This window comes from Oncorhynchus mykiss, chromosome 18, assembly GCF_057628025.1.
Source record: "Oncorhynchus mykiss isolate SJ-2025 chromosome 18, ASM5762802v1, whole genome shotgun sequence".
Classification (NCBI taxonomy): Eukaryota; Metazoa; Chordata; class Actinopteri; order Salmoniformes; family Salmonidae; genus Oncorhynchus; species Oncorhynchus mykiss.
In genome coordinates this window covers 51,183,386-51,244,333 of record NC_143039.1, presented here as the reverse complement: position 1 = coordinate 51,244,333, position 60,948 = coordinate 51,183,386, and the positions used below count along the sequence as shown (strand labels likewise).

General features: G+C 41.4%; 1 protein-coding gene and 1 long non-coding RNA gene across 4 annotated transcripts; both read left to right on the top strand.

Moving 5' to 3' along the window:
• The first annotated feature begins 1,628 nt into the window (after nucleotides 1-1,628).
• On the top strand, nucleotides 1,629-22,897 carry LOC110496332 (cytosolic non-specific dipeptidase). 3 transcript variants are annotated; one of them, XM_036952902.2, is made up of 12 exons: nucleotides 1,629-2,290; nucleotides 2,935-3,026; nucleotides 3,793-3,936; nucleotides 9,585-9,747; nucleotides 16,042-16,130; nucleotides 18,034-18,234; nucleotides 18,570-18,654; nucleotides 18,997-19,157; nucleotides 19,513-19,677; nucleotides 20,375-20,516; nucleotides 20,650-20,797; nucleotides 21,908-22,897. In XM_036952902.2, the coding sequence occupies exons 2-12, from the start codon at nucleotides 2,967-2,969 to the stop codon at nucleotides 21,972-21,974; spliced, it is 1,425 nt and encodes a 474-aa protein (XP_036808797.1). In that variant the 5' UTR covers nucleotides 1,629-2,290; nucleotides 2,935-2,966; the 3' UTR covers nucleotides 21,975-22,897. The 3 variants fall into 3 exon arrangements, with proteins under 3 accessions (XP_036808797.1, XP_090064859.1, XP_036808796.1); XM_090208733.1 differs by having other exon boundaries at nucleotides 2,288-2,417; XM_036952901.2 differs by lacking the exon at nucleotides 1,629-2,290 and having other exon boundaries at nucleotides 2,420-3,026.
• A 1,031-nt stretch (nucleotides 22,898-23,928) lies between these two features.
• On the top strand, nucleotides 23,929-56,105 carry LOC110496334 (uncharacterized). The gene is made up of 3 exons (XR_005037490.2): nucleotides 23,929-24,106; nucleotides 54,555-54,605; nucleotides 54,929-56,105. It is a non-coding gene; the product is annotated as an uncharacterized LOC110496334 (long non-coding RNA).
• Nucleotides 56,106-60,948: the final 4,843 nt, after the last annotated feature.

Genomic DNA, 60,948 nt, shown 5'->3' with positions numbered 1-60,948 from the left:
CCATTTCTTAAACATATCCATAAAAAGTGTCGTTTAAAGTTTGCCACAAGCCACCTTCCCAGCCACCTGGGAGACACACCAAACATGTGGAAGAAGGTGCTCTGGTCAGATGAAACCAAAATTGAACTTTTTGGCAACAATGCAAAACGTTATGTTTGGCGTAAAAGCAACACAGCTTATCACCCTGAACACACCATGCCCACTGTCAAACATGGTGGTGGCAGCATCATGGTTTGGGCCTGCTTTTCTTCAGCAGGGACATTGAAGATGGTTAAAATTGATGGGAAGATGGATGGAGCCAAATACAGGACCATTCTGGAAGAAAACCTGATGGAGTCTGCAAAAGACCTGAGACTGGGACGGAGATTTGTCTTCCAACAAGACAATGATCCAAAACATAAAGAAAAATCTACAATGGAATGGTTCAAAAATAAACATATCCAGGTGTTAGAATGGCCAAGTCAAAGTCCAGACCTGAATCCAATCGAGAATCTGTGGAAAGAACTGAAAACTGCTGTTCACAAATGCTCTCCATCCAACCTCACTGAGCTCGAGCTGTTTTGCAAGGAGGAATGGGAAAAAAATTCAGTCTCTCGATGTGCAAAACTGATAGAGACATACCCCAAGCGACTTACAGCTGTAATCGCAGTAAAAGGTGGCGCTACAAAGTATTAACTTAAGGGGGCTGAATAATTTTGCACGCCCAATTTTTCAGTTTTTGATTTGTTAAAAAAGTTTGAAATATCCAATAAATGTCGTTCCACTTCATGATTGTGTCCCACTTGTTGTTGATTCTTCACAAAAAAATACAGTTTAATATCTTTATGTTTGAAGCCTGAAATGTGGCAAAAGGTCGCAAAGTTCAAGGGGGCCGAATACTTTCGCAAGGCACTGTATTTGTTTTATTTCTGGGGAAAAAATTCCCAGATGGCTGGGTCTTGTTCCGACCGAAAGAGAATGGGCTTGTTCGACGTTGCAGCCGCCTTTTTATTAAACATTTTTATTTAACCTTTATTTAACTAGGCTAGTCAGTTAAGAACAAATTCTTATTTACAATGACGGCCTATCCCGGCCAAACGCTAACCCGGGCGACATTGGGCCAATTGTGCACTACCCATGGAACTCCCAATCATGGCCAGTTGTAATACAGCCCAGAATTGAACCAGGGTCTGTAGTGACACTAGCACTGAGATGCAGTGCCTTAGATCACTGCACCACACGGGAACAAACCGCCAACAAACTCTTCTACAAAGCACCTTGTATCATAAATAATGACTAATTCTTATTTGTAAATCAGTCAATCAGTCACAATTTAACCAAGATAAATCATGGGTTTGATGCTATCGAACACGGCCAATCTCACGTTGTGGAAATTTAGAAAACATAGGCCAGGGACATATTCATTATGCCGATTCTGTTGCAAAACGTTTCTTAAAAGAAAGCAAACGGAACGAAACGGGGAGGGACCTCCCTGAATTTGTCCAACAGAAATATTAGTTTTAGTTTGCAACTGTTTCAACTACTAAGTGTAATATTCATGTGTAAACATACTGAATTGTAATTGGATGCATTCTACCACCATATCATACTGTGCGATGATTGGTTAAGACCACCCAAATGGTTAGGTTATGGGCAGTTTGATCCTGGTCGGTGATACGTGAACATGCCAGTTATAGCTAGCTAAAAAAAGACCTACGTTAAGAAATATCCTGTAGTACTGCATTTTATTATTTTGTACAAAGTGTGCCAAACAAGACACTAAGCAAATTGGATTTTGCGGAGCCGCTAGGTACCGGTTTATGGCCCATGACGTGAACGGGCAAAAGCGGTGAGGGAGGAGTGCTCTTCTCAAATTGAACAGTAATTTGCGCAGGTCATGTTGTCTACAAGCTAGTTTGGTGCTTCGCCCAGGTCATGTTGTCTACCAGGCAGTTTGGTGCTTCGCCCAGGTCATGTTGTCTACAAGGCAGTTTGGTGCTTCGCCCAGAAATATATATTTTCCCAAAAAAATATTTCTTAATTTTCATTGTGAATGCAGATAAAGCGTTTTTATAACATAATCATACTCATTACTCATCGTGGTTAATTACGTCATTTTTGTTTGGAGCCGTGGGCTTTGAACAGAGCACCCCGAGCTCACGCCCGCGAGGCAGCCCGGTTCCAAAGCGAATCCCAATCAACCTTCACCCGGTGCAAAGCACGCCTACATGGGCGCCCGGGACAGATTAATCGAATCCCCTCATTTAATACACCCCTGAGAGGAAGAAGCGCAGCACAATCTTTTTCTACAGTGAGTAAGCAAAAGTGCCCGATGGTGATGACTGTCATTTTCTGAAATGTCTTTGCAACACAGTTGTAGTCATATTTCACAATATATTTCGGAGCTCATTTAGCTTGCTCTACTGACATGTTAAATAGTAAGCTAAACTTGCCAGTGTTTGCTAGCTAGCTGGCTAACCAATGTAGCTAGCTAAATTGGCTTGTTATTGTGTTTTGTAGCTAGCTTTATTGGTGCATTACTTTTTCTTACCCTGAAAGCATCGTGCTAACGTTAGATACAGTAACGTTACTAATTTAGCTACTGTAGATAACTAACGTTAGCTAAGTACAGTAGCTAGCTGAGGGTGACTTGCCTCTGTTTGCTGACCATCACATTCCCAGCAACAGGTTTAGAATCTGTTCCAAAAAGGTTTAAACTATGTTGCCATAAAAAAAAAAATATTGGCTACAAGTTGACTGTTACTTTGTTATTTGTAATGTTCAGGGTTTCGGCGATAATATCATGCGGTCACAACTAACGTACTTCTGGTGTCACAGTCAGCAGTTTGGGAGGAGCTAATGGTCGATAACATGTTACAGTAGATAGTTGAGGCATGTGCATTGCTCCCTGTCAGTTCGTAGTCCAAAGTAACGTTAGTCTGTCTGTCCCAACAGCTCTTAGACTCCAGCAAACTCTTCAGCTCATCATGGCTCATCTTCCAGCACTTTTTAAATATGTGGACGAACACCAGGAGCTGTACATTGAGGTAGCCTTTTCTCATTACTTGAATTATGATAATGCATTTAGTCATGTTTTACTATCTGCGACTTGACTGAGTTGATTCATGCATTTGGGACTAGCCATATTAATGTTTTGACGAACATTACTTTGCATGTGAATCTCAAATGATATTAAATTATTTAATTTCTTAAACTTCAGATTTAGAAGGACTTGATAAGAACAGAGTCAAATCTTAGCCTGGTCATGGCAGGCTATTGCTTTCACTTCTCCAACCCCTTTAGATCACGAGTAGCAAGAACTGACATGGTAGCAAAAACAACACCAGAACATAAGATAGGACACCACACCACTGTAGGGTATTAGGTTTAGTGCCTCAGACTTCACTTCCTTGCCACAAGAACCAAGTAATGTGTTTGTGGGTTTTCCTATTCATAAACTTGAAGAACAAGTATAGGGCTGGGAATTGCTAGGAACCTCACAATACAATATTATCACTATACTTAGGAATCGATATGATGTGTATTGCAACAAGATTATTTGCTAAGTCATATAAATAAAAGTGCTGAAAACAAATTGACTCCTTATTTAAAAAGACGACCTAGAACTATGAAACTTGATTATTGAACATGAACTGAGTGAGTATGAAATTTGCTTCAAAGCCTCTCAATTGAAAAGGCATTTTTTTTTATTGGCATGACAAATACTTGTTGCCAAAGAAACAATGTTGAACAATTCAAAATAAATATCCTACATTTAAAAAACACTATTTTCTCGCTCTACTCTGCCTCTAGCGTCTTGCCCAATGGGTGGCTGTGCAGAGTGTGTCTGCCTGGCCAGAGAAGCGCGGGGAGATCAAGAAGATGATGGAGATGGCAGCCAAGGACATTGAGAAGCTGGGGGGCACAGTGGAGATGGTGGACATTGGAAAACAGAAGGTAGGACTTTGCACTGTGTGCCACAATAAACTATTCATACCCATGACTTATTCCACATGTTGTGTTAAAGTCTGAATTCAAAATGACTTAAATATATATCATTTCACCCATCGACATTCACTTACACCATAATGACAAAGTGAAAGTGTATTTAGAAATGTTAAAGAATGTATTGAAAATGAAATACAGAAATATCTCACACCCATGAGTCAATACATACTTTGGCACCGATTACAGCTTTGAGTCTTTCTGGGTAAGTCTCTTAAGCGCTTTGCACACCTGGATTGTACAGTATTTGCACATTTATTATTTTTTTAATTCTTCAAGCTCTGTCAAGTTGGTTGTTGATCATTGCTAGACAGTCTTGCCATATATTTTCAAGCCGATTTACTTCATAACTGTAACTAGGCCACTCAGAAACATTCAATGTCGTCTTGGTAAGCAACTCCAGTGTAAATATATATATTTTTAAATGAAACCTTTATTTAAATAGGCAAGTCAGTTAAGAACAAATTCTTATCTATAATGATGGCCTACACCGGCCAAACACGGACAACGCTGGGCCAATTGTGCGCCTCCATATGGGACTCCCAATCACGGACAGTTGTAGATTCAAACCAGGGTGTTTGTAGTGATGCCTCAAGCACTGAGATGCAGTGCCTTAGACCACTGCACCACTCGGGAACCCATATATTCGGCCTTGTGTTTTAGGTTATTGTCCGGCTGAAAGGTTCATTTTGTCTTCCAGTGTCTGTCAGAAAACAGACAAACAGGTTTTCTTAGCTCTCTTCTGTTAGTTTTTATCACACAAATTCCCTAGTCCATGCCGATGACAAGCATACCCATAACATGATGTAGCCACCACCGTGCTTGAAAATATGAAGAGGGGTGTTGTGTTGGATTTGCCCCAAACCTAAGGCTTTGTTTTCAGGACAAAAAGTAACTGTCTTTGCAACATTTGTAGCATTTTCTCTTAAGTGCCTTATTGCAAACAGGATGCATGTTTCAGAATATTTTTATTCTGTACTTTCTTCCTTTTTTTCACTCTGTCATTTAGGTTAGTTTTCTGGAGTAACTACAATGTTGTTGATCCATCCTCAGTTCTCTCATATCACAGCCATTAAACTCTGTTTTAAAATCACCATCGCCTCAAACATTGGCAGTATAATGGTCTTACTGAAGAGCTCAGTGACTTTTAACGTGGCACTGTCGTAGGATGCCACCTTTCTAACAAGTCAGTTTGTCAAATTTCTGCCCTGCTAGAGCTGCCCCGGTCAACTGTAAGTGCCGTTATTGTGAAGTAAAAACATCTAGGAGCAACAGCGGTTCAGCCGTGAAGTCACAGAATGGGACCGCCGAATGCTAAAGCAAGTAGCGTGTAAAAAAACGTCTGTTCTTGATTGCAACACTCACTACCGAGTTCCAAACTGCCTCTGGAAGCAACATCAGCACAATAACTATTTGTTGGGAGCTTCATGAAATGGATTTCCATGGCAGAGCAGCCGCACACAAGCCTGAGATCACCATGCGCAATGCCAAGCGTCGGCTGGAAAGGTGTAAACCTTGCCTCCATTGGACTCCGTAGCAGTGGAAACGTGTTCTCTGCAGCGATGAATCATGGTTCACCATCTGGCAGTCCGACAGACAAATCTGGGTTTGGCGGATGCCAGGAGAACGCTATCTGCCCAACTGCATAGTGCCAACCAATATTCCCTACATTTTTGCCACTGATCAAATTTCAGATCTGCTGTCTGCAAACATTCTGTACAACTTCCAGTGCATTTACTGTGAACACTGAGGCTGTACCTGCTTAAAGTTACAGCTATAACAGTGGCCAAGTAGCTATTTGATCATAATGTATGCCTACAATAGTGGCCTACAATGAAAAGCGATGGCGAAAAATGCATTCCATAACATTTTAACATAGAATAACTATTTCCATCATTCAGCCTACAGTAGCAGCCAATGTGTGGTGTTCAATGTAGGACATTAACCTGTTTATGACTGAAAATGTTGTTTGATGCAAGAAACCACTACAAATAAAATGCTTTATTATTCCCATACCATTATTACAGGGAATCAGACACATTATGCTACTCTCTCCCTATTGGCTACTTAGCTTATTCAAGCCTGTCTCAAAATACAACACTGCCGCTTTAAGACAGTTATTTACCTGACTCACTTTTCAAAGATAAATGTGCATGTTTTGTGCTCTTGTGGTAAGTAATCACTCCCCTATTGCTGACTACAAATTATCTATAACTGGGCTACTAACTCACTAAATAGCAAAGGATATGAACAATGTGCACACGTGGCTACATGCATCTCTTGCTTTGATCTCAAAACAAGTGCATCTAATCACGGCCACAGCTGTAAACACAGTCCAGTTCAAAGTAAATTACACAGATCCATATAGTGCCTTCGGAAAGTATTCAGACCACTTGACTTTTTCCTAATTTTGTTAGATTACAGCCTTATTAGAAAATGTATTAGTTTTTTACCCCCTCATCAATCTTCACACAGTACCCCATAATGACAAAGCAAAACAAGTTTAGACATTTTAGCAAATGTTTACAAATGTAAAATGTATCACATTTACATAAGTATTCAGACCCTTTACTCAGTACTTTGTTGAAGCACCTTTGGCAGCAATTACAGCCTTGGGTCTTGGGTTTGACGCTACAAGCTTGGCACACTTTTATTTAGGGAGTTTCTGCCATTCTTCTCTGCAAATCCTCTCAAGCTATGTCAGGTTGGATGGGGAGCGTTGCTTTACAGCTACTTTCAAGTCTCCAGAGATGTCAGATCGGGCTCTGGCTGGGCCACTCAGACATTCAGAGACTTGTCCCGATGCGACTCCTGCGTTGTCTTGGCTATGTGCTTTGTTGTCCTGTTGAAAGGTGAACCTTCGCCCCAGTCGGAGGTCCTGAGTGCTCTGGAGCTGGTTTTCATCAAGGATCTCTGTACTTTACTCCATTCACCTTTGCCTCGATCCTGACTAGTCTTCCAGTCTCTGCCGCTGAAAAACACCTCCACAGGATGATGCTGCCACCACCATGCTTCACCGTAGGGATGGTGGCAGGTTTCCTCCAGACGTGACGCTTAGCATTCAGGCCAAAGAGTTGAATCTTGGTTTTATCAGACCAGAGAATCTTGTTTCTCATGGTCTGAGAGTCCTTTAGGTGCCTTTTGGTAAACTCCAGCTGGTCTGTCATGTACCTTTTTTACTGAGGAATGGCTTCCGTCTGGCCACTACCATAAAGGCCTAATTGGTGGAGTGCTGCATAGATGGTTGTCCTTCTTGAAGGTTCTCCCATCTCCACATAGGAACTCTAGAGCTCTGTCAGAGTGACCATCAGGTTCTTGGTCACCTCCCTGACCAAGGCCCTTCTCCCCCTGATTGCTCAGTTTGACCGGGCAGCCAGCTCTAGTTCCAAACTTCTTCCATTTAAGAGTGGTGGAAGCCACTGTGTTCTTGGAGACCTTCAATGCTATAGAAATGTTTTGGTATCTGTGCCTTGACTCAACCCTGTCTCTGAGCTCTATGGCCAATTCCCTCGACGTCATGGCTTGGCTTTTGCTCTGACATGCACTGTCAACTGTGGGACCTTATATAGACAGGTGTGTGCCTTTTCAAATCATGTCCAGTCAATTGAGTTTGCCACAGGTGCACTTCAAATAGATTGTAGAAACATGTCAAGAATGATGAATGGAAACTGGTTTCTCCAGAGCTCAATTCTGAGTCTTATGGCAAAGGGTCTGAATACTTATGTAAATGTATTTGTTTTTTTATTTTATAAATTTGCAAAAATGTCTAAACCTTTTCGCTTTGTCATTATGAGTTATCGTGTGTAGATTGCTGAGGCTTTTTTATTTAATCCATTTTAGAATAAGGCTGTAACCTATCAAAATGTGGAAAACTCAAGGGGTCTGAATATTTTCCGAAGGCACTGTATATGGCAATAGTCTATTTGCATAGGCCAACTGCATCTCTGATTGGCTATGTCACACCGGTCTGTGTAGACTACGGGCTCAGTCACGTGCAATAGAATCCTACTCCTATGTGCTCTGCCAACAACATAATCTCTTGAATAGTTTGCTTTGTTTCATTATGTTGCATTGAAAGTGGCTAATATTGGATTGACTCGGAAACATTGATAATGTTAACTAACAGGGAAAACTCTAGAAAGTTGAGTGAAGTTCAAGCTTGTGCTTCTCTCTGTGGGCAGATATTTCTCATGCGCTCTGCTTGGCAGCTTAGAGGGAACATTGGTGCCAACTCTAAAGTTTGGTGGAGGAGAAATACTTTTCCTGGGGCAATTTTTTATGGTTCGGGCTAGGCCCCTTGGTTCCAATCACTCAATTAATCAAATGTATTTATAAAGTGCTTTTTACATCAGCCGATGTCACAGTGCTATACAGAAACTAAGCCTAAAACACCAAACAGCAAGAAATGCAGCTGTAGAAGCACGGTGGCTAGGAAAACTCCCTATGAAGAAACCTGAGAGGAACCAGGCTCTGAGGGGTGGCCAGTCCTCTTCTGGCTGTGCCGGGTGGAGATTATAACAGTACATGGCCAATATGTTCAAATGTTCATAGATGACCAGCAGGGTCAAATAATAATAATCACAGTGGTTGTAGAGGGTGCAACAGGTCAGCACCTCAGCAGTAAATGTCAGTTGGCTTTTCATAGTCGAGCTTTCAGAATTGGAGACAGCAGGTGCGGTTGAGAGTGAAGGAACATCTTAACGCTACAGCATACAATGACATTCTAGATGATTCTGTGCTTCCAACTTTGTGACAACAGTTTTGGGAAGATCCTTTCCTGTTTCAGCATGACAATGCCCCCTTGCACAAAGTGAGGTCCATACCGAAATGGTTTGTTGAGATTGGTGTGGAAGAACTTGACTGGCCTGCACAGACTACTGACCTCAACCCCATCAAACATCTTTGGGATGAATTGGAATTCCGACAGCGACCCAGGCCTAGTCGCCCAACATCAATGCCCGACCTCACTAATGCCCTTGTGGCAATGTTCCAACATCTAGGGAAAAGCCTTCCCAGAAAAGTGAAGGCTGTTATAGCAGCAAAGGGGGGACTAACTCCATATTAATGGCCATCATTTTGGAATGAGATGTTTGACGAGCAGGTATCCACATACTTTTGGCCATGTAGCATATTTATCATGCATTAGTCCTGCACTTCAGGGCTACCTGGTCTTCCTTGTATTTTAAATGTGTTGATAACGTTTTATCAATCGGTACTTGTTGCCCAGCTACATTGTCTGCATAGATTGTGTCAACACCAGCCTATTCAGCAGTCAAACTGTACATAACATTTTGAGTTGAAATGCATCTGCTCCCTTTACTTTCATTGTATTTAATATACCCTAGTCTTTCCAAACTTAGTCCTCTTCTTCCTTGTGGAGCATGAAAGGCTTCCAGGAAAGAACACTGCTGCCGATCCTCTGGCCGGCTCAGACCCCCTTGATCTCCTTCAACTGGTTTGCTGTATCTGTTGCTTGAAAGTCTGTCTCCTCCTCTTCATCTTTCACCTGGTAATTTATTTAATGTCAGTGCAATGGCGAGAAGAGGAAAAGATGGATTTTTAGACCATTGAATGAGACCTTTTCATTTTTGCCCCCTCAGCTTCCCTCCGGAGAGGAGATCCCCTTGCCACCCATCATCCTGGGTTCTTTGGGCTCCGACCCGGGTAAGAAGACTGTGTGCATCTACGGCCACCTGGATGTCCAGCCAGCTGCCATTGATGACGGCTGGGACACGGAGCCCTTCACTCTGGTGGAGAAAGATGGTGAGAGTAGCTATTCCAAAGCACAAAAAACAGAACAATGCTGAAACATCAAAATCCATGCCAGTGTTGAGATTTGGACTTTGATGTTTCAGCGTTGTTCTCCTTTTGGGGAAGTATGATTTGCATTGGCTTGTGCAATTTAGGTTACTTCTTACTCTTTGTATCAACAGTGTAACTTACTAACTTCTAGGCAGTGTTCACGCGTGCAGCTCCCCTGGGACTGCTGTGCAGTAGAAATGTCAGCCCTTGCAGGGAAGCATGAGATTGAACATCTAAAGTTTTCGCCTTTAGTTAACACTATCAACAATTCCCTCTACTGTGCGAATTGTGATCTAATCAACGCAACATTAGCCACTTTCAATGAAACATACCCAAACAATGAATTAGGTAAGATATTTTCTTGTAGGCAGAGAGCATTGGAGTAGGATTCTATTGCTTTGACAGGCACGACTCAGGCCCATACTCTACACAGACCAGTGTGCCATAACCAATCAGAGCTGCAGTATCCTATATGCAAATAGACCTTTGCCATATATGGATTTGTGCCATTCACTTTGAACTGGACTGTTTTTATAGCATGAGTGGTCATGAGTAGATGCGCTTGTTTTGAGGTCAAAGCAAGAACTGCATGTAGCGTTATTAGCCCAGTTATAGCTAATTTCTAGTCAGCAATAGTGGAGTGGTTACTTCCTACAGGCTTGATTAAGCTAAGTAGCCAATAGGCAGAGGGTAGCATAATTTTTCTGATTCTATGTAATAATGATATAGGAATAATTCAGGAATTTTATTTTGTAAAGTGGTTTCTTGCTTCAAACAACACAACATTTTCAGTTACCTTGCCTGAGTGGATAAACAGGTTGTCAATCCCTACATGTTTTTTAAGTCTCATGGAATGTAGGCCTACCCCGGGGCGGCAGGGTAGCCTAGTGGTTAGTGTTGGGCTAGTAACCGAAAGGTTGCAAGTTTGAAATCCCGAGCTGACAAGGAACAAATTCGTCATTCTGCCCCTGAACAAGGCAGTTAACCCATTGTTCCTAGGCTGTCATTGAAAATAAGAATTTGTTCTTAACTGACCTGCTAAGTTAAATAAAGGTAAAATAAAAATAATAAACATTGAACACCACACATTTCCATGTTAAAATGTTATGGGATGCATGTTCTCCAAATTTTTTTTTATGGTAGGCCAACATGATCAAATAACCACAGTAGCCTACTTGGCCACTGTTATAACTGTAACTTTAAGCAGTTACAGCCTCAGTGTTCACAGTAAATGCGCTGGAAGTTGCACAGAATTTTCACGCCATTCAAGTTGCAAACTCTGCAGACTTGAAACTTACTCAGTCCCGAAAAAAATATAGGGAACATTGCTTATAGGTTTCACAATTTCTGTTGGTTCTTGTTTTAATTTCTGTTGGTTCTTATCCATTGTTTTTGTCTTTTATTCCTTTTTATCTAAAACCATTTCTACATGGCATCATGCTCCATGACTACTGAATAAAAAATCTAATCTGCTAGCAGACTGCAGTTGTATGTGGCACTCCTTTAACCATTTCGCTGCTAGTCTACGAAAGCTACAGAACACTGTATTCAAGGTGTAAAGAGCTATAAAGGTGTGGCATGCCCATACATGATTGTGGTATCATGGTCATAAGCCCTTTAGACATAGCCAATAGTCCAGGGCATACAGTGCATTTGGAAAGTATTCAGACCCATTGACTTTTTACACATTTTGTTACGTTACCAAGAACATTACGTTATTCTAAAATGGAATTTAAAAAAATCCTCATCAATCAACACACAATACCCAATAATGACAAAGCAAAAATTGTTTAAAAAATATATGAACCTTCGCCCCAGTCCGGGGTCCTGAGCACTCTGAAGCAGGTTTTCATCAAGGATCTCTCTGTACTCCATTCCTCTTTCCCTCGATCCTGACTAGTCTCCCAGTCCCTGCCGCTGAAAAACATCCCACCATAGGGATGGTGCTAGGTTTCCTCCAGACGTGAAGCTTGGCATTCAAGACAACGAGTTCAATCTTGGTTTTATCAGACCAGAGAATCTTGCTTCTCATGGTCAGAGTCCTTTAGGTGCCTTTTTACTGAGGAGTGGCTTCTGTATGGCCACTCTACATAAAGGCCTGATTGGTGGAGTGCTGCATAGATGGTTGTCCTTCTGGAAGGTTCTCCTATCTCCACAGAGGAACTCTAGAGCTCTCTGAGTGACCATTGGGTTCTTGGTTCACATACCTGACCAAGCCCCCCCGATTTCTCAGTTTGGCCGGGCGGACAGCTATAGGAAGAGTCTTGGTGGTTCCAAACTTCTTCCATTTTTAAGAATGATGGAGACCACTGTGTTCTCGTGGATCTTCAATTCTGAAGAAATTATTTGGTACCCTTACCTAGCTCTGTGCCTCAACACAATCCTATCTCGGAGCTCTACGGACAATTCCTTCGACCTCATGGCTTGGTTTTTGCTCTGATATGCAGTTTCAGCTGTCGGACCTATGGAAAGGGACACACCTTTCTAATCAATAGAATTTACCACAGGTGGACATGAATGAGGTTGTACAAACATCTCAAGGGTGATCAATAGAAACAGGCAGCACATGAGCTCAATTCCAAGTCTCATAGCAAAGGTTCTGAGTACTTTTTATTTTTAATAAATTAGCAAAAATGTCTAAACTTCTTTTTGCTTTGTCATTGTGGGATATTCTGTGTAGATTGAAGGAAAAATAATAATTTTATAAATTTTAGAATAAGGCTGTAATGTAACAAAATGTGGACAAAGTCAATGGGTCTGAATACTTTCCGAATGCTCTGTTTCTTGGTTAGTTGCAAGTTTTTCAATGTCTGCACTAATGAACCTAAACTCCAAACTACAGATTACATGTGTGGTAGTCTAGACTGTTTTCAGGGTCACTTGCATTAAAATGGGTTTATAATGATTGGATCAAATGAGTGTTTGATAAGGAACTTTTCTCAATGGTCCAGCAATCACCTGTCTCTAAAATATATCCCTTACTAGAAACAGTCTCGTTACCATCAAGTCTTGCCCATCAATGTCCCCACCTGTTTTTTGGGGTTTGTTTTTTCTTGATGTCGCTACGATTGATTGGAGTCCACCTGTGGCCAATAAAATTGTTTGGAGATGATTTAGAAAGAAACACACCTGTTTGTAAAAGGTCCCACAGTTGACACTGCATGTCAGAGCAGAAACTATACCATGAAGTCCAACGAACTCTGTCAATCTCAGAGAGAGCGTTTTGATGAGGTATTTATGAGGTGTAAAACCATTTCTAGAGTGGTGGAAGTTTCCAAGAGTACAGTGGTCCCCTTCATTGGAAATTAAAACAAAAACAAAAAAATGGAACTACCCAGACGCTGCCTGGAACTGGCCGTCCGACCAAACTGAGCAACTGGTCAAGAAGGACCTTGGTCAGGGAGGTGACAAAGAACCCGATGACCACTGACAGAACTACAGAGTGTCTTGGCTGAGATGCGAGGACTTGCCAGAAGGACAACAGTCTATCCAGCACTTCACTAATCTGAGCTTTATGAGAGAGTGGCCAGACAGAAGCCACTCCTGAGAAAAGGGCACATGACAGCATGCCTGTAGTTTTCAAAAAGGCACGTGAAGGACTGAGATCATAAAGCAGAAGTTTGTGGTCTGCCAAGACAAAAATGAAACTTTGGCCTGAATGTAAACCGTTATGTCTGGAAAAAAAACAGACACGGCTCATCACCCGTCTAACAACATCCCTACCGTGAAGCATGGTGGTGGCAGGATCATTCTGAGGATGCTTGTCACCGGCAAGGACTAGGGAGGGACTGGGGGAATGGTATAAATGGAGGGAAAAATGAATGGAGCAAAATACATGCAAAGCCTTGATGAGAACCTGCTTCAGAGTGCAAACGACGGTGTAAATACCTATGTAAATGAGATTACATTTTCAATAAATGTGCAAACATTTCTATAAATGTGTTTTCATTGATGGGGTATTATGGGTGTGGAAAAAAACGACAATTTAATCAATTTGGAATAAGTCAAGGGGTATGAATTCTTTCTGAAGGCACTGTATATTTAGTCTAGTCTGGTTTTAGTCTTGTCTCTAGTCTGGTTTCAGTGTGTCATGCAGAGATGTGTCAGCAGCATTTTCCTTTCATGCTGACAGGTCGTAACTTGTTATCTTGTGACAGTCACCTGACTGTTGCTATATTCTCTTCACCACTCATAAATCAAACCGTCTCCCCCTTTGATGACCTAATTTCCTTCTTTTGACTCTTGATATGTTTCACAGGGAAGCTAGTACTGATTTATTTTTTTCCTTTTTAAGTAGCATTTTTTTCAATGTCTTTTATTGGTCTATAATAGGCTTGGGTGTTATTCCGTGTATACCGGGGCATTTGGAAAAAGCCATACATTTTAATATTTGTAGCTACTTAATACCTGCAGTCAACTTGTGCAATATATTAGGAGATAAAACCGATAGTGTTCACTTCACCTCTTACATTATGCCGCTTACCTTAGTTCCACAGAACAGTTGAGCCAGTCATGTGTTTGTGCTATTTTCAGAAGGAGAAGGCAAGAGCTGGTGAGTCCATCGTGTTGTATATCGATCAGTGAGTCTCTGTTGTGCAGCGCACATGAAGTGATGACGTTACACTTGTATGCATTTCACTACTAAATGTTTGCCATCATATCTTATGGCTTTCTTCAGAAGTCAAAGAGCTCTGGATGAGTTATCTGTACAGTTGCAATTTTTGGCCTGTGCTTCCTACTATCCCCACCTTTCTTCTCCCCTCTGTTCCATGTACACGTGCTGCTGTTCCTTCAGAAAAGGATGCATCACAACTTTGTTAATTTTTACAATGTCTCTCGTTCACTTTTGCTTGTAAATGTCCACTCTCACCAATTCGGTATCTACTAGCCACGCTTGTGTAACTTTATAGCTGGTTTTGCCGGTCTTTGCAATTAGTTATGTTTGTTTTTTGCTCGTTAACATTTAGACAACAGTGTCTGTGATTTCGCTATTAGTTTGAAAAGCGGTCTTTATATGTACCACAGAAGAACCAAGAAATGAAGAGCGACACCAAGGCTGTCTTTTTGGCCTTCTATGTAGATCTGCAATGGTATTACGAAAGGGCAGGAATACATCAGTCTTCAATGCACCATCTGACAAGTTGTTCTCTAGAGGAGCATGAAGAAAAGTAAAACACATATCCTGTCTCACATCTCCAATACATTGCTTGGTGCTTTCAGTGTTGACAGTATTACAATACAACTCATGTACAAAAACACTGTAATGCAAACAAGCTACAACTGAAAATTGCATTCATCCCATTCAGACCTTAGAGCTAAAACTACATTTCCCATAATGCAACACGAGCATACATCGGCAGCTCAGAAAGACATGCTAGCTAGCAACAGCAATAGTTTTTATCACTCTGTAAAACTATATAAATAACAACGATAAAACTGTTACATGTTTCGATAGCTTCACACTCCCTTATAACAATACCTATAGCATTAACCTTGGGATGCTTTATTTATTTAACATTATGGACTTCTACACATGAGTAAGGAGAACGGGAGCTATCAGTAGTACCAGGGTGTTAGTAGGTGACGTAAGCACCCAGATTTAATTAAAATACATTTAATGAAATAAAACTGAAGATGTTAATATCATCCAACTACTGTAGCTGCCTCTTTAACATCATCAGGCAGTACTAGTAGCGCAACAAATGAAAATATAAACCAAAACTAAAGTTCCTGGCGATCATAGCGATCTGATTCCCCCTTCTGTCTGAACTTGGAACATTCCTGTTCGCGGGCTTGGGACACTGACCCTAAACCTGGATGTTCTGCGTTTGTGTACTATTCTAATAATTGGAAGTTTGATGGAATAACCATTTGAACTCTCCTACATTTGTGCTAATTTGGTAGCATTCTGGGAATAGAGGCCAATGGGCTTTTCTTGCGTTTTTAGCGCATGGTAAACCGGTAATACGATAAATCCCAGGATGAGAGTAGGATGGTATGACAATGAAAAAAATCTTTATACCGCCCTAGTCTATAATGATATCTCGTTTGAATGACTAAAGGCTGCAAGAGTTTTCCAAGATGATATAGTAGATCATTATAATTTCAAAATGTTCTTATGGTTTTAGTCATTCACGCTTTAGATTTATTTTTATTTTTACTAAGACACCTATGGCTTGCAGATAATGTAGTCCATCATCATCATCATCATGATCCTCATCATAAAAACATAATCAGCAACTTAATCCCCTGCAGGGAAGCTCTATGGCCGAGGCTCAACAGACGACAAAGGTCCAGTGTTGGCCTGGTTCAACTGTATCGAGGGCTACCAGAAGATCCAACAGGTAAGACACAGCACCACGACTTGATAAGTAGCACTCACTGAAGCTAGCCCAGGACAGAGAGAACCCCATGGTATTGTGTTTTCAAAACAGTTTTTGTACAGGTGCCCTTTTCTTGGTTAGGCAACTAATAACAGGCAAGGTTTAAAGGACTTGGTGTTGAGATGTCAGCTACAGGGTAAAAAGCCTCTTCGCTTTAAGACTTTTCATCTTGATTACAGTCGATCACATCAGTGTTGTCAGCAGCATGGCCGTCCAAAGGTCCTCAAGTAATCTTTATCTCCTATCATCAGCGTTTAATGATTGAGCTGACCTATGTCTTATACTAGCTCACTGACATCGTAATCATGGAGGTACAGCCAGAGGAGGATGGGCTTCCCCTCTTTATTCCTCCTCTAGATAGTTTTTTTGGGGGGTGTGGGCTAGGTTACTGGAAGCACTTTGACACTGATGCTTGAAAGCTGGAGCTATATAAATGTAATTTAATTGAATGATTGATCTCCATTTGTCAAAGTTAAACACAGGACTGACGGTGCTTTAGAAGTTGAAGTAGTCTTTTGTCAGCCTGCCAGGTACATTCATTTAGTGTCTTGAATAGTATGTGGTGAATAGATCTACCTGTATGTATCAAATCAAACTTTGTCACATGCACCGAATGCAACAAGTGTAGACCTTACCGTGAAATGCTTACTTATACAAGCCCTTAACCAACAGTGCAGTTCAAGAAGAGTTGAGAAAATATTTACGAAATAAACAAAAGTAAAAAATACATGTAGGTAGGAGTGACATGAGAATTCGTAGATAATAAACAGCGAGTAGCAGCACTGTACAAACAAATGGGGGGGTCAATGTAATAGTCCAGTGGCCATTTTAATTAATTGTTCAGCAGTATTATGGCTTGGGGGTAGAAGTTGTTAAGGAGCCTTTTGGTCCTAGACTTGATGCTCCAATACTGCTTGCTGTGCGGTAGCAGAGAGAATAGTCTATGACTTGGGTGAGTCTCTGACAATTTTATGGGGTTTCCTCTGACACCGCCTATTATATAGGTCCTGATGGCAGGAAGCTTGGCCCCAGTGATGTACTGGGCCGTACGTACTACCCTCTGTTGCGCCTTACGGTTAGATGCCAAGCAGTTTCCATACCAGGCGATGATGCAACTGACCAGGATGCTCTCAATGGTGCAGCTGTAGAACTTTTTGAGGATCTGGGGACCCATGCCAAATCTTTTCAGCCTCCTGAGGGGTAATAGGCTTTGTCATGCCCTCTTCACGACTGGTGTGTTTGGAACATGATGTGGTTGTGGTCCCTTAAACTCAACCCGTTGATGTTAATGGGGGGCTGTTCAGCCCACCTTTTCCTGAAGTCCACGATCAGCTAATCAGTTAATGATGGCGTTGGTGTCGTGTTTGGCCACGCAGTCGTGGATGAACAGGGAGTACAGGAGGGGACTAAGTACACACCCCTGGGCGGCCCCAGTGTTGAGGATCAGCGTGGCAGACGTGTTGTTGCCTACCCCTACCACCTGGAGGTGGCCCATTTAGTCCCATGGTCCTTAGCTTAGTGATGACCTTTGAGCACTACGCTGATCTGTATTCATTGAAATTCTTGCATACATGTTCCTTTTGTCCAGGTGGGAAAGGGCAGTGTGGAGTGTGATTGAGATTGCGTCATCTGTGGCTCTGTTTGGGCGGTATGCAAATTGGAGTGGGTCTAGGGTATCCGGGAGGATGCTTTTGATGTGAGCCATGACTAGCCATTCAAAGCACTTCAGCAGAGACCAGTTGGTTGTAATCTGGTTATGTGACGTCTTCTCAACAACATTTACTGCCAGAAAATAGCGTCTTTAAGATTATGTGCCATATTTTGCCTGCTGAGATTCTCATTCATACCTCTCTCATGGAAACAGGAGCTTCCCATCAACATCAAGTTCTGCTTCGAGGGCATGGAGGAATCAGGCTCAGAGGGCCTGGACGATCTGGTGTTCGCCCGCAAAGACACCTTCCTGAAGGACGTGGATTACGTGTGCATCTCAGACAATTATTGGCTGGGCAAAACCAAGCCCTGCATCACCTATGGACTGAGGGGGATCTGCTACTTCTTCATTGAGGTGAGGCCATAGAGTTAGCTAGAGGGCTCTCTTCCCACTAAAAAAAAATGTGATTGTCATTGTGGTGAAGCCATAAAGTTAGACCATTGTTTCACAAACTCTATGCACGTTTTGTTTTTTGCCCTAACTACACAGCTGATTCAAATTATCGAAGCTTGATGATTAGTTGATTATTTGAATCTGCAGAGTAGTGCTAGGGCAAAAACCAAACATGCTCCACTTGGGGTCCTGAGGACGGAGTTTTGGAAACCCAGAGTCAGACAAATCTAGAGGGTGCATTTACCACAAACTGTGCATGGATCATAGCCCGGCTTCAAACCTTCTTGTTTTGTCAGATGGCGTGCTGTGACAAGGACCTCCATTCTGGGGTGTTTGGGGGCTCTGTCCATGAAGCCATGACCGACCTCATCGCACTGATGGGTAAGTTGAATCAGGTGTGCTGATGTGCTGGAATAGTATTATCATAGAGATATATAAGGATATAGGTATGAAATAATTGGATGGGTATATGCAACAGCATTGTAGCCCTTCAATAGAATCAAACAAAATCCTAGAATGAAATCTATACAAGTGCCTAGGGGGTTTTGTAGGGGCTTGGGGGGGTTGTTTCTGGACAGGGCATATGATATCTCTGCGTCATCGTGTTCATAATGCACCAAACAAAAGGACTGAAACTCGGCGCGACTCATTTTAGTTTTTCATTGTGAAATGTATTCTGTTGCGTGCAATCGTGAAACCTGACCCTGGTGTCTCCTCCTTCAGGCTCACTGGTGGACAAGAAGGGGAAGATCCTGGTCCCGGGGATGTATGAAGATGTGGCCAAGGTCACAGACGAGGAAAAGAAACTGTACCAGAAGATCGACTTTGACATGGTGGAGTATGCCAAGGACGTTGGAGCTGGGAAGCTCCTACACGACACCAAGGTATGGAGGGTTATGTTCAAATACTTCAAAAATGAAGAGACCTTCGTTCTTTCCTACCTCCCTTTAATCAATCACTGATCTTAATTGGTTGCATTGGTTAAAGTAATAGGGTGGTAACCTTGATCTCACTGCTTACGAATGCATTTCTGAAGTGTTCAAACAGGGCCAATGTCTAAAATTACCAACTAGTTTTAAAAGTAATACTGGTTGATTCTCAGTCAATTTAAGTGATTAATTCCCAATGTTCTCTGGTTCATATTGTCCTTTGCTCTCTCCTCTGACCCTCGTCTGCAGGAGGCTAAATGTTCTCTGGTTCATATTGTCCTTTGCTCTCTCCTCTGACCCTCGTCTGCAGGAGGCTATCCTGATGCACCGCTGGAGGTACCCCTCCCTCTCCCTGCACGGCATAGAGGGGGCCTTCTCCGACGGAGGTGCTAAGACCGTCATTCCCCGCAAGGTCATCGGCAAGTTCTCCATCCGCCTGGTCCCGGACATGGACCCCAAAATGGTGGAGAAACAGGTAGAAACCTCTAGAATTTAGGTAGAACTCAACTCAGGTTTTTAGATCATTTCCGGCCTTACTCTTTTAAGGGCAGGTCTGGGATCCATTCCCCTACCTCAAATCCTAACACCTCAACATGTTAGGCTGACATATGAAGAGTGTTAAAGGTCGGCTCAGTAATAAGTTGAATTCTTTAAATACAGGACTAGGATCAGGTATTTAGATAACTTAATTAAAGGTGTTATCGAATAAGCACATTGCATGTTCTAGACTTTTGGATGAAATAGTAGTGGACAAGCATCCCCCACCACTGGTCCATTCCTTACATTTAAATTCACTCTCAAACATTAGGTCCATCTATTAGTGGTTCCCAACCTTTTTTTAGGTTACTGTACCACCACCTGAATTTTGTTCCGTCCGGAGTACCCCTGAAGTACCCCATAATGTGCATTTTACCAGAAGGCCAATGGTCTCAGGAGTCTTCTGAAGTACCCTCTGTGCATAGGCTAAGTACCCCCAAGGTTCCTAGTACCCCTGGTTGGGAACCACTGCTCTATTAGCCTGTAATACAGTAAATGCCATACACAGACAGCCCTGATAGCATTCTGACTGTCTGTCCTTTTCATTACTGTTCATATAATATTTTTGATCTCAATGAGACTTTAATATGAATGTGGAAACATATATTTAGAAATGTATGTATAATCCTATCAAGGTTATTGGCCACCTGGAGAAGAAGTTTGCTGAGCTGGAGAGTCCCAACAAGCTCAAGGTGTACATGGGCCATGGGGCCAAGGCCTGGGTGTCTGACTTCAACCATCCCCATTACATGGCTGGGAGAAAGGCCATGAAGACAGGTGTGTGGATACACAGGCAAACCCTCTCACTCAGACACACGCACACAGACATGCGCACACAACACTGGTCTACCTTAAATATTTATAACATTTTTGAGCAATAATGTCTTGTTCTCTCCTTTTTTCCACATAGTGTTTGGTGTGGAGCCTGACCTGACACGGGAAGGCGGCAGCATCCCCGTCACGCTGACCTTCCAGGAAGCCACCGGCCGTAACGTCATGCTGCTGCCCATGGGCTCGTCTGACGACGGAGCACATTCACAGAATGAGAAACTCAACAGGTAGGCTGCCACGGTTGTCTTTTTATCTATACGCTGTCTGGATGCATGGGACTGCGATAATGGCGTGTCTCGGGGACTTGAGATATGCAAAAAAACACATTTCCATTTCACACATGCATTGAATACACACTTGCACATGTGAAATATGACAAATATAAGCACCCACATTATTATTAGCTTCTCGATGGAGTCTTAATGTACATCTTGTTGTTTAATTCAATGATGTTACACGTCTACAGTACATTCGGAAAGTATTCACACCCCTTGACTTTTTCCACGTTTTATGTTAGTCTTATTCCAAAATTGATTTTTTTAAATCCGCAATCTACACACAATACCCCATAATGAGGAAGCAAAAACAAGTTGACATTTAAAGTATTAAAAATAAAAAACTGAAATCACAAGTATTCAGACCCTTTACTCAGTACTTTGTTGAATCATCTTTGGCAACGACCACAAACTCAAGTCTTCTTCTACGCTACAAACTTGGCACACCTGTATTTGGGAGTTTCACCCATTCTTCTCTGCAGATCCTCTCGAGCTCTGACAGGTTGGATGGGGAGCGTCGCTGCACAGCTACTTTCAGGTCTCTCCAGATATGTTTGATCGGGTTCAAGTCCTGGCTTTTGCTGGGCCACAAGGACATTCAGAAACTTGTCCCGAAGCTAGTCATGCGTGGTCTTGGCTTGATTTTTGCTCTGACATGCCCTGTCAACTGTGGGACCTTATATAGACAGATGTGTGCCTTTCCAAATCATGTCCAATCAATTGAATTTACCACAGGTGGACTCCAATTAAATTGTAGAAACATCTCAAATATGTTCAATGGAAACAGGATGTAGCTGAGCTCAATTTCAAGTCTCGTAGCAAAGGGTCTGAATACTTATGTAAATAAGGCATTTCTGTGTTTTATTTTTGATACATTTGCATGAATTTCAAAACCTGTTTTCGCTTTGTCATTATTTTGTGTAGATTAATGGAAAAAAATGATTTAATCAATTTTAAAATAAGGCTGTAATTGAACAATGTCGAAAAAGGGAAGGGTCTGAATACTTTCCGAATGCACTGTATGTAAATGTATATGAATATATGTCTATGGTTTACTTTCAGGACAAACTACATCCAGGGCATCAAGATGCTTGGCGCATACTTCCACGAGGTCTCCCAGTTGGAGTAAATGAACTAGCCAGACCTGAGTGAGATGTATCCCTCCGCCTCCTGAGCTTGTGGACCCAACTGTTTTAATTTTCTATCCAATGCAAGTTTCATAATGTTTTCCATGAACTGCTGCTGCTGTACAGCAAAGCAGATCGTTGAAGATGTTCCTTTAGTAATTTGTAATATATCCCAACAAGGTGATAAGTAGAGGAAAATAATATAGAAGTATTGATTATTGTATTGTAGAAGTGCCATCTTGTATATCTTCATCTACTTTATCAGAGTGTTATAGATGAACTATAAACCAAACTCGACAAGGAAACGTGGACAGTATATATATATATACCCTATTACACTTCCATGATGTCACAGCTTTGTTGTGGTGTATTTCTGAAAGTGCTAATAGACAACAGCACACTGACATGCACTCATTTCCTCCATTTGGAGGGCTTGGAGATGATTTTATACCTGATCATTTTTTATCTTACGATGTTAGCTTGGTTGGGAAACCTACAACTGTAATGTAAAAAAAGAAAAGAAACCAGCACACCCATTTCAACTAATTTATTCCTGTTAAATACTATGGGTAATCATTTATGAAGAAGTTCACTCAGGAAGCAGAACATTGCAGTATGTATTGAAATGTATATTGCAGTCTTACAACATGAGTAGACCAGAGAAATGAACACACAGGACATAGCCATAGACATCCGCAGATATTGGAGGCATATATTCAGAAGTATTCTAAGTGATGAAAATATCTCCATACTTTTGCATTACATTAAATAGTACAGTATACAAAATGGCATCTTGATTGAGCCATTCAAGGTTCTCTTTCAAACTGGAGCATGACTTGACCTGTGTAATGCATCTACTTTCTCCCTTGTCACTGTGAAACAGGCAACTGTCACATGCCAATATATTCAATAAATCATAACATCAGTCTTGTCTTTTTTTATCATGCTTCCAATATCCTGAAAACTTCCCATGTCATGCCATCAATCCAAAGAAAACAGAATCCATACATTTCAAATGTGATTTTGGCTTCTTTAATTTCCACAGTCATACAAATATAATGTGACTGACCCTTCCCACTGGGCGCACTGGTTGAATCAACGTTGTTTCAATTAAATTACGTGGAATTAGCGTTGACTTGATATGTGCCCAGTGAGTTGAGGCTCAATCCCAAACTGATCCCTCCTTCTCCCTGGGCTTTTCATTTGACAGTTCATGAAGGGGAGTCAATGGGCCTAAGGACAGTGTGGAGGGATGGTTAATGATAGAACCCAGGAGTGACTGAATGGGGTTGATGTTCCTATCCAAGCTACAGGATGTGCCCTTGGTTGATTTCAAATGTTGATTTGTGTGTGTGTTTTGACAGGTGGAATGATGTAACCAGTGGGGTTGTCCTGTTGCAGACAGGTGGTCAGACTCATCCTGCTGGGCAGTCTTGTTTTGATTGACATTTGGTTGAGTTTTCAACTAATGTGCAATCAACAAAAAAAATCACTGTCATTGGATTTATGTTAAAAATAAATGAAATTCCTGTATCTTAACTTTTTGCAAATCCAATAATTTCCACACGTTGATTCAATGTCATCACATAGTTGTGGAAACAACATTGATTCAACCAGTTTTTGCACAGTGGGATCCACTAGTGGTTCTGGGGGGGGGGGGGGGGGCAGTGCTCCTGTGACAACAATTTTGTGCCCCCACCCTAAGTGTGGAGTTATTAACTATTATTTTTACATAGCAAAAATTAGTTTTACATAGCAAAAATTAGTTATCATTCTTTTTTTACATCCATTATTAGACAGTGGCAACGATGATGATTAATGAACATGGTATTTTGCCTGCAATGCAGTGAAGAAAACGATATGACAACGTCTAATGTAGCTGGCCCCTCTAACAGTACAACTGGCCCAGCTTACCCCCCCCCCACACAGTTGAAATGGTCTAGAACCGCCACTAGTGGGATCTTCCACAGCCCAGAGGTGCAGAAATCGTACTGCCAGAGGAGTTGGGGAGATCAGAATGGGCATTCTGTTTCATGTTGGTATTGTCAAGTGCTAGCCCGTCTCAAGATCCAACCTGACACCAGGGTTGTGTTCATTAGGCACCAAATGGAAGAACATCAACTGAAATGCGAAGGTACAGCCTGCACTTTTTCAATAACAACCGTTTGTTTTAATTCTCCAAACATTTTGCAAGTGTATGCCCTAGTGAGCACGATCCATTGTACCACTGTAGACGCAGAAGCCGATTTCGCTTCCTTAAAATCCCCAGAATGAAGATAACTCAAATCTGTAATTTTTACGTTTTGGCCGAGGATGTTTTAGTTGCGAAATTTTACATCTAACTAAGGTGTTTAGTGCAGTTAAAAAAAACATGTCTTACGTAAATAGTCGGAGCTGCTGGGCAGGTCAACCTCACTGTCTATGCTTTTTTGATAGAGAGCGATCACTGCAGCTGTTCACCCCATGTTAGTGGGCAAATGTACATCGTCAAAAAACAACCCAACCTTCATTTACCCGGTTTGACGCACAGATGTTCCAATTTCCGTTTAAACGAGACAGACTTTATGACAAAAAGTATCCTATTTAACGTTGTAGTGAATTTTGCCACTAGAATAATTGTTTGACTCATATCGATGCCATATATGCTGCTTTCAAAGGGATGCGTTGCTAAAACAACCCCTTGGTTTGCTAAAAAAGGTTTAATTTACACCGATGATAACCACCAGAGGGCGAAAATATATTGATCAATAATGGTTGCAATTGATGTTTTAACGAGAGATTACCTCGTGATAGTATACTGGCCAATGCTGGTTGCAATTGACCCATGTAGGCTAATTATGATAATACCTTGGATATGCCTTTGGAAGATGTCAGGCAGCAAAAACAACCCATCTCCCTCACCCCGTGGAATGATAACATTGTGGCATTGTGGGCGCTAGAGGGGGACACAAAACCATGTATTTTTCTTGAGTTCACCAGTCAGAAGCTGAACGAAAACCTCCAGGAATATTTCGAGTAGGCCACTGGTACCAGAGTATTGAAGGCTTACGAGCACATGACACTTTAATCAATACACTTTCTATACCAATTGGTGTTCAAAACAATTGGCCTAGTTGGCCAGAGTCTAGGCAATCTAGTCTAGATTATCTAGATCAATGCTATTTAATTTGTCCTTTAAAGGGATTTGTAACATAAATCAATTCAGTCATGCAGGATGGCTAAAGGTGTCAAGTTACTTCCCATAAATCAGCCAGCTGTTTGTGAAGGTTTCTCTTCTAGTCATAGTCCTGTGATGTGAGTTGCTTACATTTATTTCAACATTTAACTACTCTGTAGACAATATTTACAGTTAGCCTCCCCATGAAAATGTTTACAATTCATGTATGAACTCCTCAAAACTGTTTATAAACCCCACATAGTAACATCCTCAACCCCTTTTCATAGCAATGGTTACTGGTTACCTTTTAACAAAGGCAGTGGATGTAATCAGTTTGATCAACAGCAGGTTCGTTACAAATGTAATTCTTACTTGATATGCTTCAAATATCCTTTGTTGGTGAGAATTGAGTTATTCAGACCATCTTTCAATATTTTTACAAGTAGAAGTGTTTCGTTATGAAGGTTAAAGAAAGGAAATGAACTACATTTAAGGCTTCCAATCTAATGGTCAGGGATTTAGGATTCCCAAAGTAATGTCTAGTCAAGATGTTCAAAGTGTAATTGATGTGTCCATTACGTGAAGAATTCCATGTAATTATAGTCAATAAGTGATGTAAATGGGTTAAAGCTCACTAAAAGCAAACCAAATCCCCAAAAGAGAGGCTAATAATTCAAAAATAATCAATGCTGATAGCTGAGTAGTTAATTTGTCTGTGTGTTCGCTTTCCATAATAATATATTCAGTTAGATCTAAAACAAAATCGGTCTGTGCCAATTAGAGATGATATTCAAGACACTTGGACAGGTTAAGTGTTCAACATACACCATTATTCTTCCTTGGTGATATAGGAAAGCTTACCTCTTAAGCCTACTTTGAGAGGGATCATTGGCTAGCTGACAGTCTCTCGGCAAAATGAAACATTTTTTGTTAAGGAAAGCTATGACATTTTAGTGGAGAATTATTCACCTGCATTTTTGGCTCACTGGAGGATTAACTGTATTGTACATGTACATGTATCAAAATGTTGTTCAATTACTTACCACATGAAACCACATAGTGCTTAGTTTTAGGCTAACAAACATTTTTCAGTGTTACGGGTCCTACTAATTATCACAAACAACCACAAATAACTACGAAAAGGTACCCCAAACAACCCCAAATGGGTACCCCAAACAACCAAACACAAACAGGGTACCACAAACAACTCCAAACAACCCCAATCAACCACCAACGACCCCATACAACTCAAATGGATACCCAAAACGGGTACCCCACAACCCCAAACAACCCCATACAATCCCAACCAAGTACAAATGGGTACCCCAAATGACTACAAATAAGTACTACAAACAACCACAAACATGCACAAATATCCACAAACAATCGCAAAAATATTCCCAAACAACACCAAACCTCCCCATACAACCCCAACCAACTACAAACTGGTACCCTAATCAACCACAAACAGGTTCCCAAACAACCCCAAACAATGATTAGCATCCAGCTGCAGATTATGCACGCTGAGGCCACCTCAAAACATTCTCTTGCGTCTCAGACTGTATTTTTTTTGTCTCAGTTGGTACAGTATGTGCACATGCAGTGCTCTAACGCCCTAGACTAATCTGTCACTAGCTCTGGTCCAGGGCTTAGGTAGTAGCTAGGCAGCTCTGGTCCATTCTAGCTCTGGTCCAAGGCATAGCTAGTAGCTCTGGTCCAGGGCGTAGCTAAATTAGTGCAGACCAGAACTGGCTAGCTAGTAGCTACGCCCTGGACCAGAGCTAGTGACAGATTATAGCCCTGGTCCAGGGTGTTAGAGCACTACACACCACTGAGACACAAAAATACAATCTGAGATGCAAGCGCATGCACTTTAAGGTTTGCAGACTAGGTGGCCTCAGCGCACATAATCTGCAGCTGGATGCTTCTTGTTGTTTGGGGTACTTTTGCATACCTGTTTTATTTTTGGGGGGTTACTTTTGAGTTATATTGTGTACCTGTTTGTGGTTGTTTGGGTTTGCACTGTTTGTGGTTGTTTGGGGTTGTTGTGGGTACCTGTTAAAAGAACCTGTTTGGGGTTGTTGTGGGTACCTGTTAGGAGAACCTGTTAGTGGTTGTTTGGGGTTGTTGTGAGTACCTGTTAGGAGAACCTGGTTGTGGTTGTTTGGGGTGATTAGTAGGACCCCACCCAATGTACCTGTACTGTAAACTGTTGCTCAAGGGCATGTGGAGGTGTACCCCTCTCTGTAGGCTTAATTTGCAGACAATAATTGTTAAACAGAGAGTAGGTATATCTGCGTAACACTACATTTAATGGGTAATATCATTGAAGGCTAGAGTTGTCGAATTCCTAGTGGTTAGAACTTTCAACTTGTGTCTCAGTTTGAGTTGGAGGCCCCATTTATTTGTATTTTCTTTTAGGGGTTTGTTTCAGATAATCTACTAGTTTGGCTTTCAGCGTGTAACCACCAGACATCCACACCCTATCTTCCATTGTCTGCTTCGTAACACTTAGTATCAATCTAAGTAGGCGAGATGCCATGCAGAGACTTATAGTTAATGGAGATGACATCAGAGGAGATTCGAGGCGATGAATAAGTCATTCTTGGTCTCATTTCAAACATGAAAGATTCATACCACCAATTTAGATGACAGTATTAATTTAACATGACACTGCATTAATGGTCGATTTCAGTTTCACAGAACTCATTTAAATGGATTGGAGTCCCTTAATTTGATGAGATGTGATGGCTGAGAGCTGTACTGTCTCTCTTTCTACTCTCTCTTTTCCTCTCTCCCTTTGGCTTGTTTAATGCGAGCAGGCGTCCCAAAAAGGGATGTCCGCTGGGGGCTAGACCCGCTGTGTGTGTGTCTGTGTGTGTGTGTGTGAGAGTGAGTGAGTGTCTGAAAATGAAGATACTGTGGTATTCCACACTCAACTGTGAAACACACACCCATTTTTCTAGACCTTCCTGGCAACAGTTGCCATTCAAACACGGGTTAGACCACCAGGATCTGATTTGTCACATTCCATACTTGTATTGAGTGAAGCGTACATGAATGTATTAGCAGTCCTCTGTGTGCCGGCAGCTCTCCTCAGCATGTCTCCCAGCATTGACTAAGTAGTTGTTAAAACCTTTTTACTTTTCATGTAGCACCTCAAATCAATTGTTATTATGCAGGCCCAATCATGCTTTGCTATATAGCCCACTAATGCTTGCCTGGTCTGGCTTAGTTACCATTGTCAGTTCTGCCTATTCCTATTAGGTTTTGCTAGTCTAATTTTTTATTTTTTATTTTATTTATTTCACCTTTATTTAACCAGGTAGGCAAGTTGAGAACAAGTTCTCATTTACAATTGCGACCTGGCCAAGATAAAGCAAACCAGTTCGACACATACAACGACACAGAGTTACACATGGAGTAAAACAAACATACAGTCAATAATACAGTATAAACAAGTATATATACGATGTGAGCAAATGAGGTGAGATAAGGGAGGTAAAGGCAAAAAAAGGCCATGGTGGCAAAGTAAATACAATATAGCAAGTAAAACACTGGAATGGTAGATTTGCAATGGAAGAAAGTGCAAAGTAGAAATAAAAATAATGGGGTGCAAAGGAGCTAAATAAATTAATTCATGAAATACAGTAGGGAAAGAGGTAGTTGTTTGGGCTAAATTATAGGTGGGCTATGTACAGGTGCAGTAATCTGTGAGCTGCTCTGACAGTTGGTGCCTAAAGCTAGTGAGGGAAATAAGTGTTTCCAGTTTCAATCATTGGCAGCAGAGAACTGGAAGGAGAGGCGGCCAAAGAAAGAATTGGTTTTGGGGGTGACTAGAGAGATATACCTGCTGAAGCGTGTGCTACAGGTGGGAGATGCTATGGTGACCAGCGAGCTGAGATAAGGGGGGACTTTACCTAGCAGGGTCTTGTAGATGACATGGAGCCAGTGGGTTTGGCGACGAGTATGAAGCGAGGGCCAGCCAACGAGAGCGTACAGGTCGCAATGGTGGGTAGTATATGGGGCTTTGGTGACAAAACGGATTGCACTGTGATAGACTGCATCCAATTTGTTGAGTAGGGTATTGGAGGCTATTTTGTAAATGACATCGCCAACGTCGAGGATTGGTAGGATGGTCAGTTTTACAAGGGTATGTTTGGCAGCATGAGTGAAGGATGCTTTGTTGCGAAATAGGAAGCCAATTCTAGATTTAACTTTCGATTGGAGATGTTTGATATGGGTCTGGAAGGAGAGTTTACAGTCTAACCAGACACCTACGTATTTGTAGTTGTCCACGTATTCTAAGTCAGAGCCGTCCAGAGTAGTGATGTTGGACAGGCGGGCAGGTGCAGGTAGCGATCGGTTGAAGAGCATGCATTTAGTTTTACTTGTATTTAAGAGCAATTGGAGGCCACGGAAGGAGAGTTGTATGGCATTGAAGCTTGCCTGGAGGGTTGTTAACACAGTGTCCAAAGAAGGGCCAGAAGTATACAGAATGGTGTCGTCTGCATAGAGGTGGATCAGAGACTCACCAGCAGCAAGAGCGACCTCATTGATGTATACAGAGAAGAGAGTCGGTCCAAGAATTGAACCCTGTGGCACCCCCATAGACTGCCAGAGGTCCGGACAGCAGACCCTCTGATTTGACACACTGAACTCTATCAGAGAAGTAGTTGGTGAACCAGGCGAGGCAATCATTTGAGAAACCAAGGCTGTCGAGTCTGCCGATGAGGATGTGGTGATTGACAGAGTCGAAAGCCTTGGCCAGATCAATGAATACGGCTGCACAGTAATGTTTCTTATCGATGACAGTTAAGATATCATTTAGGACATTGAGCGTGGCTGAGATGCACCAGCTCTGAAACCAGATTGCATAGCAGAGAAGGTATGGTGAGATTCAAAATGGTCGGTAATCTGTTTGTTGACTTGGCTTTTGAAGACCTTAGAAAGGCATGGTAGTGACGAGCTGAAGCCAGTCTGGCCAAGCTAGTACAGTCCCAGGAATTAAGTCCCCCATGTTACACTGTGCTGGTCAGTGGGGGTTATCCCAGTCTGGGGGTTATCCCAGTCAGGCTAAGTTAGTTGGCAGCAATGACACCCTCAGTCCTGTGGTTCATCTTCAAACATACTACCCCAACAGCAAGTAGCTAGGCTACTTAGCAACCATGACACTCTTAGTCCTGTGGTTCATCCTTAGCCATGCTAACCCAGTAGCAGGTAGCTGACAGTGGCCTGATAATGACTCTCTGTGCCCCTGGTGATGGATGGCATGCTCGGACGCGCTCCCTCTCATCCTGACAGGCCCCGGCTGGCTGATTTATTAATGACAATAATTAGGCGTAAACCTCTCTACAACCAAACCAGAGTGATTAGTGCCTTTAATGATGGAGGGGAGTGGTGTGGGGAACCTGATTAATGCTCACCGCCCTGACCTTTTGCATTCTGCCTTTGTAGAGAGAGAGAGGAGGAGGAGGATGAGAGGAAGAGGAGGAGAGCACTGAAGACGTCTGCTTATTCCTTGTCAATGCCTTCAGTTGTAAACTGAGAGGTTATTGTACGTCCCTTCCAACCACATCACTCAATTCTGTGGGATTTTTGTGATACTTTCTTTTTCTTCATTAGTACTGTACAATGTAGTTTGACACATTTAGGTTTCCATTTTTAACTGAACCTTATTTTTTAATTAAAGGGGCAAACTGTGATTGCTACATACATTTTTGGACTTTTAAATTCATGATATAAATCCAGTGATTCTTGAAGAATATAACTTATACATGCCTCATGAGCTTAGTTCAACCATGTTACCCCATCAGAACCAAAAATAGAAGATTGTTTTATTTCTTTGATTTGCAAACAATATAATTGTAAACACACACGGTATAGCCTCAAAACATGGTTAAAACTTTCATTTGGATCTCATAGATGGTCAGTCCTTGCATCCATAGCTCTGTTTCCTAATTTGAGAGTGGCTACATTTCTCTAGTCCCATCCTTCAGCTATTTACCAAATCAGTGGCGGGGTGAGGCTTTGTTATCATTTGAGGTGCAGATTGCCCCTTTAAGTAGCTGACAGATCTCCCAACTCAAAGAATTATGAATCGAATTGAGGAGGAGTTGAACAAGTACTGAAGTTGAGATACAGTGCCTGGAGTGTCAATGGGTGAAGAGCCAAACATTAAACCGAGACACGGTTCAATTACGCAAGTCAATCACAATGTTCACAAGTTAGAAAAGACAAGCAATGCCACGAGCTCCAGTATAACGGAAGCTTGGTCGAACCAAATCACTTGTGCATTAACTGGGCACATGCACTCCTTTCTGATAATAAAAAAAAGAATCATCCAGTAGGCTGACTGACTGCAATGAATGAAAAAAAATGTCAGAATCTTTATTTGGGTCAGGCTTGAGTTGGAGAAGCTGGCAGCTAATGACCTACAGGAAATGGAGATCAAAGTGAAGAGGACTATGGGCGGCCATCTTATGGTGCTGATGTGCTTCAGATCAGACTAGCATTGACTTTATCAGTGTACTCCATCTGTGGGATAAAGCTGTTCACTAATCACAACACTATCTATGGTTGTTGGATTTGACATTAGCCAGAAATGGAACTGGTGTGGTTTATGAAGAGTGACAGATTTGTCATAGTTTAGAAGCTGAAATACGGATACAGTAATGTTGTGCTAGTGTAAAATTAGGTCAATGTAGACAAGTACTTGTCTTGTCATGATAAGCTTTTGCTCGAATGAAACTGATGTATTTCACACAAACATGAGGTTTTACCCCTGGTTATGACTTATTTAATATCCACTCAAATATGACTAAATCATGTTCTTTGACTGTCTCTCCACATCTGGGGTTATTGTTTTCTGTGTCTGAAAATCAGGAGTAGACTAACATGCAACCTTTCCCCATGTGGTGGTGTGGCAACTCAAAAGGTCTTTGATATGGGTGTCACATGATGGCAGAGAGCATAATTTAAATGGGTAGATTTAAAAAAAAAAATGAAATCAAATTTTATTTGCCACATGCGCCGAATACAACATTTCACCTTACAGTGAAATGCTTACTTACAAGCCCTTAACCAACAATGCCGTTTTAAGAAAAGTACGTGTTAAGAAAGTATTTACTAAAATAAACTGAAGCAAAAAAAACTTATACAAAAAATGAAAGAAGAAAATAGAAAAATAACAAATAATTAAAGAGCAACAATAAAATAACAGTAATGATGCTACATGCAGGGGATACCGGTACAGAGTCAATGTGTGGGGGCACAGGTTAGTCGATGTAATTGAGGTGATATGTACATATACAGTGGGGCAAAAAAGAATTCAGTCAGCCACCAATTGTGCAAGTTCTCCCACTTAAAAATATGAGAGAGGCCTGTAATTTTCATCATAGGTACACTTCAACTATGACAGACAAAATGAGAAAGAAAATGGAGAAAATCACATTGTAGGATTTTTTATTAATTTATTTGCAAATTATGGTGGAAAATAAGTATTTGGTCAATAACAAAAGTTTAGCTCAATACTTTATTATATACTCTTTGTTGACAATGACAGAGGTCAAACGTTTTCTGTAAGTCTTCACAAGGTTTTCACACACTGTTGCTGGTATTTTGGCCCATTCCTCCATGCAGATCTCCTCTAGAGCAGTGATGTTTTGGGGTGTTGCTGGGCAACACGGACTTTCAACTTTTGGGGTTGAGATCTGGAGACTGGCAAGGCCACTCCAGGACCTTGACATGCTTCATAAGGAAGCCACTCCTTCGTTGCCCGGGCGGTGTGTTTGGGATCATTGTCATGCTGAAAGACCCAGCCACGTTTCATCTTCAATGCCCTTGCTGATGGAAGGAGGTTTTCACTCAAAATCTCACGATACATGGCCCCATTCAATCTTTCCTTTACACGGATCAGTCGTCCTGGTCCCTTTGCAGAAAAACAGCCCCAAAGCATGATGTTTCCACCCCCATGCTTCACAGTAGGTATGGTGTTCTTTGGATGCTACTCAGCATTCTTTGTCCTCCAAACACAACGAGTTGAGTTTTTACCAAAAAGTTATATTTTGGTGTCATCTGACCATATGCCATTCTCCCAATCTTCTTCTGGATCATCCAAATGCTCTCTAGCAAACTTCAGACGGGCCTGGACACTGGCAGGGGGACACGTCTGGCACTGCAGCATTTGAGTCCCTGGCGGCGTAGTGTGTTACTGATGGTAGGCTTTTTTACTTTGGTCCCAGCTCTCTGCAGGTTATTCACTAGGTCCCCCCATGTGGTTTTTGTGATCATTTTGACCCCACAGGGTGTGATCTTGCGTGGAGCCCCAGATCGAGGGAGATTATCAGTGGTCTTGTATATCTTCCATTTCCTAATAATTGCTCCCACAGTTGATTTCTTCAAACCAAGTTGCTTACCTAGCCTGGTGCAGGTCTACAATTTTGTTTCTGGTGTCCTTTGACAGCTCTTTGGTCTTGGCCATAGTGGAGTTTGGAGTGTGACTGTTTGAGGTTGTGGACAGGTGTCTTTTATACTGATAACAAGTTCAAACAGGTGCCATTAACCTGTTGCGACGAGCAATCCCGTATCCGGGAGCGTAATTATAGCCTCAAGCTCATTACCATAACGCAACGTTAACTATTCATGAAAATCGCAAATGAAATGAAATAAAAATATTGGCTCACAAGCTTAGCCTTTTGTTAACAACACTGTCCTCTCAGATTTTCAAAAAATGCTTTTCAACCATAGCTACACAATCATTTGTGTAAGAGTATTGATAGCTAGCATAGCATTAAGCCTAGCATTCAGCAGGCAACATTTTCACAAAAACAAGAAAAGCATTCAAATAAAATAATTTACCTTTGAAGAACTTCGGATGTTTTCAATGAGGAGACTCTCAGTTAGATAGCAAATATTCAGTTTTTCCAAAAATATTATTTGTGTAGGAGAAATCGCTCCGTTTTGTTCATCACTTTTGGCTAAGAAAAAACCCTGAAAATTCAGTCATTACAACGCAAACTTTTTTCCAAATTAACTCCATAATATCGACAGAAACATGGCAAACGTTGTTTAGAATCAATCCTCAAGGTGTTTTTCACATATCTATTCGATGATAAATCACTCGTGGCAGTTTTGTTTCTCCTCTGTTCAAAATGGAAAAATGCACGCACCTGGAGATTACGCAATAGTTTCGACGGAGGACACCGAGCGGACACCTGGTAAATGTAGTCTCTTATGGTCAATTTTCCAATGATATGCCTACAAATATGTCACAATGCTGCAAACACCTTGGGGAAACGACAGAAAGTGTAGGCTCATTCCTTGCGCATTCACAGCCATATAAGGAGACATTGGAACACAGCGCATTCGAAATCTGGCTCACTTCCTGTATGAAATTTCATCTAGGTTTCGCCTGTAGCATTAGTTCTGTGGCACTCACAGACAATATCTTTGCAGTTTTGGAAACGTCAGAGTGTTTTCTTTCCAAAGCTGTCAATTATATGCATAGTCGAGCATGTTTTCGTGACAAAATATCTTGTTTAAAACGGGAATGTTTTTCATCCAAAAATGAAATACTGCCCCCAGAAGTTCAAGAGGTTAATACAGGTAACGAGTGGAGGACAGAGGAGCCTCTTAAAGACGAAGTTACAGGTCTGTGTGAGCCAGAAATCTTGCTTGTTTGTAGGTGACCAAATACTTATTTTCCACCATAATTTGCAAATAAATTCATAAAAAATCCTACAATGTGATTTTTCTGGATTTTTTTTCTCATTTTGTCTGTCATAGTTGAAGTGTACCTATGATGAAAATGTACAGGCCTCTCTCATCTTTTTAAGTGGGAGAACTTGCACAATTGGTGGCTGACTAAATACTTTTTTGCCCCACTGTAGGTAGAGGTAAAGGGACTATGCATTGATCATAAACAGAGTGTAGCAACAGTGTAAAAATGACTGGGGGGGGTCAATGCAAATTGTCTGGGTAGCCATTTGATTAGCTGTTCAAGAGTCTTATGGCTTGGGGGTAGAAGTTGTTAAGAAGCCTTTTGGAGCTAGACTTTGTGCACCAGTACCGCTTGCCGTGCGGTAGCAGAGAGAACCGTCTATGACTAAGGTGACTGGAGTTTTTGACTATTTTTAGAGCCTTCCTCTTACACTGCCTGGCATAGAGGTCCTGGATGACAGGAAGCTTGGCCCCAGTGATGTACTGGGCCATACACACTACCCTCTGTATTGCCTGGCAGTCAGAGGCCGAGCAGTTATGCTACCAGTCAGGATCCTCTTGAAGGTGCAGCTGAATAACTGTTTGAGGATCTGAGAACCCATGCCAAATCTTTTCAGTCTCCTGAGGGGGAATAGGTGTTGTCGTGCCCTTTTCACAACTGTCTTGGTGTGTTTGGACCATGATAGTTCGCTGGTGATGTGGTCATCAAGGAACTTGAAGCTCTCAACCTGTTCCACTACAGCCCCGTCAATGAGAATGGGGGTGTGCTTGGCCTTCTTTTTCCTGTAGTCCACGATCATCTTCTTTGTCTTGATCACATTGAGGGAGAGGTTGTTATCCTGGCACAAAACTGTCAGGTATCTTACCTCCCTATAGGCTGTCTCATCGTTGTAGGTGATCAGGCCTACCACTGTGTCGTCGTTGGCAAACATAATGATGGTGTTGGAATCTTGCTTGGCCATTTAGTCATGGGTGAACAGGTAGTACAGGAGGGGACTGAGCATACACCTTTGAGGGGCCCCCATGTTGAGGATCAGTGTGGCAGATGTGTTGTTACCTACTAGGATCCAGTTGCAGAGGGGGGTGTTTAGTCCCAGGGTCCTTAGCTTAGTGATGAGCTTTAAAGGCACTATGGTGTTTAACGCTGAGCTGTAGTCAATGAACAACATTCTCACGTAGGTGTTCATTTTGTCCAGGTGGGAAAGGGCAGGTTGGAGTGCAATAGAGATTGCGTCATCTGTGGAATTGTTGGGGCTGTATTCAAATTGAAGTGGGTCTAGGGTTTCTGGGATAATGGTGCGATTCAATGTACGATTCAATCTTAAAACATTGATACTTCCTTAATATTAGATTTTCTGCACCAGCTGCACAAATAGACACAGACCCTTGCCTTACAGCTGCAGCTGTTCTGTCTTGCTGATGCATGGAAAATCCAGCCAGCTGTATGTTATTTGTGACGTCGTTCAGTCACGACTCTGTGAAACATAAGATATTACAGTTTTTAATGTCCCGTTGGTAGGATAGTCTTGATCGGAGCTCATCCAGTTTATTATCCAATGATTGCACGTTGGCTAATAGGACTGATGGTGGAGGCGGACTACACACTCGCCATCGGATCCATGTCGGATTTTCTTCATGCTGTTGATTGGGATTTTGGGATTGGGATTTTGGTGCGTGAAGTAAATCCTTCGCATATTACTCATTTAAGAAAAAATCTTTGTCCAGTACGAGGTGAGTAATCGCTGTCCCGATATCCAGAAGCTCGATTCGGTCAAAAAAGACGGCGGCAGAAACATTCTGTTCGAAATAAGACACACAAAATAGCACAATAAGTTAGGAGCCTGTAAAACGGCAGCCATCTCCTCCAGCGCTATTCTGTCAGGTTCTGATCCCAGGTTAATATCCCACTTCTATTACCAATGTAGAAAAGTAGTTAGTATCCCACTTCTGACACCAGTGTATCAGTGTTTAGTATCCCGCTTCTGACACCAACATAGCAAAATCTGTAGAATTACAATTCTAATAATAATGTAAGAAATAGGTTAAATATATTCCACTTCTGACACCAGTGTAGCAAATATGGGGGTAGCTTGACTTAAACCAGCACACGTCAAAGCACAGCACACTTCTGTTATGTCAGGACACTGTAACAGTGTTAGCTGTGGTTGCTACAATACCAATATAATATAAAGTGCCAATTGTAGTGTGGTTTAAGTCGTCTCACGCTTCCAGTGAATTCTGCGTCACTGAATTGAATGACTCCCCTTCTCCTGAAATCTCTTGGTTTGTTTGCTCTCTCCAAAACATGAGTCTGATCAAAGACCCATAAAGTTGCTCAAAACAACATGATCTGCAGAAGTAGCAGAAACAGTTGCCGGGACGACCCACAGCAAACAGCCTGCAGGCAAATATTACCCCGATCCTTCATCTTTAATGGAGGAAACACAAGGCTGCAAGGTGATTTCTACTCTGCTCTTCCGACGGTGCACAGCCACTCACGCTGGACAAAAGCCAAATAACCTGTCTGGGAATGCGGAACACCTCGCCAACAGTCAATGAAATTGCAGGGCGCAAAATTCAATTAACAGAAATCTCATAAATCAAATGTATCAAACATACAAGTATTAAGCACCATGTTAAAGATACAATTCTCGTTAATCCAGCCACAGTGTCTGATTTCAAAAAGGCTTTACAGCGAAAGCTCCACAAACGATTATGTTAGGTCACCACCAAGTCACAGAAAAACACAGCGATTTTTCCAGCCAAAGAGAGTTGTCACAAAAAGCAGAAATATAGATAAAATGAATCACTAACCTTTGATGATCTTCATCAGATGACACTCATAGGACTTCATGTTACACAATACATGTATGTTTTGTTCGATAAAGTGAATATTTATATCCAAAAATCAAATTTTACATTAGTGTGTTATGTTCAGTAGTTCCAAAACATGTGGTGATTTTGCAGAGAGCCACATCAATTCACAGAAATACTCATAATAAACATTGATAATAGATACAACTATTATACATAGAACTTTAGATAAACTTCTCCTTAATGCAACCGCTGTGTCAGATTTTTTTTAAACGTTACGGAAAAAGCATAATCTGAGTATGGCGCTCAGATGAAAAATCAAGCCAAACAGATATCCGCCATGTTGGAGTCAACATTTAGTCAGAAATAGCATTATAAATATTTACTTACCTTTCTTCATCAGAATGCACTCCCAGGAATCCCAGTTCCACAATAAATGTTTGATTTGTTCGATAAAGTTCATAATTTATGTCCAAACACTTTTGTTCGCGCGTTTAGTAAACAAATTGAAACTCACGAGGCGCGGGCAATTCCATCAGGCAATGTCGGACGAAAATTCCGAAAAGTTATATTACTGGTCGTAGAAACATATCAAACGATGTATAGAATCAATCTTTAGGATGTTTTTATCATAAATGTTCAATAATGTCCCAACTGGAGAATTCCATTGTCTTGTAGAAAAGCAATGGAACGAGAGGTAACTTTCTCATGACCACGCGTCACGAGCCTGTGGCTCTCTGCAAGACCTCTGACTCATTCCCCTCTCATTCAGCCCCCCTTCATAGTAGAAGCATCAAACAACGTTCTAAAGACTGTTGACATCTAGTGGAAGCCTTAGGAAGTGCAAGATTACCATTATCCCACTGTATCTCCAATAGGGGATGAGTTGAAAAACTACAAGCCTCAGATTTCCCACTTCCTGTTTGGATTTTTTCTCTGGTTTTTGCCTGCCATATGAGTTCTGTTATAATCACAGACATCATTCAAACAGTTTTAAAAACTTCAGAGTGTTTTCTATCCAATACTAAAAATATGCATATATTAGCATCTGGGACTGAGTAGGAGGTAGTTTACTCTGGGCACGCTATTCATCCAAAAGTGAAAATGCTGCCCCCTAGCCCAAACAGGTTTTAATGAGAGCGTTCCTTTTCTCCTGCATCACGTGGGAAAGAGGACATGCACTCAACAGCCCAAATTATCCTCCCCACTCGCTATGTTTCTCTGCACTCCTTAAATTATTTATCAGGTCTTAAGATTCAGTGAAACATTGGTTTAATACGGACACACCACACGTAAACAGCCTCGTAGAGTCATTGAATTGCTAGTTTGCGTTGAGCTTTTTCTTCTACTCTCTCTTTCCAACATAGGAGATGTTGGGTGTAGTGGAAGCCCTGACAACATCATGCAACTCTTAAACTTTATTGTGAACTCTAAACCTGTGAATGTATAGTCTTTTTTCTCTCTCTTAATCTAAAATGTATTGTGATATCCCTACATCTTAAAAGCCCAAAGGATGTATGTCTCAACTCAAGCCTGCATTTGGTACCTCCCTTCTTTGCCCTGTTCAGATTAAACCATCCGTTCTGCATTGTCTGTAATGTGTGTGTGTGTGTCTGTGTGAGAAGCCTAGTCCTGACAGCATAGGGCTACAGCTCACTAGCTTCTTCTCCCAGAGCAGTCGCCACTTAACTAGGCCTATTTTGTTTGGCCGATCCTCTTCTACTTTACCATTTTATAATCCTCAAATGGAATCTAGTTAAAATGAAACATTTTTACTTTCGGCACTACCCGTCGCAGATGAGAGGGAATCTCCGTGTTAGACGATTATAATGTCACTCCCATGATCCTCGGCGCCCATTTTAATTGTAAATCATGGCCTCGTGATGCGTCAAAGGATGTCGGTCCTAGGCAATTAAATGGCAGAATATAATAGAACAAATTATTGCCTGTCAGACTTTGAACAACACAGTCGGTATTGGAATTACACTTAATCATCATGTGCATTAGAGGTATCATTGGAATCCTGCTTAAAGATGAACATGAAACTGACTGCATTATTAAAACCTCTTATTGTGATGGCCATTTATTTGCGGGTTACTGTTCAACAAGTAAAGTTTTCGTCAAACACGGAATAATTAAAAGCCTGCATCATCCTAAATCTATCAAGCAAATAAACCAAATTGTGAAAAATTGCTAATTTTCCTTTACTTGGGAAATACTTAAAATTGCAACATTTTCCAGAGTATTTTATAGGAGAGAAGGCGAATATTAAATAGTTTTAACCAACAAGGAGATGAGACCCCTTTTTGCATAATAAATGTATCCATATAAACGAGGGTACATTCTCACTAGTAAAACTACTAATCTGTTTTAAATCAGACTTTAACTTTTGGCTTTGGAAGGGATCGTTTCATTTCTGCTCATTGGGACCGAAACAGATGCCACTTGCTCATCGTTTAAAAACCGAGAGGAGATACGATTGATAATGAAAAAGTGTCCCACATTCACAAAATATGGTGTTATTTCAGGATAGGGTAAATATTTTGTCAGTTTGTGATATTGTATCATATGTCATTTTGTAACGGCTTTTGTGAGGAGTTGATAAGACACTTGAGCAAGTGTATGAATGTTTGAGAAACATATGATAAAAAACAAAATACTATTTTGAATGCCTTGTCATACACTCATTTGACAGAAGATCACATAAATGATTATGATAAGCTTTGTGGCATGCACTGTCTAAGACAGGTCTCTTTTCAAAAGAGCCCACCTCGCTGCAATACAAATAGGTCCTTCAATGTGTCTAATTCAGCTTCTTATTATTCAATTGGAGCAAATGCGATTGAGCTATTAGATTTGTTATTCTTTACTTAAGCAATAAGACACGAGGGGGTGTGGTATATGGCCAATATACCACGGCTACGTGCTGTGCTTATGCACAACGCAATGTGGAGTGCCTGGACACAGCCCTTAGCCGTGGTATATTGGCCATAAATCACACATCCCCGAGATGCCTTATTGCGATTATCAACTGGTCATCAACTTAATTAGAGCAGTAAAAATAAATGTTTTGTCATACCCGTGACATATGGCCTGATATACCTCGGCTGTCAGCCAATCAGCATTCAGGGCTCGAACCACCCAGTTTATCATTCAAATGAACACACTGTCACTTAAATTAGGTAGAGGAAAAGGTTAACTGTATCTTTATGCCCTGGAGCAGTACATTGAGCTCTTATTTCACTTGGACAATTTGATGTAGTTGAGGTATTCATCGTAATTCTTGGGAGAATGGAAGTAAAGTGGACTTTGTATTAATTCATGCTCTCGTAACTGCTCCAACATATGAGTTTTCTTGCGTGCATCCATGATATTCAACTGCTTGACACCCCAATAAGTCACGGCTCCTGGTGCTCTTATCTTCGTCCCCCCTATGATGCGAGTAAAATAGGTTACCTTACACGCTGATAAAACAGTTGCTGTTACAATGAAACATTGTCTGTTAAAGACCATCTCACTGTACGATTCTTCCAGGGCCAAATGTTGCAAGCTTGGAATGGAATGCAGATTTAGTTTTGAGGGAATTAACTGTTTCTCTCATACCCATATTCAGAAGAGAGTATTCATAGCAAGTGTTTCCAAACTTTCGTCAAACTCTTGTTACCAAACGTTCATCTAACTCTGAACTGAACCGGGGACATTTTTCAAACCTACTCTATTTTCCTTCCTAAAAGCCTGCATGGACACCCTAGAAGACTTTCCTTCAGAATTGGAACACCTTTTGTTTCTCCTCTGCTGCCTCTACAGGTACTCAGCCGCCAATCACCATCTTCCAGAGACTTCATTAGCCACAAAAGCACCTCTCACACGGGACACGTACTGTACTAGGCACAGGCTAACTACTGTTGTCTCGGAGAATCAGCTAAGCTCACTGATTGTAATTGCATGTTAGCTGTAGGGCGTGATTTGCATGTGATGACAAAGGGCAGTTCAGGATGATGATGATTTATTTAAAGGTTTTTAAAAAGCCATGCCATGATGGAAAGAGAACTCTAGCCAAACGTTAATAACCCCTGAAAGTGTGGTACACCGTCTGTAATTACAGTCTAAATCTGTTAATTGTAATCAGTAATGATAAAGTCAATCATATGTTTCTGTACTTGTTTGACTTTAGCTTGTATGGGTATTTAGTCCATAGTACGGCCATAATTATGTCTCAATTATGCAAACCCATGAAAACCATTTCATTTTTTTTCATGTGGACTGTTGTGCTTAATTGCTATGTTCCCTGGTATAAGGAATAGGTCAGTGGTTCCTAAACTTTCTTTTTGTGTCGAGACCCCTTTTGTTATAGAACATTTACCAGGGACCCTCTCATAATATCAGAACACAACTCCTACTGTATAGTGTAATAAAAATAGCACTACACAAGCCCCCGTCCTGGCATCAGAAAGAACATTTTGCCGTTTTAAAGCTAATGTCCTGCAATTCTATACATTTTGCCTTCGGGCAGAGAGAACATTTTGCAGTTTTAAAGCAATTGTTTTTGCAATTCTACACATTTTGCCAAGGGGAAGGGATTTTTTGTTGTTGTACAGTTTTATAGCTTAAATTACAGTACAGTGGATTTATGTTCAAAACAACAAAGTTTGGGGGAATACAAGAAGAGTTGAGTTGGGGGGGGAGTAGAATTGATGGAGTACTGAAGATACCAATATCCCTTTGAGCCTCCCAGGCCCATGTGCATCTAAGGGAACATAAATGATGATTAATAATATTACATTGTATTGTATTGAACCCCCTTAACTTTTTTCCACAGATCCCTGGTCAAAAATGTGATGCTAGCAATAAACAATTAAATGTAAAAACATTTTTTTAATACATCAATTGTGTGGACACCTTGCAGTACCTCCGCGGACGCCACTTTGGGAACCCCTGGTATAGGTCATGAAGCTTTCTACTAAGCACATTGCCTCTTCACTTTATATCACATTGCTTCAAATCTCTCTCTGTAACACTACAGTATCTGTTCTGAATGATGGGGCACTGTGACAATGCCGTGTTTTACGTGTGCCATTTACAATATGCATAATGTATTTAAAGTAATGGGGTGTGCCACTCTTTGTGATGTCTGAATGACTTCGCTCTTAACACACCGGTGACTCCAGTGTGATTGTTCCCTCTCTGTCAAAACTAATGGTTCAACTGCCTGGTTACCTGGATGTCCCCTTCTAAGTTACACTTAACTTCTACCTGGTACAGCCAGTCTTCCCTCTGAGCCTGGTTCCTCTCAACGTTTCTTCTTCAGGAGTTATTTATGGGGGGACACAATCCCTTGGTCAGAAGACACATTTCCCTTGTTCGCTGTAACACATAGAATAGAATGTAACTTTATTTTCCGTCTCTTAGTGTTCCTAGATAAACTTTTCGGTTTGGGATTGGGCCGCAGGGTTAATTTGCAGTCTAAATATCTTTGTGTGTTTTGTAGTATTTTAATCTGTATCCTTTCACTGAGTTCCTGCATTTCAAAGAATGTGAAAGCAAGGCAAGAAGGAAGTTGATATTTTAATTGATTTATATTCCGGTAACTTTTGGATCATGGAGGCGACTAATACGCACACCAAATGACTCTTACTTTAAACGCAGTGAAAACAACATTTGGGTTTATTGGCCGTGTTTTCAACAAATTCTTCAGTTTCCCAACTCTGGACTTTGAAGTTCAAGTTTCCTCTCTCCATCTGTAGCACCACCACTCCATGGCTCTTTTCCTCTCTTTAAGTATGTGTTGCTTACTATTAGTTCTGGAATATCCCAGAAATTTTCCATAAGCACAAAAAGCTTCTTTCTCTCAAATGTTGTCCTCAAATTTGAGCAAAATCCCTGTTAGTGAACATTTTTCCTTTGCCAAGATCCATCCACCTGACAGGTGTGACTCATCAAGACTCTGATTAAACAGCTTGATCATTACACAGGTTCACCTTGTGCTGGGAACAATAAAAGGCCACTGTAAAATGCGCAGTTTTGTCACAGAACACAATGCCACAGATGTCTCAAGTTTTGAGGGGCGCATTCAATTTGCATACTGAATGCAGGAATGTCCATCAGAGCTGTTACCAGAGAATTGTATAATCATTTCTATACCATAAGATGCCACCAACGTCATTTTAGAGAATTTGGCAGTGTGTCCAACCGGCCTATGCCCTCCCACGCCCACCCATGCCCGCGCTCCTGCCCAGTCAGGTTAAGTCCATAGATTAGGCCCTAATAAATTCATTTCAATTTACTAATTTCCTTATATGAACTGTAACTCACTAAAATCTTTGAAATGGATGCATATTGTGTTTATATTTTTCTTCAGTGTATATATACATTGAGTGTACAAATTTTAGGAACACCTTCCTAATAATAAGTTGCACCCCTTTTTGCCAGCCTCAATTCATCGGGGCATGGACCATGCAAGGTGTCACAGGGATGCTGGCCCATGTTGACTCCAATGCTTCTCACAGATGTGTCAAGTTGGCTGAATGTCCTTTGGGAGGTGGAACATTCTTGATACACATGGAAAACTGTGTGAAAAAACCCAGCTGCGTTGCAGTTCTCGACACACTCAAACCAGTGCACCTGGCACCTACCACCATACGCCGTTCAAAGGCACTTAAATCTTTTGTCTTAGCCGTTCACCCTCTGAATGGCACAAATACACAGTCCATGTCTCAATTCTCTCAAGGCTTGAAAATCATTCATTAACATCTCTCCTCTCCTCCGCTTCATCTACACCAACTTGAAGTGGAATTAACAACTAAAAGCAAGAAGGGATCCTAATGTTCACCTGGTCAGTGTACAGTACCAGTACAATCACCTGTAAAGCAGCCCATACCATCACACCTCCTCTTCCATGCTTCATGGTGGGAACCACAAATGCGGGGATCATCCATTCGCCTAGTCTGCATCTCCCAAAGACACGGCGGTTGGAGCCAAAAATCTCATCAGACCAAAGGACCGATTTCCACGGGTCTAAAGTCCATTGCTCGTGTTTCTTGGCCCAAGCAAGTCTCTTCTTCTTATGGGTGTCCTTTAGTAGTGGTTTCTTTGCAGCAATTCGACCATGAAGGTCTGACTCACGCAGTCTCCTCTGAAAAGTTGATGTTATGATGTGTCTGTTACTTGAACTTATTTGGGCTGCAATCTGGAATGAGTAAATGTGTCCAATAAGTAAATGTGACTGGTACTGTTTGTCATTGAAAGACCGGGTGTTCCTAATGTTTTATACAGTCAGTGTACTTTTGAGTTTTTACTCATGTCTGCATTAACTCGTTAATTTAGTGTTATCTGTGTAAAATGTGTTAAACGCTTGTTACAAGTGCTAACAGTGTCAAAGTGTACCTAGCGGTACCTTTTTTCTCTAGCACTTCCTGGAGCGAGAAGTAGCTGTGCCCGAAAAAGAACAGGCCTCAGCCAGTAGAAGAGAAGAGGCAGTTGAACACTCACATACGCGCTAACGATAAATTGCTACAGCCGCATCGGTCGTACAGTGTGAGGAATCCCCACCCCTCTGAATAATATAAGTAGTGGTTTGACTTGCTTTGAGACAGTTCCCAAAAAAACATCTGTTTCTTTTCAATGGGGGAGGGGGATTTGTCGAGAGACAAATAAACTGTCTGTCGCGCGCGTACATCCTTGCTCATATCAACTTTCCTTTGCTCGTGGGACAGGTTGAAATTATGGAGGGAAGAGTGGGAGGGGTGGGGAAAGACGAAGGCCCTTGTAGCTCAATCGCCATTGTGCGGAATCATTCAGAGCTTATGTTCGCCTAGCACCCGGGCACAATGACTCCTATCGTGCACCCTTATCTGCGCCTTCTTGAATTACTTTACCATCTTGATCGACCTGAGATGCATCATTTAAATGCAAGTTATGATTAAAAGCCTGTTACTGTCAACCCCTCAGAGAACAAATAACAAATACCCCCTGTTTTTGCGGTGAAAAAAGGAAAAGATGACAGCTTAAAAAATATATGAAATTACACAGTGGGGCCAGGAAAGAGCGACGGAATTTATTGAGCTGAAATGTGTTGTGGGGAGATTTAGGAAGTGAACCCCGAGGGGGGTGGATGAAGTTAATGACTGATTAACAACAGCAATTATAAGATGAGGGGAAGGTATGTAATTAAAATTTCACCGCTCGCCTGTCAAGTGCGTATGTCAGCCCATTGTGCAGCCTTGTTAAAAAAACACAGGAAAAAGAAACCGCCACTTACTTCCAGGGCTTGGCTGAGAGGATCGAGTGGGAGTGATGGGAGTGTGGGTGAACGCTCGCGCGTAGACACGGAGCTCTTGAAGGCTGTAACTCAACATTTTAAGAGATGCACCCTTCGTTAGAAGTTCACAGGCATGCTTTTTGTGTTGACAGTCTTTGGCACAGGATATTTGGCAGTCAGGGAATCATTTTACTTAATTAATAGCATGCATATTTTAAGGAGGAATACACTATTCAAGCTCAGCAAAGTGGAAAGAGCGAAAGATTTAGTGGGATGGAAAGGTGGAGGGACTTAATTTGTGCATTCAATTTGAGAGAGACTTCCACAGTGCCAGCAAGGGACATGAGATCTCAAGAGAGTCCGAGTTAAATAAAAACAAAAGACAACGGCGGGGAGAGAGGTTATAACGTGTCTTTCAGGTGACATACACCCAATCGAATACCATGCTGTCTTTTAACGCAGGCAACCATACATTTTACAGAAGGGGGAGGGTTTCAACGTTTAGCAATCTTTATACCAGCACACAGCAAGTGGTGAGGGCCTCTTTAGAATTCACAGAGGCCATTTAAGAAGGCTCACCACACAGAGGCCAAGCAAACAGCCAGCACGCAGAGATGCAGACATACAGGCGAAGGATCTGCCAACGGTGGCCTAGTATCTGCTGGCAGTTTTTAATAGACTTCCTGCTGCTTGACAGGATTTCCATGTGGCTTTGCAGGGGAGGATCATGGGATACCATGGAGGAAAGTGGGTGGGTTTCTGTGAGCTTGTAGTGGAATAATGGAATAATCCATGAGGTTTACTGTTCAAATGTGTGAAGGTGACACGTTCTGACATGAATGTAGTTTATAGGTGCAGTATTGAGTGTTAAGGATAAGTTTTAAGGTAAGGTGGATGGACAAAGTTGTATTCTATTAAATTCTAAGTGATTAGCAGTATTTACGCTTTATTGCAGCAAGATTGAGCATCAGAAAGGCGTAAATTGAAAGATGTCCCGAGGTGACGGTGTCATTTTATGATTGGATTGTAGAGAGAAGCAGTATTAAAAAAGAGTTAAAATGGTGTTTTATTCCCTGGGGGGGGGGGGGTAAATATGGTACAAAATCATTTATGGTTGTTGTCTTCTAATTCAAGCGTTAAAGTTGACACCCACTTAACTCTAAAAGTCTAAGCCTTTGAAAGGGTGGGCGGGGGGCGCGGGGGGGGGGGGGGGGGGGGGGGGGGGGGGTTCTACTAAAATATGGCATTGTTTTAAGATGGTCATACCATGGATCATTTAGATATATGATTTTGAATTTTAGGACTCCTGTAGGAGTCAACCACAAAAAAAGTGTAAAACCATTATTTGATATAATCCTGATTTTGGCCTTCACTACTACAGCCCATTAGAAGAAGAAAAACTGATGGATTTAAATGTGTCTGTCCTGTATCTAGGAGATATAAGAAAGTTAATATATAAAAAAAATATAGTTTTTTGGACACATATATAAACCCCCCTTTTTTTTTTGTTATCACAAAAATATCTCCAAATTCAGCTCCATTCGCTTCGAATCAAACCAAAAATTTGTCAAAATAAATTCAGCAATTGCATCCTTCTCTCTCTCTCATCCCCTGCTTTTTTTTATCAAGCCCTTCTTTTTTCTTTCACAAGTGTTGCATGAGCGATTGCACTGTCATATCATTTGCTGTCGGCGATAACCCCTTTTGGGTTGCGTCTGCATTTGATGAAAAACAAATATATGCATGTTTTTGCTGTACACACCCAGAGCAGTGGGTCTATAGCCTGGGGACAGTGATGCGGTGGTTGACCTTCCGAGCGCTTAAGGTCGTTGTGTGGGGAGAGGGGGGGTCAGATAGGCTAGTTGACAACATGGCCAATCCTGTCATTGTTTGCCACTGCGACAGAAACTAAATATGTTTGTGAGGGCAAGTGCCACCGCTGTACTCAAAATAATATATATAATGTAATTAAGCAATAAGATCCAAGGAGGTGTTGCGTTGTGCATTAGAAGAGCCCTTAGCCGTGGTATATTTGTCATATATTGCAAACCCCCGAGGTGCCTTATTGCTATTATAAACTGGTTACCGTAATTAGAGCAGTAAAAATACATGTTTTGTCATACCCGTGGTATACGGTCTGATATACCACGGCTGTCAGCCAATCAGCATTCAGGGCTCGAACCACTCAGTTTATAATAGAATATAATTCATATACAGTGGGGTCCGCAATTATTGGCACCCTTTATAAAGATAAAATAAATCATTCAAATACTGAGCTATATTGAATGCTACATTTTTAAAATGATTATTTTATACTAATAACAATACAATTGCGAGAAGAGAAGAGGAATCAAGGAAAAGGAATTGGTCAAAATTTGACAGCCCTGTTTTCAATACCATTCAATAGCTCGCCTATCGGCACTGAGTCTCTTTCAAAAATGTTTTATGAGTTACAGAAAACATTGGGGATCTTAGACCATTCCTCCATACGGAATCCTTCCAGATCCTTGATATCCTCCTTGATATCCTTCGACTGCCCTGTTTAATTTAAACCACAGGTTTTCAATGGGTTTCAAGCCCGGAGACTGAACTGTCCATTGCAAAATTTAGATTTTGTGGTCAATGAACCATTTCTTTGTGGATTTTGATGTGTGCTTGGGGTTATTGTTCTTGTTGGAAGATCCACTTGCGGCCAAGTTTCAGCCTCCTAGCAGAGGCAACCAGATTTTTGGCTTAATTGTCCTGGTACTTGGTAAAGGGCCCCAGGACCAGTGGAAGCAAAATAGCCCCATAGCAAAAAATATCTACCATCATATTTTACAGTACGAATGGGGATATTTTCTGCTTTTGCATTTTCATTTTGACGCCAAACCCATCAAATCAAATCACATTTTATTTGTCACATGCACCAAATACAACAGGTATTACAGTGAAATGCTTACTTACAAGCCCTTAACCAACAAAAACAAAAGTACAGAAATAAAAGTAACAAATAATTAAAGAGCAGCAGTAAAATAACAATAGCGAGGATATATACAGGGTTTTACCGGATATATACAGGGTGTACCGGATATATACAGGGTGTACTGAGTCCAATGTGCGGGAGCACTGGTTAGTCAAGGAAATTGAGGTTATATGCACATGTAGGTAGAGTTATTAAAGTGACTATGCATAGATAATAACAGAGAGTAGCAGCATCAGTGTAAAAAGAGGGAGGGGGGCAATGCAAAGAGTCTGGGTAGTCATTTGATTAGATGCTCAGGAGTCTTATTTGTAGAAGTCTCTTGGTACCGCTTGCCGTGCGGTATCAGAGAGAACAGTCTATGACTAGGGTGGCTGGAGTCTTTGACCATTTTTAGTGCCTTCCTCTGACACCGCCTGGTATAGAGGTCCTGGATGGCAGGAAGCTTGGCCCCAGTGATGCACTGGGCCGTACGCATTACCCTCTGTAGTGCCTTGCGGTCGGAGGCCGAGCAGTTGCCGTACCAGGAAGTGATGCAACCCATCAGGATGCTCTCGATGGTGCAGCTGTAGAACCTTTTGAGGATCTGAGGACCACTGGTATGCTTGGCCAAAGATATCTATTTTCATGTCATCCAACAAATGTAAATGCCTGGATTTTGCTAACCGGCCCTGGCACTTGGATTGGAACTGGTGTTTTGGTCAGATGACATGTATAATGATTATGATGGGAGACAGAGTGCTGGTTTCAAGCGCAGGGCGCAGCAGGTGTTTATTTAGTAAAGGACCACAGGAGGAGGCAGGTGGCAGGGTCCAGGGACAGGCAGAAGGTCATACACAGGGATTCCAAAAAGGTAACAGTACAGGCTGGGAAAAATAACGTAGTCCGGGAGATCAGGCAAGAGGTTGATGACAAGAAATCTGATAGCAAAAGAACAGGCAGGGAATAGGCAAAAAAAAGTTGGTAGTGAGGATGGCCAAAAACTATGATACACAGGAGGACTAATACAGAAATGAACAGCACTCTGAATATAATGTGTACAAAAACAAACAATACCTCACAATGATGGGGTGTAAAGAACTGAACTAAATAGTGTGAGTAAATGACGTACAGGTGTGTGAACAGGTGATCAGAATTCAGTTGATTGGGATCTGGAGTGTGAGCTGCATTCAGGGGATCTATGTGTTTGAGAGTGTGAGCTGGAAAGTGGGTTGGAAAGTGAGCTGCGTTCAGGGGATCTATGTGTTTGAGAGTGTGAGTCGGAAGCAGACGTTACAACATGAAAATAGAGCTCTTTGGCCATGGACCTTACTCCTCCTCAGTTGATAATACTAGCCCTTTCGCCATCCCTCTTCGTCTTGATATACTTCAGTGGTGTTAGTGCCTTATGCATGCACACTATGCACACGCTGGACTCTACCCACACACACACACACACACTTACACATTACACATACACACAGACACACAGACACACACACACACACACACACACACTCATCACATATGCGGCTGCTACTGTCTATTATCTATCCTGTTGTCTAGTCACTTTACACCTACCTACATGTACATATCTACCTCAATTTCCTTGTGCCCCTGCACAATCGACTCGGTACTGGTACCCTGTGTATATAGCCAATCAAAAATGAAATAATAATAATAGAAAAAAATAGCAACACAAGGAATTAATACACCGTATTTCATTTTTTGATTGTATTCTTGATTGTTGGGAAGGGCCTGTAATAAGTAAGCATTTCACTGTTAGTTTACACCTGTTGTTTACAAAGCATGTGAAGTTGAGCTCTGATACAACATGCCTTGATCAGGGTGGACCACCTGTCTCCTGGAGTACTACTGGTTGTGCAGGCTTTTGTTGTAGCCCAAGACCACATACAACAGAACGAATGCCGTCCTCTTGAATCAGAGTGTGCAGAGAAAATGGGGAAGCTGAATGTGACAGAGGCAAAGGGTATGGGCGAAGGACAAACAAGCCCCTGGGGCCATAGATGCGAGGAGACTATGATAAAGCTCAGATACAACCCTAAAAAGATGACTTTGTGTTATGCTAGCCAGACCGGAGAAGGGACACCTCTCTAACCCTGATAAACTGCCTCCTTGGTGATCACCCACTGACTCTTGAACAGTTTAGGAGTACAACAGACGAAAATTACGCTTGGAGTGAAGGAAGATAAACTGTAGTGTCTGGTTGTGTGTTGATTCCTTATCTATTTTAAAAGCCAAATGATAGGGATAGATGTTTAAGTTATGTTGCCCGATGGCGTGTGTTTTAGTTGTAAGCATGGCGAGGTCAAAATTGACTCACATGGATTAAAACCCTGTTGAAAATGTAGGCTAGGTCATAGTCCTTTCTTGGGATGTGTAGTTATGACTAAGAACATGGACCCCAACCCTTAATCCTCCTGCAGATACAAGTGTAGAGGACTGTATGAAAGCTACAATGGACTGACCAGACTCAGTCATCAAGCCTCGGTGCAAATTGGACCTTGTGCATTAAAAATAGCATACTGCTGTAATTGTGTAGTTCTCCAAAATCATTCTAATTGTATGAGGTAATCTAAAATAAATAATATTGGGGGGGAAACATTACAAAAAAATAATTAAAGATATGTTGCTTTCTGTCTAATAGATATTCTTTAATGTAAGTTCTGGACTGACTAGTTTATGTTTCTAAGCAATTTGGTAACACAAGAAGCTCTCAAACTTCAAACTTGCAATGAAAAGCAGAAATACTAACTTGCTAGCACACAGTTTCACAGTTTTATTTGTGGCTTCTATACTAGCCAGCACATCTCAATTATGCCTTCTTCTTTCACACCTCCATTGGCCCTTGCTACTCTCATAAGTCTACAATATGTTCAGTAGCTGAGGTGCTAACACGCCATAACACTTCAGTGGAACGTGGAGATATACTGCTCCCCCCAAACCCAAGAGACTCCCACTCTTCCATGGGATAATTGGTCAAGCCTTGTCTTCCCTCCCCTTAATTGAGGCACAGTATTTGCACAAATTGTATGTTCTTTTGCCTCAAATAGTAAGGCAAAATAACATATTTAAGTTTCTTCTCCCTTTTTTTTCTCTTAGAAAAAAAGGAAAAGTTAAATAAATGATAAGGGGAAAGGAATGAGATCTCCTTTGAAAGACATGCAATTATTTCCCAATTAAGGAAAGTTGTGGTGGACTTGATGATGTTGGATTGTATTTGGACGAATGTGCTCAGTAGATGGCGCCAGTACACTACATAGCGCCACATACACTACATCTCATTACAAAATCATGGGCATTAATATGGAGTTGGTCCCCCCTTTGCTGTTATAACAGCCTCTATTCTTCTGGGAAGGCTTTCCACTAGATGTTGTAACATGCAGGGAATTTCTTCCATTCAGCCACAGGCATTAGTGAGGTCGGGCACTGATGTTGGTCTATTCGTCCTGGCTCGCAGTCGGCATTCCAATTCATCCCAAAGGTGTTCGATGGGGTTGGGGTCGGTCAAGTTTGATGCGGAAGAACTTGACTGTGCATGCCAGTCAAGTTCTTCCTCAACGATCTTGACAAACCATTTCTGTATGGACCTCGCTTTGTGCACGGGGGCATTGTCATGCGGAAACAGGAAAAGGCCTTCCCCAAACTGTTACCACAAAGTTGGAAGCAATTCTGTGTTGGAATCACAGAATTGTATGCTGTAGCGTTAAGATATCCCTTCACTGGAACTAAGGGGCCTAGCCCGAACCATGAAATATAGCCCCAGACCATTATTCCTCCTCCACCAAGCTTTACAGTTGGCACTATGCATTCGGGCAGGTAGCGTTCTCCTGGCATCTGCCAAACCCAGATTAGTCCGTCGGACTGGCAGATGGTAAAGCGTGAATAATCACTCCAGAGAACGCGTTTTCACTGCTCCCGAGTCCAATGGCGGCAAGCTATACACCCCTCCAGCTGACGCTTGGCATTGAGCATGGTGAGCTTAGGCTTGTGTGCGGCTGCTTGGCCATGGAAACCCATTTCATGATACTCCCGACGAACAGTTTTTGTGTTGACATTGCTTCTAGAGGCAGTTTGGAACTCTGTAGTGAGTATTGCAACCGAGGACAGACAAGGACAGACAATTTATATGCACTACTCGCTTCAGCACTCGGGCAGCACCGTTCTGTGCGCTTGTGTGGCCTACCACTTTGTGGCTGACGTTTCCAATTCACAATAACAGCACTTACAGTTGACCGGGGCAGCTCTAGCAGGCCCGAAATTTGTTGAACTGACTTGTTGGAAGGTAGCATCCTATGATTTTGCCACATTGAAAGTCACTGAGCTCTTCAGTAAGGGCCATTCTACTACAATGTTTGTCTATCCAGATTGCATGGCTGTGTGCTCGATTTTATACACCTGTCAGTCCACTCATTTGAAGGGGTGTCCATATACCTTTGGCCAAGTAGTGTATGTACTGTACAACTTTCCAAAATATGTATGTCTGTCCCTTAGAGGGATTTCTGATTTGATAATACAGTTCTCATAGAACATACTGGATACTTGGAATAAACAAACAACAATAAACAGCATACATCAGGTATTATTAATGTTTATTGTACAATTCATGTTTCTGTCCTCAAATGTTATTTTCACTGTAGTTGTAGTTGTATACAGTTATCGCATGTCACACATTTATAAACATATTTAAGAGTGGTAAAAGCAGAAAGAACCTTGAGTTATATAATTCGAAAATACAGTAAAGGTGTTAATTTCACTATGCTGAAGAAGGAAAAACATAATTCAGTGGAAATTGTAAACGGCAAAGAAAACATGAATTAAGAGATGTGTAATTAGAATTTTGAGATAATTGCTGTCATTCCTGTTCCAATGCATGTAGTTTGAATGATTTTAATAGAATTGTATGCATAGAAAACAAAGTTTATTTGTTCTCTCTCAGTTCATCCATTTAAATCAATAAAAACTGAGCTCCACCCTGATGAACACCATTGCACCAGAGTCCATCTCCTTCTTGCTTCTTGAACCGGGAGCGGGGAAGCAATGGAGTCTCGAGTCCCTCCCGACACTACTTTGACTGGGCTGCTGCGGGGTCCCTGGAGGGGTGGTGGAGGTGGTCACGCACTTGCTTTCCCTTAGACACCTCCGCTGGTGTAGTACAGTGCTGATGTAGCCTACTGCCCACTAGCCGTCACAGAGTAGGAGAGAGGAGGACAGCCATGCCGAGAGGGCAATTACAATAAGGACAAAGACCACAGCATAATGAGTCCCCAATGCTAGTTTAATAAAGAGGAGTAGGGGGGTAATATTAGCAGGGCTGATAATGACGTGTGTTGTATGGTTTCCTAGACCCTACCTTACAGGCTTGAGAGGTCTGGACTGGAGTTAAATTGCCGATGGCTGTGTACGTTCCCCCTTCAAATGAATCCACCATTCAGTCAATGAAATAAATCAATGAAACACATGACCATGGGGTTTTACGGAAATCCATTTTACCGTATGCATTTCACAGGATGACGCCAACATAGAGAGATACTGCTTCTCACAATTTGATATGTAGACGTCATTTTATTCTAAAATACAGATAATGTGATTTATCTAATAGATTTGGCAGAAACCTTGCGGTTCTGATTTTTTTTTTATATATGTAATGTTTATGCTTGTTTTATTTGCAGATTTTTGTTACCCACGGTCTTCACAAATGGTTGGATACAGACATTGATAATGTGAGTATAAGGATATTCTTTATATATGGATATTCTTTATTCACAATACTGAACATTATATACAAGCATAGAATCTGAACAGAAATATTCCTATTTGTGTATTAAACAAATGTTTAGTTAAATGTGCTTGGGAATTAGGGTCTTATTTCAAAAGGTCTATTCACACTATATTGGTAAAGAGAAGGAACAATGATTTTAAACACTCCAATGTTCACATGCATCACTTGAAAGCAGCACAAACTCTTAAAAGGCCAACACAATATGTGTGGCGTGGATAAATGTTTCTATGAATGTCTGTCTGTCTGTCTGTCTGTCTCGATCAGTTGAGAACGATTCCTGGCTGGATTTCCACAGTGTTCCAGTTATCTCCCAACGGATCCAGGAACTCCGGCCGCTCTCTCGCTCACTCTCGCTTTCTCTCTCGCTCTGTGGCTGAGATGAAGCCTTGGAGACACTGGCCAGATCAGATAACTTGCGCACACACACACACACACACACACACACACACACACACACACACACACACACACACACACACACGCTACGAGAACCTATTCAAATCAGTGTGTAGTGGATGAATAGTATCAGATAGACATGTTAACACTGATAACCCTGCAGACAAACAAACACAAAAAGCTGGCCTAGCAGAATATCAGGGACTTATTTTAGCAACATGCAAATAAGATGAACAAATTATTTATTTAGTGATTATATTTTAAAGATCGAAAAACAGAAGCCTCAGTACTATTTCTATTTTTTAAACCATATTCGTGATATTAAAAAACGAATTGAATAAAAAAATGTTAAATATATATATTTGCTGTAAAGTCATAAGAGGGTATTTATAGCACATTTGTCTGAAATGAATTATTAGTTGTTAACATTATTGTTACTATTATTGTTATTATCTTGAGTAAAAAAACACATTTTAATACTGGTAGTAGCAGCAACATTTCAAAGCTTTACACATTTGAAAATCAGACTCGCGTTTGCCTAATTTCTTTAATCACAGATATTAAAACCTCAGAAGGAATCACACTCATAAATTATTCCTTGCAATCGCATAAACCTACCTCAGCAAGGGCTCGTCCCAGTATGACAGAAAGCTTTCCCCCCTCTTACTCTCTTTTGCTCCTTCTCTCTCAGATCAATGTGGGATTAAGGGTGATTACATGCACACCCTTTGGGACACTTTATTCCAATGAATTAGCCGAGTGAATGAGCAGCCGCACCGCGACAGAAGAGTATTTTGTACCAGGCCATATAAATTATGCATATTCCGTAGATATTAACCTCGCCTGATCATCTTTTTATCATTAGAATATTGAGAGGGGGGAGAAGGGATTATTAATTGCCCTCATTGTGTAGTTGTCTTCCCTAAACTGCTCTGGTACAGTATGTGGCCAATGAGAGCTATTAATTGGTGTTTTCTTTATTTGATGGTAGGACGATATTTCATGAAATACTGTATAAGCACTCAAATAAACGACATACACATCATAACAATTTGTACTATATATATGATAACTTTTGATTACTATGATCCGATGTATATATATGTCGTAGAATTGACTTGCATTTCTTACCCAGTGAAAGATTATTTCATGACGGTTTATTTTTCTTTCTTTTTTTTTATTAACGTTTACACAACAAAAGGAATTGGTGAAATGGCCTCTAAGGCCGTGTCTACAGACGGAGGACACATTTCCCCGATGTTGTTGACCAAAAACACTGGTAGATGTCAGCCTCTCTTTATTATGATATTTTGAGATTTGCCTGTATTTTTGTCATTGGAGAGCACATACATCGTGTCAACTCAAATGAAGCAATGTGGCAAACGGGGAAATCTTCACTGTTAGGTTGGGGAAGAGGAGGGAGGTAACATTGGATGTGAGTTTGGGAAGGTGGGGGACAGTTTTTGCATCACAGAATAGAATCTCCTCAACCCCTATGATTGACGTTGTCATGCAGGAGTGTCACGATGACTAAAGTGTTGGGCTACAGCTCTAAGTCCTCTTTATTTAAATAGAGCAGGAGTGAAAGGTATTGCGGAGAGAGTGGGGGAAAAAAGTAGTCCCCCTTTAGACTCAGGCATTGAAGAGAAAAACACACACACACACACACGCACACCTTCTTCACACTATTTTTTGTCTGGACACCCTGGTAAAATGATGATGCTTTGAGGATGTAATTAGGCATTTCGTTCAAAGAATATGCCCGCAGATCCTTGAATTATTACCGTCGTTAAAATCGTGCAAATATGGAAATATGATTGCCAGGAGCGCATAAATCAATGATCAGCATGCCCTGAAAATCCAATAAATATGAGGGGTTGGAATACTTACAAATGCTAATTGCATGCAAGGATTTGCATATGGCAGTATTTAAAAGCAATGTCCTTGCCGAAAGAGCCTTTATGGGTAGACAAAGAAGGGATTGTGATTAGATAGACACCCACTCGTGATTTTATCAAACCGACACCGGTCCAGTCACAATTACTGTAAACAGTAGCCTACTCAAGGGGTTGCTGCACATGACGTACTTAGTAAGAAATACAGAAAGTATCTTAGGGTGTTGCAAACAAGTCTATGTTTATTATCCAGTTTCCTCCGTCTGTCCTGTCTTTTTACAATGGGATAAATTGAAGTGACTTTGAATAATGCGCTATGACCTCATGGTGATTACAGCTTATGAAACAAACCTTAATTGAGGTTATTGATTTATATTAAAAGGCATATGCTTTTTGCTTTGAACAAAACAGCTTCTCCTTTTGAAATGTGTTATTAATGCATGCATATTCCACTGAGTCTACAAAACATTAAGAACACCTGCTCTTTCCATGATATAGACTTACCAGGTAAATCCAGGTGAAAGCAATGATCCCTGATTGATGTCACTTGTTAAATCCACTTGAATCTGTGTTAAAGAAGGATTTTTAAACCTTGAGACAATTGAGAAATAGATTGTGTAAGTGTAAGTGCCTTTGAACTGCAAAGGTGCCGGGTTTTTCATGCTAAACAGTTTCAAATGTGTATCTAGAATGGTCCACTACCCAAAGGACATCCAGCCAACTTGACACAACTGTGGGAAGCATCAGCGTCAACATGGGACAGCATCCCTGTGGAAAGCTTTCGACACCTTGTAAAGCCCATGCCCCGACAAATTGAGGCTGTTCTCAATATTAGGAAGGTGTTCTGTTACTCACTGTATATATATATATATACAATTGGGGTCCGAAATGATTGACACCCTTGATAAAGATTACCTATAATGACTGTATTAAAATAAATAATGCAAATACTGAGCTATATTATATGCTAAAACATAATTGGGAAATTATATTATTTCATTGGAATACATTTTTTTTTTCTCAAAAGATGGGGTCAGAATGATTGCCAACCCTGTTTTGAATACCTTTGAATCCCTCAGCTTGCGAGAATAATTTTATAAAACATTTTATGAGATTGGAGAACACATTGGGAGGGATCTTAGACCATTCCTCCATACAGGATCTTTCCAGATCCTTGATATCCTTCGTTTGCGCTTATCGACTGCCCTGTTTAATTCAAACCACAGGTTTTCAATGGGTTTCAAGTCCGGAGACTGAGCTGGCCATTGCAAAATGTTGATTTTGTGGCCAATTAACCATTTATTTGTGGATTTTGATGTGTGCTTGGGGTTATTGTTCTTGCTGGAAGATCCACTTGCGGCCAAGTTTCAGCCTCCTGGCAGAGGCAACCAGATTTTTGGCTGAAATGTCCTGGTACTGGGTAAAGTTCATGATGCCGTTGACCTTAACAAGGGCCCCAGGACCAGTGGAAACAAAATAGCCCCATAACATGAAAGATCCACCACCATATTTTACAGTAAGTATGGGGTTCTTTTGTGCTTATGCATCCTTATGTTGACACCAAAGCCACCGCTGGTGTGTCTGGTCAAAGAGCTCTATAAAATAAAAATGTTTTTATTTGTTCAACAAAAACTATTTCTCTGAACAATTGTATTAGTATAAAACAACATAATATCCTGTTCGTATTTTTTGTATTTATTTGTTCATCTTTATCAAGGGTGACTAATTATGGATCTGACTGTTTATATGCAATATATATATTTTACCATTTATTTTGTGTGGCCGTGTCAAAAATGGATAATGCAGCCATTTATTTAGTGTTGCCATGTCAGCACAAAAAAATGATTATGGGTCAGATTTCTGCTACAACATTTTTTTTTTGAGGGGGGGGTTTGCTTGCCATACATTACCCAATGTTTTCTGTCCTCATGGGCTTTATCGTTCCACAGTCTTGCTGTTTGAGAGTTAGAACGAGCCCGGCGTTGACGGGACTTATCCTGAGGCTCCGTTTGTTTACGTGCGATTATCTAGCATCACCAGCAGCACCTTGGGCCTCTGCTACAACAGTAATCGCCCCCCTTTTCCACAAGAAACAGGAGACACACACTAGCAAAACAGTGAAGAGATGAGGGAGGTGTAGTGATGAAGAGAGTTGGTTGGGGCAGAGGGGTCGGGGTTGGAAAAGTGGGGGTCACAAAGAATCTCATACCCTACAACAGGGATCGTAGATAGATTCAGCCGCGGGACAATTTTATTCGTGAGCAGATGGTTAGGGGGCCAAATCATTTGAAGACCTCAAGAAGCCCAAATGGATATAATATTTGACTAAAACATCACAATTTCAAACCTTGCTTACATTTGTATATGATCACATCTCTCTACTATGCATGGGTATACTTTGGAATGGATTCCAAAATGAAAATCGCTTGAAGCTGATTTGCTGGTGTTTTTATAGTCTTTTATGTCCAACAATAAAAAATAAATAACCCACATCCACACACATTCCCATTTAAAATCCCATTTTCTCTAACCTTAACCCTATCCTTAACCCCTAACTTTAACCTTAACCCCTAACCCTAATTTTAACCATAACCATAAACCTGAGGACCGGCAAAATGTCCTAATTTCTCTGAATGTTTTCTATTCTTGCGAGGAATTCTGGTACTCACAAGTATAGTCATATGTGTTCACACACAGGATAAAAGCAGAGCAACATTATGACATCCTGGTTGAGTAAAAATCCAAAGAGAGGAAATTATGAGTCCCATCTATAGGTTTTTTACCATTTACTGTGTGTGAATTTACCTCTGAAGTCCAATATACAGTTAATTTGGAAAGTATTCAGACCCCTTGACTTTTTCCACATTTTGTTACATTACAGCCTTATTATAAAATGTATTAAATATGTATTTTTTCATCAATCTACTTAATACCTCATAATGACAAAGCAAATACAGGATTTTAGAAATTGTAACAAATGTCTTTAAAATAAAAAACTGAAATACCATATTTACATAAGTATTCAGACCATTTGCTATGATACTTGAAATTGAGCTCAGGTGCATCATGTTTTCATTGATCATGCTTCAGAGTGTTTCTACAACTTGATTGGAGTCCACCTGTGGTACATTTAATTGATTGGACATGATTTGGAAAGGCACACACCTGTCTATATAAGCTCCCACAGTTGATCATGCATGTCAGAGCAAAACCAAGCCATGAGGTGGAAGGAATTGCCCGTAGAGCTCCAAGACATGATTGTGTCGAGGCACAGATCTGGGGAAGGGTACCAAAAATTGTCTGCAGCATTGAAGGTCCACAAGAATAGATTGCCGTCCATCATTCTTAAATGGAAGAAGTTTAGAACAACCAAGACTCTTCCTAGAGCTGGCCACCCTGCCAAACTTCGTGGGAGAAGAAGGGCCTTGGTCAGGGAGGTGACCAAGAACCCGATGGTTACTCTGACAGACCTACAGTGTTCCTCTGTGGAGATGGGAGAACGTACCAGAAGGACAACCATCTCTGCAGCACTCCACCAATCAGGCCTTTATGGTAGAGTGGCCAGATGGAAGCCACTCCTCAATAAAAAGCACATGACAGCCCACTTGGAGGTGCCGTAAAGACTCATAAAGACTCTCAGACCATGAGAAACAAGATTCTCTGGTATGATGAAACCAAGATTGAACTCTTCGGCCAGAATGCCAAGCATCTCGTCTGGAGGAAACCTGGCATCATTCCTACGGTGATGCGTGGTGGTGGCAGCGGCAGGGACTGGAAGACTAGTCAGTATCCAGGGCAAGATGAACGGAGCAAAGTGCAGAGAGATCCTTGATGAAAGCCTGCTCCAGAGTACTTAGGATCTCAGACTGAGGTGAGGGTTCACCTTCAAACAGGACAACGCCCCTAAGCACACAGCCAAGACAACGCAGAAGTGCCTTCGGGACAAGTTTCTGAATGTCCTTGAGTGGCCCAGCCAGAGCCCAGACTTGAACC

Coding starts and splice junctions, on each gene's coding strand:
- LOC110496332 (XM_036952901.2), top strand. CDS start 2,874: ATGTGCATTGCTCCCTGTCAGTTCGTAGTCCAAAGTAACGTTAGTCTG. Junction 16,131..18,033: donor GCTACCAGAAGATCCAACAG/GTAAGACACAGC, acceptor TCATGGAAACAG/GAGCTTCCCATCAACATCAA. Junction 20,798..21,907: donor CAGAATGAGAAACTCAACAG/GTAGGCTGCCAC, acceptor GTTTACTTTCAG/GACAAACTACATCCAGGGCA.